This window comes from Trachurus japonicus, chromosome 8, assembly GCF_045865225.1.
Source record: "Trachurus japonicus isolate A0001 chromosome 8, Traja_1.0".
Taxonomy (NCBI): Eukaryota; Metazoa; Chordata; class Actinopteri; order Carangiformes; family Carangidae; genus Trachurus; species Trachurus japonicus.
This window is the reverse complement of record NC_140914.1, coordinates 705544-777632: the sequence shown is the minus strand read 5'-3', so window position 1 is coordinate 777632 and position 72089 is coordinate 705544. Positions and strand designations below refer to the sequence as shown.

The window sequence follows — 72089 nt, the reverse complement described above, 5'->3', positions numbered from 1 at the left end:
CAGCAGCGGGGCGGCCGGTCGGTGCGTGCCCGCTGAGTCCGCTCAGACACCGGACAGGTCGGCGTCCGTCCCTCGGGTACGCGGAGCAGCTGATTACCGAGCTGCAGCAGCGGTTCCAGGGTGCCATTCCGAAGGGCCGCCACTCCGAACGTTTACTTTAATTTGTCGGAATGCCGACCCTTAATTATTTATGGGAAAAGGGTGCCATTACGAACCTGAAAGAAAGGGTGCCATTCCGAACCTGAAAAAATATTGAATGGTTTAAGGCACGGAGTAAAGAAATGTTGTTACGGTGGTAGCGTAGTGGTCAGAGCATCTGATTTTGACGCGGTGGATCAGGGTTCGACTCCCGGGGGAGATACATATTAACTGAGATTTTATTGGCCCCTACCTAACCTTTTTACTAAACTTAACCAACTCCTTTCTACATTGCCTAAACCTAACCAAAGCACAGAGCAAGGACATTTATTTTCAGCAGGAGTGCCGCGGCTGCATCAGACCATGGATGTAATGCATCAGACTCGCACCTGGGTGAAACTTTGGAGGGGGAGGGGCCGGTCGGGCGCTGTCCCCGCGGCGCGTCGTGTCAAGCCGGGCAGGAAGTCAAACCACGAGAGAATCCAGTCAATTTTCAAAATAAAACACATTCGGAACGGCGGCCCCTCGGGAAGTTCGAAATGACGGACCTTCGGGAATTTTCGGACTGGCAGACCGTCGGAATGGCGGTCCTTCGGAATGGCGGTCGCCCCCCGCAGCAGCAGAGGTCCGCCCGTGTTTAACGTTTAACCGGGAACTAACGGGACCGAGCTGGGTGAACGCAACCGGAAACCAGCCGGAAGTACCAAACAGAGTTATACATGCAAACAATATAGAAATAAATGACCAGAGCTACTAACAACCGGCCCTACTGGAGTCTCCATCATAAAAGTTTTATCAATCAGCGCTTCCAGATTCCAGCCGGTAGTCATGGAGACGTGACGTTCTCCAAGTTTGGTCCCGAGTGACAAAAAGCAGGTGTGAACGCAACCGCACTAACTGAAAAATGAAACATTGTATCATTTTAACATTTGGTGCGCACCAGGGTGCGCACTAAAGAGGTAACTGATTCTTGGAAAATTGGATAAAACAGGTTTTAATTTTGAAAATAAAAAGTTACTTAAATGACAAAATCTAAAGGTATATCATTATAGACCTTGGTCTTGGCAGTACAGCAATGTATCGGTGCAACCTCCTGATTTTGTTATTTTTTCATAAAATAGGCGTTTTTACAGCTATAACTTTGTTTTTGTTAACACCGTCAGACACAATAAAAGGCACATTATTTTGAATTTATTTGGTCTAATTGGTATTTACAATTTATAAATCATTACCTGGCATCCTTAGTATGCATATATGCTCTTAGATTTTAAATATTTACTTTTGTTCATTTTTTATACTGTTGTATGTGTACTCGTTTAAAAAATATAACATAATACAATGTTTACTTTAAGCCTAAATAGAAGAGGTAATGCTTTTTTTATGTAACAAACACATTTTTGAATTAAAAGAGACTAGTACTTTAATAACTCAACAGCACTGAGGGAATGTTGTGAGTATGTTCATTTAAAACAAATAAAAGTCCCTCTGACGGTGGTGACACTAATCTGACGGTGGTGACACTAATCTGACGGTGGTGACAATGGCTTAATTTACAACATACAATTCAAAAATTAATACTACCAAAGTCAATCACTTCTTGCTTAACAAATTTATTTAAGTATTTGGTCGAAAACATAACAATCCTGAGCAGTATGAACACATTTTCTAAGGGGAAATAGCCCTATGGTACAATTAAGCAATATCATTTTTAAAAGTACCCCATCCCCATATCGTCATATCAAATCATCAAAGTAAAAAAAGTCATTACTAGTAGGAATAATGCACAATACATCACATGCATCACCTTAAACTGTTACCTAGTGCCCTCTACTCATAAAAAGATTCATTATATTCCTTTAAACTGGAATGTAAACTGTATTAGACGTGAACAGATAACAAATAACAATTCTGAGCACTTGGTAAACATTCAATTAGAAACATATAAGCCAAACTAGTTACGGGCCATCATTAACAAAAGCCTCTTAATGATCATCATAAGTAAAACAGTTCTATCACTAAGACTCCTATTCATAAAATAATGCAGATCACATTCTTCTGTAAATCAGACTATAAACTGTATATTGGAAGTGAAGAACAGATTAATAACTGTCTCAGTCTCTTTTCCATAAACTGAAATTGTTAAAAAATCATTCTGCATGAATACCACAAATTACATCTGGCACAAAAATAATAATTTATATATGTGAACTTCTGTGAGTATCCTCTGACTGTTGTGCATCACTCCACCAATCATTTAACTTTATCATGTAGTATATGGCGTATATGTTTCTCCTCTATGAAGTCCATGACTTCAGCCGACAGGTTGTATATCTCCCTCGTCCTGCTTGCACAACCTGGTGATGACGGTTCCACAAGTTTGACCAGAATATGGTCGAATGGTATGAAGCACATATCCTTTCCACCTCCTTTTGGACAGAATCTTGTGTTGGGGCCATGAGGGTGGAAAAATTCCACTTTCACATCTTGATGATGAGCGTCAACAGTGACAACCTTTGCTAACCACCAGTTCTTGTCATAAATGACCGCAAGCCAATCTCCGCATTGAACATCATCAGCAGACAGATCTGTCAGAACCCCATCAGGACCACTTTTGTTCAGTGGTTCTTCCTCCACTGGCTCATCACCTCTTTCCTCCCAATCCGATTCCTCTTGCTCACCTTCCTCTTGTTCCATTTCCTCCATTAACATTGCCAAAGGTCTTTTCCTCTTTCGCACTGGTGTAGGACCATCATCCTCAGCCTGTGCCCTGGGTGTACTGGAGGTCAACTGGAATATTGTTGGGCTGAAACACTCACACATCTGTGGCTCACTGCAGAAACAGGACAGTGACCTGATATGGATCTCAGAGTCATTACGGTGTGTCGGTGTGACCTGATGGAGTTTCCTTGTTGCAGGCACAGGTTTTAGTGGTTGGCTAAGGAGTGCATCATAAGGCTGTATGTCAGCTTCAGTGATAATATAGAGCTTAGTGCTGCAGAGACTTCTGCTAACCATCTCATGGAAAATATTCCCATTCACAATGTCATTCCCTCAGGGCTGTAAACTAACTTTTTGGCTCACCTGCCAAGGGGACCGGTAGATGAAAAAATCTACCGGCCAAGGACATTTTTTACCGGCCAAATAATAAGTTGCCTCTTTTCGTTACATATACATCAGTTTCAGCACTTTTCATTGAGATAACAGTATTTTATAGCAATACATGCTTAGAAAAGAAGCCAAAGCCAAATAAATTGTAATCTTATTGAATAATCAAAACATTCCAAATTGGGAAACCTTAACATTAAACTAACAAACGAAACACTCCTTTTATTCTATTCTATTCTATTATTCTGTTACTCAGAGATGTTCACAAGTCTTTTTTTTTGCAAGTCAAGTCTCAAGTCTTTGTGGGGTGGGGTGAGACTTCATCAAGTCTCAAGTTTTTCGTCAGGAGTTCAAGTCAAGTCTCCAAAAAATAAAAGTCTCCTGTCTTTTCTGGTTGTAATGACCCTTCTATCAACTGCTGCTATCCGGTCTACTAAGAATACTGCACAGCTAAATCTAAGAAATTCAAAGCATTTACTGTATTATTATCACTCCTTTATTAGCATACAGTAGCCTACCTATTGATTAGTTGTTTATGATCACTTTAAATAGGCTATTGCAATGCAATATGAAGAAAACACACAATGGAAGCTTTCCTTTAAAGAAAAACTGTATTCTGAGTCAAGAAAGAATCAAGGCTGCTCTGTCCCTCTGCATGTTTCTGAGAGAAGAACTGCTGTTATTATTATTTTTTAAATACCTCAGTCAACTCACGGGGGCGTGTCGACCCGTGCAGACTTCCATACGGGCCTTCAGTCATATTTCGCAGCAAAAAAACAACAACTTATCCTACAGTAGCCTGATATGTGCCAGACCAGTTATGCAGCAGTCCCCGTGAAGGAGGGCCAGACAACAAACGTTGTGCCTCACCTGTACGGACGGTGCGGCTATAGGCTATTAAAAAAAAAAAAAAAAAAAAGCCGGTTCACAGTCACCTGTCATTCACTCGCAGCTGACTGAGCTGTCAGAGGAGCTCTGCCTCTGTCCCTCTCTCTTGTAAAAATAATAATGATTGTTCACAAGTCCCAAAACACGAGTCCAAGTCTGAAGCATAGACTGTGGTCTGAAGTCTCTGTGTGTGCAACTCGAGTTCGAGTCGCAAACGGAGTCCCCATCTCTGGTCTATAGCTCCGTGAGCGCGACAGAGATAGGCAGGCAGGCACGCACGCACGCACACACACACACACACACACACACACAGCTACGGGGCAAAAACAACCGGCGCGGAGAAATGCAAGTCTGGTGTGAAAGGGAGGGCTACGGCGATTTTCGGTGCGCGGCGCTTTGCAGCGGTGTCCGCGTGTGTCGCTGGCGTGAGGCTACGTTGCTTCTGAGGGGAACTGTTTTCTACAGCGGGGTCAAGCGGGACAAACATCTACCCGCCCCCGTGGCGTGTAGCCCTCCAAATTTAAGTCACCAGGGGAATATTTTAGTCGCATTTGGCGAGTGGCGACCGTTAGTTTACAGCCCTGCATTCCCTCGCAGTATAAGGCTGTCTGCAGTCCTTTTTACAGTTCCTCCAATGCCATCTGGCGCTCCCTTACCATGTGAGGTGGGGAAGAAGTTCCAGGTTGTTCTCTTGAAACCCATTGTTAGAGGGACACTGCAGAGGAGAGAAAAGTTCTTTTTGTTCTTGTATTGCTTGCTGGGGCCATCTGACCAAAAGTGAATAGTGTCAATTTTTGGAAACTTTAAACGAATATCTGTCAGGACTGGTTCCATATGAGTCCAAATGGCAGATGCATCCTGTCGCTTGGATTCTGATACTGTGCAAAAACCTGTCTTCTGTTCTTTTGTATAGTACATGCCAGTGTGCAGGTTGAGCTGTGGAAGGTTCTGACCAAAATGGCATGACTGCACTTCAGAACTATACTTGCATTTCCACGCCTCAGAAAAGTCCACATACACAATTACTGTGCTATCATTGCACTTCTCAATAATGTTCCTGTACTCTCTGCTTTGGTTCTGAACTGAGCACACATGTGTTGTTGTTTCTGTCTTCAGTTTATCTTCATATTCTTGGAGAAGCTCTCCCAATGTGCCACTGTGCCTCACAAGTCTTGTGTTGAAGTGGAGCCCATCTGCAGTATGATCCTGAACTCGTTCCCATTGCTGCCATTCAACATGGGTCTGGTCTTGCTGGGGTGTGGGAAGTGTATGTTTGTGGAGACACCGGGTGCAGGAGCGCAGAAGAAATGCCTCGCTTATCTGTGAACAGCAGACAAGTTCAAAACTATCCTCCAGTTTGCTAGATGTGACGACACCATTTTCTCTTAGCACTTTAAGCATCAGCTTAGCATTTTCATGGTACTGGCATTGGCATGTCTTGCGATCCGACGGTTTTGGCGCTGTGACGTAGAATGGATGTAAGGCACAGAAGGATGAATAACTGATCTTCACTCCTGGTTCCATCTTGGTGAACTCCTTGTGGAGGTTCAATGCTGTATCATTCAGAATCATTCTCTGATGCTTTATTTTCTTGCGTGTGATTGTGTCCTGCTTATCAGTTGTAATTCGTGCTGCATTAAGGTAGAAATTCTGAACCTTCTGAGTAATGGTTTCAATGTATGCAGGTTTTTTGTCCTTAGCCCTCCTCTTCCGCAGTGTGTTGTATGTTATGCCAAACTGCCTCATCTGGTGAATTAGCCGATATTTCCTCAGAACCTTGCCTGAGAGAGTCAAGTTCTTATTCTTGTGGACAGACTTGTTTTGTTTCAATTCATGAGTGAGTACATTGTGGAACAGCAGAGTTTTCTTGATGGAGGGGTTTTTAAGTTGGCTTCCCCGCAGCAGCTGCTCTGTTTTTTTTCCAGGTGATTCTTGTGTTTTTTTATTCCTAGCTTTTTCTCGTAACCAACGCTTTTTCATTTTGTTCATATCTTTTTTTACCTCTTGAAGTTTATTTCTCATAGCTTTCATCTCTCTGTAGTATCTTTTTCTTGTTTTCTTTCTTTCCCTTTCTCCTGCTATAGCCTGCCTACTTCGAGCTGGCTCGTGTATGGCCTGATCCACTGGACTGTCTGGGGGAGTTTCTGGGACTTCTGAGACCTTTCTCTTATGTTCTCTTGAAACTTTTTGTCTACGTTTCCAAGCTTTTCTCTGACTTCTCCTTTCCCTTTCATTCAAGTCACTGACATTTTTTATCTTCCCTTCCTCAACTCTCTTCTTCCATCTTTGCCTTTCCATTCTGAGGTATTCCTCCTTCAACACTGGCTCACTGTGTATTTTTTCTCTCCGCTTCCTTTGATATTCCCTGTTTCTGCTCCTTCTCTCCTCCACTGATAGCTTCTGTCTAGCCATAACTTACTGAAATACATAAAGTCAAAGTTGAGTGTAATGACTATGAAACTGAGTGGAATATTCTGAATGTAAGATTTGGTAAAATGCCGTCATGCCATTTTAATTTGGCTTTAGTCATTGGAGATACAATAGGCTACATGCCATATTGGGGATATTGCTATGTAAGTAGGTACAGTAGTAGGGGCACTATGTGCATCCCTAATGACATAATCCAAATGAACATGACATAATAGTGAATTCAGAGAGAGAGAGGGGGCAACTCATCACCTCGGATTGGACAATATGGAAGAAATATAGGAGGAATTACCTAAGTAAAAATACACAAGAGGCTACTGAAACATCACATGTCATATTGGTATTTTATTGTGATCAATAATTATATTCAAGGCTCTGTTGAGGGCCATTTGTAGGCTTTTGTCACCACCGTCAGACTGCATGTCACCACCGTCAGACACAAAACCTGACGGTGGTGACGTCTGACGGTGGTGACAAAAATCTACTCTTTCACATGATATGCATGAGTTGTTCACATTAGCCATTTTGTTTTCCTCCTGTTGCTAGCTAGTTCAAACCTCTTTTTAAAAAGTATACATTAATGTCATAATCTAATCTAATATTTTTTTTACAAAAGAGACGGTGTTGACATGTTATGGTTGCGACAGTATCAGTGTCAACAAATATGAACCATTTTAAGAGAAAATAGCAAACTTACAGGAGCTTGAGTGATCTTAAAGCATGCTGTAGAGCTGAAGGTTTGAAAAGGGGGTCCTCAGAAATATTGCTGACCTTGTATTTGCCTGATTTTATTGTTTTTTATAAATATCTGACGGTGGTGACGAATATATGGGACACATTTTCAGCAGCCACAAAGTAATAGTAAATATTGTTCAAAACTCACTTTTTGTAGTTTTTAATAAACATTACAATGTAATCTTTCATTTAGTAAAGATATTATTCAATTAAATTATTACTTTTTGTTTTTTTAATCAAGTTGAAATTATTAACCCCTATCCGAGGACAACTGATTTTGTAGGCCATGGGCCAGCATATAATCATGAAATTAATACAAATTAAAAATAAAACCATAAAATAACCTTACATGTGTGCAAAGGACCCCCTGAGTATAATCTTTCTTCTTTTTATTCATGACAATGTTATTCATTTCCAACAGAATGAGCACTTTTCTTAGTGGGACATGTTTTTGCCAAAGTTTCAAGAATCAGTGAGGTGTGAATACACCCTTAGAGATGACCAAGTGCAAGGGTTAGCCTTAGATTGTCCTCATCATTCCTGCTGGCAGTGACCATGACTAACCAAGCAGCAAACTATGTCCAAAACAAAACACAAAAATAAAGTGGCGGTGTGCTCAGTACTGTTCTTAAAGAATGAAAACAAGAGCCTGTAGCTTAAGCATCAAAATATAAAAAAATAATTACGGACCAAAATGATTATAAATTAACTGCTGATGCAAGGCAGGCTAGAGATGTCACATCTCGCTGATAATAAAAAGAAAGGAAAAAGGAAAACCTGTCGCACACTCTGATTAACAAACCATACTGTGGTAGAAACTCTGAGTGATGATCAGCGCTTGAATCCAGGCACCGTGTAGAATGATTCAGTTCCGACATGGTTAGCCCACAGCTTCGTCTGGTTGTCCAGGTACCGAGTCGTCATTCCCAGCCGCAGGTGGGACTCGCGGCGCCGGGAGGGAGCTGATGAAATCCTCGGCCTGCTCCGCGGACTCAAAAGGCTCCGTTTTGCCGGCCGCTTTGACTTTCAGTATGGCGGGGTAGAGCAGGAAGAACTCCACTCCTTTGGCTCGGGCCATGTTCATGGCTTGAGTGAAAGTTTGTCGCCGTTTGACAGTGTAGCCGCTGTAGTCGGGTGACAAGCGAACCGGCCGTCCATTCATTGTGAGCGGGGATTTCTTTGCTGCACGAAGGATAAGTTGGCGTGTTGTGTACCGGAGCGTATTAAAGATTAGAGTGCGGGGCCCGGATCTCTTTCTGTTGTCACTGTACACACGGTGAGCACGCATGATTTCGCCGTCTAGATTGCCCAGGGTGGGGAACCACTTCGGCAGCGATTTTGTGAGGTACTGGACCGCGTTGGACCCTTCGATCCCTTCTGGTAGCCCGATGGCGCGGACATTGCAGCGCCTGCTCCGATCCTCCATGTCCGCTAGCTTAAGTTGCATGGTCTCCAACGTGGCCTCGTAGCTGGTTAGCTTCCCACGTTTACTTTCAACATCTGACCGTATTTTGTCCAGTTCCACATTGACGGAGCCGATACTCTCGTTAAGAGAAAATAAATCAGCTTGAATGGCTCCCAATTTTTCCTCTGTGTTTTCTCCCATCTGCTGAAGTTTGTCGAAGCGTGTCTCCAGGTAGCCACGTTGTTTTTCAAGTACCGCTTCCGCAATGGCCTCCATGTCGGACATCCCTCTCGTCTTTACAGCAAGCCCTGGCTCAAATTTCTTGCTCGAATCCGTCATGGCGTATTTATAGTCAGTGGTGCACTCAAAAGAGAAAAGTAATAGTTGTCACAACGGTGGAAATCAATAAAAATAGCAATGCTGGGTTGAGCGAATTCGACCTAAGCCGCCATCTTGTCCAGCTGATCACGTGACTCCACCAAAACCATTCTTATATCATCTTTTTCAGCGTTTTCTTAGTTTAAAAAAATGGTACCATGCTAAGGCTTGTAGCTAGCTCGTAGCCAGTGCTAGCTATGCAAGAGTAAGGAGACTACTTGTCTGTAACAACATCTATTGCACGTCTGTCCGTCCTGGGTGAGGGAGTTTTCACTTCCACTCTGGTCAACGCCCTTGTCACAGCCCGTCTCGATTATTATTGTAACGCTCTTCTACATGGTCTGCCACAGTGTAAGGGATAATGTGTAACGCAGGTCATTATTGGGAAAATAAGTCCCGGCAGGGCGAACTGCTTGGTCTTGCTTTGTCTTGAAGGGACAATAAAAAAATACATTCCGAACATATTTGATGATCGCGAAGGTTACTGTTTAATTATTACACCATATAGTGTGAAAATTGGCGTCAAATTCACTAATGCTGAGCTTTAAAATAGGAATCAGCGACAATTTACCTTGCATTTACATTTACATTCACATTGAATTCAGCTGCATCCTCGCTGTCTGCATTCCATTTTTCCCAGATTCATATGGCAGTGTAATCGGGAACTGCCCATTGGGTCCGACCTCCCATTGGTCCGACCTCCCATTGGTTCGACCTCCCGTTACTCCGACAAAATACCCACTGGTCCGACCTCCCATTGGTTCGACCTCCCGTTACTCCGACAAAATCAACCACAAGTCGGACCAATAGGAGGTCGAACCAATGGGTGGTCCGGTTAGTTCGAACTGTCATCGCTATTTTCTGACAAGCTCTTCCATTGATAGGAGCATGCAGCTTTCTCTCTCTCTCTCTCTCTCTCTCTCTCTCCAGGAGCCAGATCATGTCAGATCGCGCACAACCATCATAAATGCTGATCAAGATGTGTAAACTGATAATCAAAGCCCCCCCTCCCAGAGTACAGAGTAAAAGAAATACTCTTTTTTTTTCTCTCTCCCCTCCGCTCTAGCGTGGCTGAACCTGGCGGCTTGAGCTCACTTCACAGGCGTGAGGCTGCTGCAGCCGCCGCTCCTGCTGACAGCAGACTGAGAGGAAAAAAAAAGAAGTAAATTTGGCTTTGGTTAGGTTCAGGCAATGAAGGAAGGAGTTGGTTAAGTTTAGTAAAAACAGCAGGTAGAGGCTAGACAGGCTGGAAGCATAATGAGCATTATATGTTATTAATGTGAAGTGCTTGTTTTGCACATGATCCGTTTGATCCCAGAAAGGAAAAAAGGATCAATGCGCAGCCTCCGTTTCCTTTCTGATTGCGTCCGTCTGTCTGTTCGGAGTGGGAGAGAGAGAGAGAGAGAGAGAGAGAGAGAGAGAACCCAATCCACCTGTCTGTATACCTGTCTGTAATGTAAGTTTGATTTGATATGAGTGTCAAGGTTTAATTATGGACACTAATGAGCGCGCAGCAGTGCGTAAAAGTCGTGCGTAATGACAGCTCCTCCTTGGTGAAACACAATAAACTGCACCTCTTCTTCCACGTGTATCTTATTAACAGGTGGAGACTATATGAATAATTATATAAATGCATAGTGAACGGTAAGAATGGAGAGTTGGACTAATGCTAATAACTAGTCCAGTTCCAACTAATGAGGACCTCCCATTAGTTCCAACTCTCATTACTCCGATTGTCGGACCAATGGGAGTTCGAACTAATGGGAGGTCGGATTAATGGGAGGTCGGACCAGTGCCATGGACCCGTGTAATCATGTTAAACGACCTCATTAACAGTTTTCAATCATACACTCCAACCCCGCTTGTTGCAACTTTAGAAAATATAATCAAGGGGAAAAAAGGCTTACAAACATGGACCACAATGGCTCCAAAATACGCACAAAAATCCAAAAGAAACGAAAATGAACAAAAAATTAACTAAACAGCAATGAAGTGGTCAAAAATCTGTGTTTTACGCATGCCTCTGTGTGTCTGGCACACGCGTCTAGGAGCTCTCCCACGTTGGTTTGTGAATGAAAGCTGTATGAGAGAGAGAGAGAGAGAGAGAGAGAGAGAGAGAGAGAGAGAGAGATGGTCAGGTTACTGTATGTCAGATGAATTAGTCCTCTAACACAAACTACAGTTTGACTTGTCAGTTTTTCCAGTAGGATGTATAAGATGAAAGAGCAGGTTCTTAGGTAAAATGTTAGTCATTTCATCAATGTTTATTTCAAACCACCATGCTGTTACAGCTAGTCAAACAATGGCTGACAGGGGTGTGGATGGTTGTAGAACACCTTTTATCTTTGTCGTTTTACTAAGTGTCAACCATCTTTCCTTTTTACATGGACTATGAGCTGCTTCCAACCTCCTGCTGAGGGTTTCCATTCTTACATGTTCACCATTCACTGGTATTATCAGAATATGCTCTTTAAGTCAGCTTTAATGTTAGGATCTACAGCAGTTTGTAAACAAAACATTGAAACTGGGCCCCTCCTCTTGGGCTAAGCTGTGGAGCTTTTGTTTCGTTAGGTACCCATAGAACCTATCTATCATCTCTTCTCTGAATTAGCCTTCTCAGGAAAGAGTCCATGGTGGGATAGAGGTCAACAGAAGTGGTTACATTCTTCTCCGACTTTTTCACCACCTCTTCAAACAGGGACATGACATTATTACAGAAGAGGAGATACACTTCCACAATGTCTGCCTCTTCCTCAACACCAGCAGCATCTTCTGTCAACCGCAGCAATTCTTTCAGGCGCCTTGGACATTCCTCACCAATGCTGATGTGTGATTGCAGGGTTGAGTGACAGCCATCTCGCCACCACATGGTGCAGGATTTCATGGAATTCAACATCACAGAATTCACAGAACTCCTTCAGGGACTCTCCTTTTGGCAGAGGTTGAAAGGAAACCGAATATCTTGAGGACAATATTTTCCACATCCACTGAGATGTCACACTATGAGATAATAACGAGAGAGAGAGAGAGAGAGGAGGACAGAGAGAGAGAGAGAGAGAGAGAGAGCGTCCTTTACGCTGATTTCCTTTACGCTGATTTCATTCCGCATGGTGTTTATGTTGTGATTAGTGTACACCTCTCATCTTGCTTACACAGGGTTTGAATAAATGTGAGTTTCTTTATTAGTTTATTAGTTGTTGTTTCTTACATTGGGCAGGGGTTCTCAGTGTATCAGATCAAACCTGATTAAGTATATTAGTAAACTCATTATTGGTCACTCTGAGCTCGGACCTCCGGACCAAAACAGCTGTTTCCTCCTGGGAGAGGTTCGGCCTCTGGCATCGCTGTCTCCTCCGTCCATGTCAAAGTATAAAATGACAAACTTGCAGCGCGCATCGCCTGCCGCGCAGTTAAAGGTGAGGAGAGGAGCTCCTTTGATTGGTGAAGATCCGAATCGGCTGTGTTAATCCCACTTCTCCTCCTGTCTCCCTCCCGCCCTCTCTCCTCCCTCTTTGCCGTTTGCGCCGGTGGGAGGGACGAGGGGAGGGATTGCGCTGGTCTAAGTCTGACTGCGTGGCCCACCAATCTTGCGAAATGGACCTGGGCCACACCCCGTTGGCGTGGCGAAGCTGCGCTGATGTTAGACTTCACCTGGTCTAAGAAACTAGGGCCCCTTGAGTCACTGTCTTTAGAAACTAAAGACCAAGTCTGAAACCTTGGCGTGCTGATAGACTCAGATCTACGAAGGAGTATTAGGGCCAGCCAAAAAAAAAAAAATCAGCCCCCCAAAAAAAAAAAATCCGACGCAAGGGAAAAAAACAAGCAAAAAAAAAATCCGGCACAAGAAAAAAAAAAAAAATTAGGTGGAAAAAAAAAAAATCCAGCACAAGAAAGAAAAAAAAAGTCAGGCAAAAAAAAAAAAATCCGGCACAAGAAAAAAAAAAAGGCAGGCAAAAAAAAACAAAAAACTGCAGGCTTGACCACGTAGAAGCAACAAGCGACTGACTGCTCCATGACAGCAGCAGAGTGACAGACAGGCTCTTGTAGTAGTATTTGTAAATATTACAAATACTACAGGAGAGGAGATAGGCCTATCCTGTATAGTATTTGTAAATACTACAGGAGGAGGCAGAGACCTGGATCGCGGTGGTCTAGTCACGGAGGTGTCTCCAGTCACGTTTAGTCACGCTAAACGTTAGCTCATATAATGTCTCTATGTAACTTAAAAATGATTGTGTGTTTGTGTTTGTTTTCCAGGTTAAAATCATTTCTCTTTTCACGTGCTTATAGCTGAGCTCTTTTAAGAACTTAAAACTTTATCTATTTTACTTTTATTTGCTCTTGCTTTTGTCAGGATAAAAAACAGGAAAACTGACATTCATGTTCGTTTATTCCAAGAGAGGACAAACAACGACGTTCCGGTCAACTATTTATTAAATTGGATCATCAAAGGAATCAGATACAAGAAACTCTCCTGTTCAGGAAATCGCAGTCTGCAAGCAGTTAGCTGCAACCACCATCCCAAGAGAGCGAGAATTCTCTGTCCTCTGCACAAGACAAAAACGTTACATTAATTTTAATAAATTCGCACTATGTGTGTGTAATTAACTCTTATTGGTCAAAAACAGGTGGGGAGTGGCTGTGGTTTAAACTTAGCCCTCCCTTCGTTGGTGCCCTCTGGCTGGCACATGTTGGTCCCATCTTCCCAGCACACGAACCTCTGGGCCTGAAAAAAACAAAGCCCTCCCTACACTGACATAACTCTCCATCCCAGGTGTCTGAGGGGTCAGGGCAGATAATACAGACTCTTCCTCACAATGCTTCATTCAGCGGGCCACAGGCCTCTCATCCTCTCCTCCCTTCGGCCTTGGAGATGTTTTGCTTTCACTGTGGCTCTGTGTGCCCTCAGTTTACCTCTGAATGATCAAACAGGTTACTGGTATTCATTGCATTATGAATCAGGCTCAACATAAGTCTATATGGTTTGCTTACAAGTTTCAGTTATCTTTAAACTCAATGGGTTAGTCAAAAACATAAGGCACAACAGGTTAGTTAAAACACAAGGCTAAACTCTACTACTACTTAAAGTGAATGCATAAACAGGTACATAAAGGCAAATGTTTCACACCACACACAGGATTAACTTGTTTAATTGGGTAAAATGTGTAAGTGCCCAATCTAATAAAACAATCATCAGTGAGATATATTCAGTGTTGATCAGTACTGTCAAAGTGGAGAATATATGTTCAGTGTTAGTTCTGATGAGATATGGTTCAGCCTTATCTCATCAGTCAGTGAGACAATGGTGCTCTGTTTTGTTTGTTAGTCAGTAAGGCACAATATCAAACTCAGTATAAGGCAAACATTCAGTGTTAAGACAGTTTTCACCCTAACACTTTTAACTCTGTTTTTAGTGTTTTGTTTGTTTTTATTCTGTTTTATGCTTCTTTTTTAATGTTTTGTCTTTATGTAAAGCACATTGAGTTGCCTTGGTATGAAATGCGCTATATAAATAAAGATGCCTTGCCTTGCCTTGCCTTGCCTTGCTCACACATGCAGGCCTCTGTTGCCCGCATGTCTGCTTACTTGCATGTCCTCTCCACGGAGATGAGTGTGTACAACAAGATATCACACTGTGATTACATTAATCACACCATGTCTGTCATGGGAAGCCTACTAGCTGACAAGGAACTTGTATGATGTATGATGAAGATAATGTATTCTGTGGGTAACGGGGGCGGGACTAGATAAGCTTTTGCTTCTCCCACTTTCCCTCTCGGCCATGTGTATTGCATTATTTATACTAAGATGATGTGTGATGATGATTGATCTAACAGACATGCCCAAAATAAACAAATAAATAAACAATGATGTGTGTCTCGAATGACTTTACTGATTAAAGTTTGATTTCCTGGTATGAATGTTTACCTGCTGAGACAGCAGGGGGGCCTCCCCAGAGGAAAAGAAAATTCAAAAAGAGATCTCAAAAATGTTTCATTTACTTCTCCTAGACAACTATGAGATCTGTGTGACAGAAAACTGAGACTAACAGCTTGGACGCACTAGACGCGGAACCGAAGCGCAGCGCCCTGGAGCGGAGGGAGTTTCAGTTCGGCGCACATGTTAACCGGTCTGCCTGGCCGCACATCTCGCGCTGTGGAGCGCAGTGCGCGCGCCTGGAGCGCTTCAGTTTCGCGCCGAGAGCACCGTCTGTCAAGCTGGACAGACGTGGTCGTACCAGACAGGAAGTCGGGCACAGAAAAGGCGAGAGAATCCGGTCAATTTTCAAAATAAAATAATTAAATGATGATTAATTAAGTTGTTGCTTGTCCATCTATACATATTTGACCGTTGCGTCTGCACATGGGGCACACAGACACATGTTTAAAATGACGTGTGTGTGAAAAACCGAGTGAATACGAGTATGAACGACTGCAGTCGATGTCTGACCGGCGCGGAGAGAGGAGGAGAAGTATGCTCCCAGTGCGACCACCCAAGCGCCCGAGAAGCCACGCGCAGTGCGCGCGCCCAGCTTCCGCGTGCAGTGCATCCAAAGCCTAAGGGTTATTTCTCCTGTGTCTCATCTTTTTCTCCAGAGCAATACGATGCAGTAAATCTCAATTTAGTCCCCTTTTAAGTTTCAGAAGAGATCTCAACAAGCTCTAATATAATTCTCAGAGTTTCTCAAATTTGATGTCTCTTTGTGATATCATACAGAGAAATCAGAGAGCTCTCTCTATAAACTCAATCTATTCTCATTCTAGCTTCAGTTTATCCATCTCATACTAAGCTCAGACAGAACAAATGCAGAGCTCTCCAAAAGCACTCATTGATTTCTCAGACTTAGATCAATGTTTTGGTTGTTTTCAATCATGTTGACTTTATTGTAATCCACATGATTTTTTTTTTTTTAATTATGTATAACTGTACTCAGAATGAATTGATTGAAAATGTATGATTGTAGGTTGCAAAGACCTTCTGCTTTTATATTAATTACATTTTCTATGAATAACTAAGTATTCCAATACACATAATTCAGGTTTTTTTCATGAACCACATAAAACGTAAAATAAAAACAACAGTCATTTATTGGTAATTTGAGAGCAATAAAGTTACTATTTCAACAAAGTCCAATATCAGAATATAGCACTTTTTATCACTTAAACATACTACTACCACTACCATTGCCTCCAATAGTGAACACATTTGTGAAAATAGTTAGGAAAATAACTATCAAAACAGTAAACAGAAAGTCACTTTTGACAATTGCATTGCAGAAATGTATTTTACAAAATGCCAACAAAAATTTCAAAAACTCAGACCATTAGTGGTGTCAATCTAGTATATTCAGATGTCTGTATCTTCTCATGTTAAAGCAGATATCAGTGGAATGTTTTTGTTAATATAAGTCCTAAATAGTCCTATTTTCCGTCAGCAATCACTTACATGAAGTATTTCAGCCTAAACACGAGTCTCTCCGTCACTCTGCTCTGCTGTAACCCGAGGAGAAAATTTTCCTTGTGGGATACAAGTGTTATCCAATGAGGAGAGAGAACGGCATGAAGGGCTGTGTGTGCAGCCAAGGGATGCGCGTGAATGTGGTGACGTAGCACGAGGACCAATTGATGCCTGACAAGGGCGGGGGCTGCTAACTCATGGTGCGTTCAAGGAAACTCGTACTTTGTGTTTTTCCTTCCTGTGAAGTCATACCAGTTCGATCTGGTACGAGTTCACGGGTCGGAAGTTACGAGTGGCCGTTATAGGGAACTTTCACAGACAACAGGACGGTAAAAACACGAGCTACGGGTTACCTGGAACGCTACCAAGTCGTAGTTGTGACTTGAAGCTGTAACTTACGGTTTCAAAAGCCTGCCTTGAACACAGCATTAGCCGAAACGGCCGTGCCACTGATATCTGCTTTAAGCCCCAAAGTGACCTATTTGTGTGGTAATAGATTAATAAAACTGTTGAGATCACTGACCAAGATCATTTGTCTTGGTATGGCATTACAACACTATCTGCCCATCAACTTGAGACTTTACATTTTCAGTAAAGGCGGGCTTACACTGTACGATTTTGCCACGATTTTCTCGTCCCAGACGAGTCGCAGCCTAATTTGCATAATCTTAGAGGGATCGCGGGGTCGTGAGCATAATCGGGACGTATGGTTAGTGAGGCTCTGCGTCACGTCCCGACGCCCTAAAGACGAGTCGCCGACCTCCCGATTATTTTCTGACATGCCAGAAAATTTCTCGTCGTGACGGACAATGTATGGGGTCCTACGTCACGATTCTGCACATACGACAAGTTTTTGCCATGACAGATTGTTTTAGCACAGAGCACAGAGCCTTTATGAACCTGAATGTGATGCTGAACCTCGTCAGATGGAGTTAGAACGGGCAGACAGAGAGAGGAGGGACAGGGGAGTGACCAGCTGAAGTTAGACCACAGCTGTGACAGACAGGGTGACCGGCTGATGATCAGTAATGCAGCGCAGTCCGTGATGGAAGATCAGCCCGACAAATACACACACTATCAATCAGCAATTGAGGACGATTATTTTTTCTTGCCGTTACAGTATAAAATAGCGAGCCTACACACCAGCCACTTCCACTGTGCTCTGGCTCCTGATCAGCTGAATTTTTAAACAAAGTGCAGGCGAGAGAGAGAACTAGTGAGGCTCCTCTGACAGCTGCAGGTGAACTGCACGTCAGCTGGCTGGAGAGCGTCTCTCTCTCTCTCTCTCTCTCTCTCTCTCTCTCTCTCTCTCTCTCTCTCTCTCTCTCTCTCTCTCTCTCTCTGCAGCACCGGCCTTGGAGGTGATGCGCGCTTTCTGTGTGTGTGTTTGTCGGTCTGATCTTCCACATGGACTCTGCTATATAGGAACCAACATCAGGAACCAATGTCAATTTGAGGTTTACAATCGAGCAATTATAGAGCAGCACAAATCTCAGCGGCATCGCAGGGTGATCGTGGTGGGGAGCAATCGTAGAACGACGTGCAATTAGTGGGGGTCTGAGACTGATCTGAGACGTAGGACTGAAGAGGGAAGCTCGTGCAGTTTGAGATGTGAACAGACGAATAGTCGTGCAGTGTAAACCCGCCTTACGGAATTTCTACTAGTTGGAGAAATCATGGGCTCTTCTGTTCACAATAATATCATGTCTTTGAGTTCATAATATGTTTAGTCCCTTTCAAGTTTGTTAGGGAAATGTGCAGCAAACACAATACCAGGCATTGAGGACAGATCAATGAACATCAACTTTCCCAAAATACTTTCAAGTCCAACTACTGTCCTTTTTACAGGAACTTCCAAGAGGCTCACAATATGGAAACATGTCCCACCTGTTAAAGTGTCCCTTAGAAGATTTATGCCTGCAACTGCAAATTCATTCACAAATACAAGATTCATCTCATTTTGACCTTCACTGGTTTCTTTGTAGGAACACAATAATTCAATCTGGCCGTATTTGATCGGCATACCATCACAAAATAACACTGTGGAATTGTTCCGTCTTTTGGCTTTGACATACTGCTTGGAAGTGTAAACCGTTTTCCCTATTTGAGCTCTGTTATATGCCTTGACAACATTAGTATATAAACCCTGACCAAGAAACTGTTCCAGAAGAGACATATCATCAGGTTCAAGACATCTGTTGACAATCTATTGACAACATTACTAGCTTGATAACTAATGCCATTTGTCATTCTGGCCAAAAACTCAGTAGCTACTGTGTTCAGCTTTATGTTTTGTGTGATGCTAGGGAGAGACTGTATAGTCTTTACAGCATTAACCATTAGGTATATTCTGGGTCCCATGTATAAGACGAAGTAAGTACCCATTTTTGTCTTCAAAGTGAAAGAAAGAGTGTGTCCACAGAGGTCCAAGAGCTCTTACACTATCTGCTAAATGGACAAGTAAGTGGATATTGGCTGTCATGTATCGTTCACCATAAAGTCCACTCATTTGAGAACAGAAATTCCAAAGTAGTTTTTCAGCATGATCTATTTGCGCAGGGGTTATTGACTCCATCATAAGAATGAAGATCGCTTCACTAAGGAGCAGGAAATGGCTGTAGTACAGGCCTGCAAGAATGCCCCGGAATACAACTGGCCCAAAAAACAGCAAAATGGACCGATACTCACACTGCATGAAAAGTGGGATTTTTGACAGTTAGCGGCACTGTAGATTGTCGTGGAAGTTCAGGTTTGTGACTGCATACGACAATTTGCAGGAAACACCCACAACTGTCGGGAATTGTCGGGAATTGTCAGAAATTGCCCTGGGCTTTACTGGGCAGTCCCCCCCCATCACCACCCTCTCCCTAATTCAAGGGGAGGCTTTAACATGTAAATGATCATGCTGTGAGCTATACAAATGCAAATCAGTGTAGCATGGTAGCAGGGGGAGTCTTATTCCAGGTAACATTTTTCTAAAAGGTATTAAAGAGGAACTAAACCCCAAAACCACTTTTTTCTGCTGAAAACAAATGTATTTGGGTATAAGGTAGTGTTGTCAGTTGATTCTGGTCCAACTTTTGACATTTTAGACAAAATATTTCAATTTGGTGTATTTTGTAGTAAAAATGTAGAGTGACTGCCCTCTATGGGTTGAAACACGGCTATTACAATCGAATTTTTCTATTGGCTGAGATGGAGGCAGATGACGTTTTGGAGGCAGCTTTCGTCACCGGCCACTAGCTCCCCGGCCAATCAGCACCGGCTGCTGCCTGCCGCTAACGGTTGCTAGGCACTCTAGCTGCTCTGCTGCGGCTAACTGCTGCTAACAGCTGCTAACAGCTGCCTGGATGGGAACAATACATCCATGGATGGGAACCGTTAGTGCGGCCGGCGCTAACGAGCCGTTAACGAGCTAACGAGCCGGCGGATCAGCTGTAGATGCTGTGTCACGGCTCTGGCGTCCTCTCCTAGTAGTGTCTGCGCTACTAGTGCTGAGAGTCGCTCGTTAGCAGCTCGTTAGAGCTAGCAGAAGTGTCGATGTGTGTTTATTACTTTTTTTTTCTCTTTTGTGTGATTTCGCGGGTGTGAATGGGGCGCAGGGGGGGGGGGGGAGGGGGGATCGGAGAGTGCTCAGGAGTCCCGCCCATAATCAAGGCATTTTTTGAATTTCAAGCTTAGAGCACGTCATCCAAAACTGAGGGGTTTAGTTCCCCTTTAACTTAATTTTAATCCTTATAAAACCCACTGTTGATTTAAAACATCAAATAAGTTTTTATGCTGAGAAGTACAATGGTGTATTAGGGCCATGTGTAACAGGGTTAATATTAAATATAATTATATAAAATTGTAGTTGATTTTTTTAAAATATATTTTTATCTGTTTTTTTATTATTTTGTTTTATTTATTACCTGACGTTTTATTTTATTTATTTGTATTTTGTATTATTTTCTTTTGTGGCCCCCTGCCCCTGCATTCCTCCCTGGGCGGCCCCACCCCCATATATAAATGTAACCGTTGGTTTTGTTTTGGTCACTTCTCGTCTGGTCAGTTTGTTGAGAGGTGAGTTTTCTTTCTTTTCTGTGTCTGTTGGTGTTTTTATTTTGTCTCTTTTTTAATGTTTTTCCAATTTATATATACATTTGTCATGTTTCCTTTATAGGGGTTGGGGAGACGGAGCTGATTGTGTTTTGTTTTTATTTCTTTCAACTGGTCAGGTATGTTTACTTTTTTAACTGGTCACTTCTCGTCTGGTCAGTTTGTTGAGAGGGGTTGGGGAGACGGAGCTGATTGTGTTTTGTTTTTATTTCTTTCAACTGGTCAGGAATAAAAGAAATAACCTCTAGGAGGACTGTGATTCTTTACACAACAACGCAGAGTACTCCACGAACCGGTTACACATGTGTAAAAAAAACAACAAAAAAGCACCTATTTTAAAAGAAACTTATTCAGAGAAAAAAAAAAATTGACTTTAATCATCACCTAAATAGGTTTTTACAAATTATGTAAAATTTGTTATGTACTACAATGTTATGTAGAAAAGACAGACAAAATCGTTTATTTCAACCATTTATTTCAACCATTTGTTTGTCAAAAAAAAGTTAGAATGTGAATTCCATGTAAACATCTCAGTTTGCACACAACATCTCAGTTTCCTAGAGTTCAATCACAGTGCATAGTGGCATGACTACAGTGACATGACTACAGTGACTGTCTTCAGTATTAATGTCTCGATCGTTGGTAGGAGTGTACCACAGTTGTAAACAGTTGTCTTCTCCCTGGAGTATATCCAAGGCAACTGTAAGGGGCTTCATCGCAGTACAGTACTCCTTTAAAAACTGGTGTTCCCTGTGTGTTATCGCTGGCAGTCCTAATTTGGAGGAGATGGTGTTGAGGTCTACCATGGATATTTCAGAGATTCGAGCCAGGGCATCATAGAAGGAATTCCATCGTGTTGTACAAGGTACAAGCAGCTTTTTTGACACCAACTCATCAACTGTTTCAGTAGCCAAAGTTGATCGACTAGTCTTGCTCCAGAGGGCTGTGCATTTGGCAGTAGCACTTCTGTAAATAGCCTTTGTTGCAGGCTTTGACAGCAGCCACTTGTCAATATCTGTGCACGAAATCAGGTTTAGCGTGTGTGATGCACATCTCTTGTGGGGGGGCAAAGTGATCACAACATCACCATCATCATCAGTTGCATGTAGAGCATCATTAATCTTAGTCTGTAAATGCCACCTCATCTTCATCGTCTTCAGAATCACTCTCCTGTGGCTGGTACCTCTTAAATGCTTTAACAAAATTAGAGCCATTATCAGTCACTGTTGCTGCGAATTTGTGTGTTATCCCATATGTTGAGTGTATATTGTCAAGTTCAACTGCAATGGCGTCATGAGTATGATGCCCTTTAAACCGTCTGCAGGCAAGAGCTGCTTTCTCTCTTTCCATGTTATTTGGATTGATCCAATGTGCTGTCACACCCATGAAACTTCTGTTGTGGGCCGTCCAGATGTCTGCTGTGGTTGAAATGTACTCCAGTTCCTCAAATGACTTTTTAAGCTCAATATTCATTTTTTCATATTCACTGTCAATGAATTTAGCAAAAGTGTGTCGGCATGGGGCAACCCCCCTCCCTCCTCCTCATATTGGTATTTTAGCAATGATAGCTCTGAATGCCTCAGAGTCCACAGTGGACAGGGGTAACATGTTTTCAACAGCGTACCTGGCAATCAATGTGTTCAGCTCGGCCTTGGTCACCTGTTGCTGACCCGAAAAATCGAGCGTTGCTTGTTTTAACACAGTGGCTCCATCTCCCTCGCCGGCATTTGGACTTGGGGTTGGGTTAGCAGCAACAGCAGCAGCAGCAGCAACAAGTGTCGTGTTAGCATGTGTTGATGTGAGGTGCTTCATAAGATTCGAGTTGCTTGAGGCAGACGTGGATAAAGTCTTTTTTCCTGGACACAGCATGCATGTTACATAAACATTCTCTCTCCAGGCAGCTGATGTGTGGCCAAAACCTGACACCTTGCGCTTCATTCAACCAGATTGTAGTAACGCACCACTTCACATTCTCAGTAACGGTAACGGCGTTGCAACGATGGGAAAAGTAATTAATTAGATTACTCGTTACTGAAAAAAATAACGCCGTTAGTAACGCCGTTATACTCTAACGCCGTTTTTACCAACACTGTTCAGCACCATATTCACATGTCCATGGCATATGAAGCTGTTGGCTCTGCTGAAATTGCCTCATAATCTGGACCTCAATTGCCCTATTGTTGTTATTAAACTTTCCCAGTATTCCATTAAAACGCTCAAATGAAAAACACCAAAAAGAATATACTGGTCCGTAATCCAACATGCACTCTTTCAAATGAAGATGTAGATGCATGTTGGGGGTGCAGTGCAATGGGCATATACAGTTTGACAAATTTTGAGAGAAATGTCTGCAGGTATCCATCTGCTTCTTCCAGTCTATTGATGGATATGACTCTGGAGCAGAGTATGATACAAGCCTGCACAAAGTCAAACCACATGTCATAATGCCTGTTGTTGATAAGCCCCTTAAGACAAAACAGTGAGTAAATAGTTGTCCAGTTTTTCCACTGATCAGCTGTGAATCCTGCAAAACCAGATGAAATCCGTAAGGTAATTCTTCCAACCTCACAAGGTACTTTGATGTTTTCTACTCTAGCTTGAAGTTCATCAAGGCTTTTTGTTGTTAAAATTCCTAGTTCTGTCCACAGTCTGAATACATGTCTTGCCGTACCAAGGAGAAGGTTGTGCATTGGATCTATGACGGCAAATCTGATGGCATCATAGTAACTCAAGCGGAAAAGTTCTGACCATCTAGCTCCATACTTGTGTTCAATTCTCTTCTGTTCTGCCTTTGTCTTTGCCCATTTGGATAATCCAGCGTAGTGTGTGTGATCCTTTGACGTGCGTGGCTCCCATGAAGACTGGTCAAAACCTGAGTAGTCCATTTTTTCACCAAAACCTTTCTTGCTGAACGTCTTCAAACACTTGTGGCATCCTGCAAATGTAAATTAAATGCAATATGTTACACACACATTTTTTATTTGAGCATTCAATGAAACAGACCAACAGCTATAAATTAAAAAAATAATGCCAATATTAACATATTTATTTTACTGATTCAATGATCAATATCAATGGTTATTAATTTCTGCGTGTTTGATTATTTCAATTACCTCTATAAGCTCCATGTCCAACAAAGCCTCCACATTTCCGAGTTGCAGGGATGTCTGATGAAAGACAAAGCAGGGCTGCTCTATAAACCTGATGTCCTAAAAATGAGCTGTCTTCCAGAATCTTGCCATGCCAAAGTTCTTGAAGCTCATCAACTAAGGGGTCTAAGAAAGAATTTATGTTAAGTGATGGCTCTTTTGGTCCAGGTATGAGTCCAACAAGAATCATATTTTCTTCCTTAAAGCGGTCTTCACGAGGCAGGTTCAAAATGACCAAGTTGATGGCTCCAACTGAATATGGTGCATCTTTGAATGGTTGGAACCAGTCCACATTCAGCATCAAGGCCAAATTATTTGGCTCTGCTAAAAAAGGCTCTCCATTCACATACTGATAATCCTGCCATACTTGTCCATCATATATGTCGCCTAATACACCCTCAGGTATTTTCCTCTTCCGCCATTCTTCAAATTTCTCTGCAAATCCAGGTCTTTTAACAAGTCCTTCCAGAGACTGCACCACACTCTTGTAACAATAAGAACGTATCGGATTGACATATTCTTTACCAGTAGAAGATTTTGCCATTCTAAGCAAGGCAGAGCCACATTTCTTCCTCAATGCAGACCTCTGCTGTGGGTGATTGCAGAATGGGATGCGACTACAAGTCTTACAAACCTTTGTACCATCCCGTTTGAGCTCATAGGCTTCAGTAAGCATATATATACTGCCATGCATTTTGGACAGACCACATACTGCAAGAAATTGTCACGGATGATACCAGTCCATTTCCTCAAGGAGTATAAAGTCTTTGGAATATTGCTTGCAAAGGCAGTGAGGGAATTGACACAGAGAACATTTCCAATTATCCACATTAAGTGTTTGATGCACAGAAGAAGCAATGTGATGGCATTGTCAGATATCTTGAAAGTTGACTGCCATGACAAAAGCATCATGGCCAGTAGTTTCATCAACAAATCTTCTGGTCTTTTGGACTGATCACTTCCATGCCCTTCCCCATCTTGTATGTGAGGATGGGCTTCACTTTCCCCTTCTTCATCCTCCTCAGTCACATACTCATCCTATGCAAATGTAAAGTACACGTTTAAAATGCATGAAATGACTGTACTGAGAACATGTTCATCATTATAGCCAGTATGAAAATATTTTAAAACTGTACTTTGAAAAGATCATGTGCATCTCAAACAGCTAGTAATAACCTCTTAAAATTGCTCTCTAGAAACTTCATGCAAGAAAATTTAAATTGTACACTCAGCGTAACAGTAGTAGTACTGAGAGTGAAAAACAATCATGCAAGTGAAACATGTTGGGTTTATGTAACTTAATATTATGCTTACCACATAGCAAGAGATGTCGTCATCATCTTCCATTGCCTCTGAATCGCTGGAGTCGTCCAGGAAAAGATGAATGCTTTGGTCATCTGCTGTTTCATCTGGAAAACAACCCATGCATTTAATTATTAACCACAACAGTGAAAAGCAACCACATTTTACTAGACAATTTAAATGGGACTTTTCCCAGGTTTGTCTAAATCAATACAACTTGAACATATTGAGTTTGGAAGGTTTTTCATGGGACAACCAGGCTTCATGAACCCACACCACAGACCCCGGTGCACATGACCTGGGAGTTATTGAGCTATAATGCTCATATTTACAGTATAAAATATATACAAAATTCATATAAAATACTACATGTGTTTAAAGGCAATATATAAAAAATTCATGTGTCAAAATCAACACAGGATGGCAGGGCTAAGCCTCCTCTATGACACACACCTGTTTTTATTGCATTTAAACACATGTAATATTTTATATGAATTTTTAATGTATTGAGGAGTGAATGTCTGTCATATCCAACTTAAAACTAACTTCACTGTGGTCAAAAGTTAATGTAGTGTGTTTTTTTGATGTTACAATATCTGTTGCCTATAACTATACAGGTGTATTACTTAAATTATGGTGCTCACCGTTGTCTGAACTTTCAGTCGCTGGGTGAATTTCTTCATATTCTTCTATCACTTCCTTTTCTGGATTCTCGGAGTGCTTATCATTTACATCGATCTCTTCAACTCCAGCCGAGCTATCTTCTGTTAGCTCCTCAGGATAGCTGGATAGCAGCAGGCTCGATACTTTTTCTGTCCTAGCCCATTTGTCTTCTTTCACCCACACTCTGTGTGTTCTGTGTCGCAATGTTCACAAAAGCGCCAAGGTCTTTTCTTGCATCTTGGGACGTCCATCTTGCTTTGCTTCATGGGCAAACAGTTTTTTTTAATATGTGACACGTGAGCACATCTCGCGAGTTCTTCCATATAACAGTAAACTCCCCTGTGATTGGAGGACCCGACGAGACTTCTGGTCTCATCCAATCACGTGAGGTCATGGAGGACTAACACGGAAGTACTTGCAAGGCGTGACTATAAAAACACATCTTTCTTCCCACAACTTTTTCGCCAAATCCTGTGTTTTTTTGGAACTTTGCTGTTGACTGTAATGGCCGGGCGACGTCTTAACTTCGCCTCCCCCTCAACTCCTCTGCACGGACGCGAGCAACAACAACTTTCCACACCAAGTCCGCCGAATGACGACAGAAGAGCGCTTTTAAACGCTATGAGTGGGCTGTCTCGTCAGCTTGCTACGTTTGCTGCCGGAGTAGACTCCAGGTTGCTGTCTATAGAGACAAGATTGACTGCCTTGGAGAACAGTCCAGAGGAGCCCTGTAAGAAGAGCAGACGGGTGCACAATCCCAAAATTGCGGTAAGAATATGTTCGGTGCCTGCTTGCTAAGCTAAAAGTAGCCTAAAAGTAAAGCTTTCTTTAAGTAGCCCAAGCTAAAAGTAGCCTGAACCAGTCAAAGTTGCTTTATTAAAGTGTGTTTCTGTGTATTTACAGGACGCGGTACGCCGTCTTCACAACTCTGAGACAAATTGTAGGCGCTATAAACCAGAGCAAGGGTAAGATTAAAAGAATATGTATTCATTTTGCTGTATAAGGAAATACGTAAAACAGATACTCATTTTAACCGTACATTTTGTTTTCACAGACTGACCTCGCCACATAACGAGGCCGTGACCTCATTTTTGCTTGACGCTCTCTCTGCAAGTCTGCCTGATGCAGATAAAGACATTATTGTGTGTAAGTAACGTTTGCTCTTTTCTGCTTACTGTTAACTGTAAGGAGGTGCATGTTAATGACTTGTGCCTAAGTGTTACTGTCATATGCTTTTTTATTTATTTTTATTTATACCACTCATTTGTTTTCCAGCTGCCTGTAAGACGTACTATGAAACGGTGCGCAGAACATTCAGGTACAGGCAGCCAGATTTTGCAGCTCGGGCGGAGGCTGTGAAAAGTTCAGCTCGGAGTCGTTCAAGGAAAAAGAGGGTAAGACTTATTATATTAGGGCCGTTCTTGGTCAATGTCACTATCAAATTCAGTGATTAATAGATTTGTTGTACCCATATGCAATGCATTGTGCAATACTGATTGAGTTATATTGAATGTTATTACAGCTGCTGGCTGCCAGATAGAGTGTGTTGAGAGAGGATTAGGTGGCCCTGTGGCAGAGCGCCACCATAGACCTGATGTCGGATGAGGAAGACGGCATAGTTGACGGACTGTCTGGTTGGATTGTGAGGCCACCATCTTTTCGCAGCCAAGAACTCACCAATCTCTGTACCGTTCTTCAATCAAGATTAGAGGCAAATGCTCATTACAGGGCAACACACCATAGGCGTCTACGACTCTAGGATCATGGAGGAGACTGCTGTTGTGTTTGGTGCTTGTACATAGTTGTGTTTGGTGCCATTTGTAAATAGTTGTGTGTTTTGGGCTATTGTACATAGTTGTGTGTTTTGTGCTATATTATTATTTATGCTAGTAAAGCTCTTTTTGTGAATACAAATGTTGCTGGCAAATTTTCATTTTCCTTTCCTCAATAAATTCATGTCCATAGGAGGGAGTATGTATGTATGTGTATATGTATATATATGTATATATATATATATATATATATATATATATATATTAGGGCTGTCAGAGTTAACGCGTTAATCGCGATTAGATTAATTAAAAAAATTAACGAGATTAAATTTTTTAATCGCGGTTAATCGCGGCCCATTTTGTCCTCTGTGGAGGACTGGAGTGTGGGACCTCCAGTCCAGTAGGTGGCGGTAAGGCACCTTCAAGTTGGTTGCTACACAAATATACACAGTCTAACATATATCCACAGCTCTATCCATTGATTTTTTGAGGCTTTGTTGTCAACAAATGCACATGGCCATGTATTGATTTTTTTGACAGCTCGGTTGTCAACAAATGCACGTGGCGATGTATTGATTTTTTGACGGCTTCTGTTGTCAACAAATGCACATGGCCAGGCAGAGGTGTAGCAAAGTAAAGGGCAATTTCCACTGGATGCAATTCGTTTCAATTCTGTGTGAGTTTCATGCATCATGTGTTATGATTAGGTACTAGGCCTGCTAGGTCTGGTCTAAAAGTTGTTTGTCTAGAGATTATAACACTTTGGAGGGTTGAAAGTCCAAAGCGCCATATATAATATTTTTAATAGAGATTAATCGCGAGTTAACTATGGAAAAAATGCGATTAATCGCGATTAAAAAAATTAATCGTTTGACAGCCCTAATATATATATATATATATATATATATATATAGGGTTATAAGATGAGTGATTTCAACCAATCACGAGTGATCTTTCTAGTTTAAGAGGAGTGGTTTCAACCAATCACGAGTGATCTTTCTAGTTTAAGAGGAGTGGTTTCAACCAATCACGAGTGATCTTTCTGGTTTAAGAGGAGTGGTTTCAACCAATCACGAGTGATTTTCCTAGTTTAAGAGTGGTAGTTTCAACCAATACTGAGTGAGGACATTGAAGCCAGGCCAGGCCACTGCTGTTCATATGCTGATTAGAGCCATTAACGCCTTCTGACCAGGCGCCGTTTCGCCGCTATTCATATGCTCATTAGACCCTCCGACCATGGTTCGTTTCCGTCAGTATGTGGCACGGACGAACTTTGCAGTCCATAAATTGTCGTTAATTGCCGGTAATTAGGGAAATCTGCAGGCGTTTAAGGGGACGAAAATCCCACCTTTCATGCTGTGTCAGATGCTTTAAAGAACATTCCGTGAGAGGACACAGAACGAGGGAATCTAATCAAAAATGGTGGTCTTATTTCTTTCATGCGTTTGTCAACTTCTCTGACTGACCTAACCATACTGAATGCACATCGGGAAAACTCTGTGGAAAACCACAAAAACATCAATAGACGCATTGCTCCCAGTAGTACAGAGTGCATATAGTCTATACCTGTACCCAAGACCAAATCATAGCTTTTTAGTCTACTGAGAAAGGTAGGTCCCTTCACCCCACGTACAATGCTGTTGGAATCATAGGCCATCTTAGCATTATCTACAAACCCCTTGTGGGTACGAGGCGGGCCTTTTGGATCTGTCTTCTGGAAAGGAAAGGCATGGACATGACCTCTTTCTCCTGTCTTTACTGTTTGACCTGGCTGTTCACACTTTTGACACCCAAACTGTCCATTGAATTGAACAGTATTAAGTACCAATGCTTTTGCAGGCAGATCGCAGGTCCCTGCAATGGTAAAGGCTTTGCATATGAAAGGCTCTTGAGCTCCTGCAAACTGAACAGAAATTCCATCTCTTTCGATTTTGTTCAGAGTGTCACATAGTGGTTCAAGGAATGTCAACATTGACGGCTTTGAGTCCCCAAACCAAAGACCTGCAAATATCATGTTTTCTCGTTTAGTGCGTTCAACAACGTTTAACTCGTTTATGACACAATAAAAAGGCCACACAGAAAACTTTGAAGACTTAAAAATGGGAATGCCATCAGTGTTCCACATTAAAGAAATGTTTCTGGGATCACTGAGAGGGCCATTACAAGTAGTCAATTTCCAGCAGTTTATCGTAAAACGGCAACAGAAGAATGTATTTTGTGTGACGACGCTCTACGGACTACAGATCTGTGTCCCACAAAAAATACGTCACCAACTGACACGGGAAAGGGCGGCATTTGGTGTGTGACGTCACATGCGATTTGTAGTCTTTCTGGTTACGGATTCTTCGGAATTTTATTTTACAATAGGTTTACAACAAACTGCTGATTTCTCGGCATGAAACGTGATGTTTTAAACAGGTAGAGGACATATTTTTTTGTCATGGCACAATTCAAACGGATCACGAAATAAATCTTGGAGTCTCGTTCATTTCTATGGAGCCTTTTTTCGAATTGAGGTCCCATGGGGCCGTTACTTCCTGCTTCCGCTTCGGCACTCTATTGGGAGAGAGCGCCATCAGTCACAATTGCTGCATCATGATTGGTCATTGATTGGCACTCTAGGTCTGACTGACGTAAAGTCTTACGTTAACGGTTGGAGTGCGCCAGTGCGGGAGGCAGAAGGAAAAAAAAAGAGATGGAGGCAGAAGGAACCGTTACGGGACGTAAAAGAAGGTAAGCGATATCTTTGTAAAGCGTAATTTGGGTAAAACTTTGCAAACATTTAGGTGGCAAGTGTTTATGATGGTTGAGATACTTTTTTCGAAGAAACTGGTCGGCACATGCGGCTAATAGTGAAGCTAACTTAGCTAGTGAGGCCCGGACCACACGTGGCCATGAACTTATTATGATTAACTGTTAGCTAACGTTAACTGGTTAATTTATTGTGGTAATATCTTTATGTAAAGAATATGCTCTTTGGGATTTTTTTTTCACAAACAATGAAGTGAGTAAAATAATACTGAACTCCATTGAAAAAATCTTCAAATTAACACAACGATGATTGTGATGGATTGCCTGCTAGCTGGTCATTTAGAAAGGAGTCCACATTTACCTACAAAATATGTGCCGAATTAGATTGAAGTGGCTAATGAATGTTATTTTTTCAGTATTATCCATGTTGTTTATCAAGACTGCTCTAAACAAGGCTTGTTGTAATGGTGTATGTTTAAAAGGGAGTTCTGCAGGCAGCTGGACAGAGTTCAGCATCTTCAGCACACACCTCCAGCATCTCAGAGCAGATCATACTGCTTATTGTTTCATGACTTAAACATAATTTTATATACGTATTCATGTGTTCATAATTAATTCTTCAGATTTCTGTGGGTGGTTAATCATATTTTATTATATAATTAGCAAACAAGACAGCAAGTTTGATTTGGTGATCAAATCTTACATGATGTATGGCATTTTTGGCAATTAAGATATTTGCATTGGAGCCTCATGCATATTTAAAGTGCTTGCTGTGGACAAAATTGTTATGTGTTGAAATTTAAGAGGATATATCCTCTCAAAGACCATGTTTTTCAGTTCCTGAGTTGTCTGATATGGTTACAGTAACACATCTCTGTATCCAAATGTTTCAACAAGTTGCTGTACCAAATTATGAGATATAATGACATGATAAAACTAGTAACTAAAATAAGACATTGAACCACCTTTTTAAATAATTAAAATATTGTACTTTTATGTATTTAACAGAATGGATGGCCCAGCAGGAAATACCAAGAAAGAGATGCCCAAAAGAGCGTGAAACCCACCGAAGAAGATGTGTTTTTATGAACCAGACCCCGGCTCACCCAAAGATGACTCAGATGGTAATTGAGGTATCATTTCACTACATGGCTTAGCTAATTTTTGGCATGATTGTCATTTCTAACTTACTTTGGACACTATAAAAACCAAAATCTTTGACAGTCTCTGGTCTCTTATCACTTGGATTATTATTATCAATATATGAGCAAACTTCAGCTGCAAACATTGATTTACAGGATTTTTTAAAAAGAAATGTCAAGAAAGGTGAGAGTAACCCCCACTTGAAACTGTATGCATTTTAGTGACAGAATTTTACAACTCTATTGGTCAAATTATCACTACATTTGGGGCTGGGAAATTGATTTAAACATTATTTATTTAAATAAAATAAAATTCTCTCATCAGAAAAAGTAGCAACTTTTTTCCAGGATAGGCATGAAATTGCAAATAGGTCTGTAATTGTTGATACCTACAGAAACTCTGTTGCCGCTTTATTGTAGATTTTAGAATTTAATTCTTTAAAATGTATTGACAATGTAGGGTATATGGAGGATAATGATTCATGACCAGTTATGGTCACTATTCATAAATTATCGTATTATCAAGTTATTGATTAATCATATAGGGTTAAACAAAACCTCGGGGCATCACCTTCCTGAAGCTATGTCCTTGGGAGGCGAAAGGAATCTACTAGGAAGCTTAACAATAATTGTATAATTAAGCAATATCACACGAGGGAGTGCGATATTGCTTGTATACAACAGTGCTACGAGCGCATTTTAGAACAGTAATAAACTACAAGAGATTATGATTTGTTTGTTTATTTAATCATTTATTTGGCTCCGCCAACAGAAATAGTTCCGCAACTGGAAGGGAGACAAGGCTGTTGCCAGGCAACACATAAACATTAAACTAGCTTACTAGCTACAAGCTTTTCCACCGAGCTGCTTCCAGTGCTGGTTCTGGTTCTGAGCCCCTGTCTGATTAGCAGCGGAGCAACAGGACCAGCGTGAAGACATACAGAGACGTTATCGATACCGTATTACATTTGTTTATCTGCTATGTAATCAATATAAACATAGTTGAAGCTAAGTAGCTGAGCTACGTGGCTAACAACAGCTAAAGCTAATATCAAAACACATCGCCGTCAAAACGTAGTTGCCCCCGCTGCGATTTTTTTCCAGCCGGGTTTAGTAGAGATTTATCACCAATTAGACGGACCAGGTCAGGTCCGGGTTTTAATGTTCAGGTCCGTTTCTAACTGCAGTAGCAGCAGAGAGATGGGGCAGCTCCTGTGGCTCTGACTTAGCTCCTGTCCAGCTGAACAGCGGAGTGATAATGTCTGTAAAAAGTCGCAGTGCTGTTATACTGTAGCCTATCCACCTTATTCCTAGCCCCCATGATGCTTTGCGGGAATTATGGGCGCAGCTTCCAGTGCGAACCGGAAGTAGCGTTTGTTTACATGCTAACAGTACGCGCTAATCCACTTTCTGCGAGCGTTAGAGACATAAAACACCACCTTTTACAACTCAAACGAGACAATATCATAATACCGCTGCCTACTAATATTGTGAGGTGTGAGGACGACTTAAAAAAGTGGCCAAAGATACAAAGATAACGTACAGTAGCATATTTAGCTACTTGTTAACTTGGTTGCTTCAGTTGTTGAGGCAACGAGCTCAGCTATCTGCTAGCTCTGGAAAGTTGCCTCATATAAGTTGGAATAATTTTATTTTAAAACACATTCCTCTTTTATAAAGAAATGCATATGTGTGTGTGTGGGGGGGTCTCTCTCTCACTCACCTCTTTACTGTCTGCTCTCAGGGATTGTGTATGTGTGGTGGTGGTGGTGGGGCGGAGTATTTTACTGTAGGTTCTCACCATGGATCTATTATAAGACCACACACAGACACATCCGAGTGTCCAACCAACAAAGTTGTAGTAAAAAAAAAATCCATTTAGTTTATTTTAATCATAAAGACCTATACTTTTGATACAGAGGGGTGTGTCAGTGTACACAACGTTTACACGGAATGAAACAGTAAACATAAAATTGCGTGTATCATTTAGGGATATAAAAACCCCTAAATGATACACGCAATTTTTTATACACATAGTCTTATAGATTTGGGGTCTAGATATTTATGTACCTATACAAATCAGCGGGTGACACCAAACAACGTCTGCCCAAGCAAGTCACAGCTTTTATTTCTCTCACACTCACACACACCAGTGTCCTGGAGAGATGCAGCCGCATCTGAGGGGACGATGGCGCGTGTGTGTGTGTGCGCATAGCGTGTGTTGTTGCCCCTTCTCCACTACACAGTTACAGCTCAGCTCTACTCCACTTGGTTTAGGTTCTTTAATCACAGTCATAGTTTGTCATATTAAAGCAGGTTCGTCAGCACCGCGGAGCAGCACCGGATAATCAATGAGCATTTTCCACCGACTCTCTTTTTTCTCTCCTTTCGTCAGCTCCAAACTCACTCTTCTGCACCGCGATTACGAACCGCAGCGTGGTTTCAAACACAGCTGTTATTTAACTCATGTGTCAGAATAACAATAATCTCGAGGGGGGGCTGTTACATTCATTACAATGCATTTCTCCTCTGTGACGGGCGGCGCGCCCCCTCACTCCTGTCACAACACACACACGTGCCCAGTGGCTGCCTCTCTCCCGGTTCAGCTCCGGCCACTTCTCGGTCTCCTGCCCAGATTACATTGTACAAGCGGACCTGTTGGTCCGAGTGGCCGCGGTCCAAGCGGACCTGTTGGTCTGACTCGTCCAACACAGTCCAGTCCTCCACCCGCAGCCCCCAGAAGCTGCAGACGGGTCAACCAAACAGCGCTACTCCCTCTCTTCACTCGAGCTGATTTTTTAATTACGAGGCTCACCACCATGGATCAATAACCGATCTATTATCACCACATGAATTGCCTCATCTACCGAATTAACTAAGAAAACAGAAAACAATGTGAAAACTTTCAAATAACCCGCTAACAGTAATGAAGACCGCTAGCAACCACTGCTGTTAGCCAATGGCTCACTGCTACTTCCGGTGCTGACCGGAAGTTCCACCCATAACCGTTTCTACAGTAACGACCCCAGGAATAAGGTGGATAGGCTATCAGCACTCATGGAACGTCTCTTGTCCAATCAAATTGCTCGGTTGGGACCGGTCGGAACTCACTGTTGTATAACCCAAATTAATCAATATCATAAGATAATTAAGTCTCATTATTAACTCTTTGACTGCCAGCCATTCTCACAGCAGCTTCCTCCAGCTTGCCAGGCATTTTCTTTTCTACAGACATCTCTTTACGCTCACAACAGACACTCCCACCATCTTTAGCTCTCATCGCGTTCGCCGGCACCGTCCGTTCCTCATCCACACTAGATTGTGGGATTTTCAAGCTGCTATCTGAGTGATTTCTCGCAAAATCTGGCGACTTTCCAAACGCTCTTGACGACTAACGACGAGCGATCAACGGGGTTGTTGTTACTAACGTGTGTGCTTTGTATCACGGAGCTACACGGCCCTTCGACGAGCTGCCGAGCCGCCATGAGCCCCGCCGCCGCCCCCTCTCACCGGCGGCCAGAGTGTCACGGAGCGGCGCCGCTGCAGTCAGACACCTGCTCCGCTCCGTGAGGGGGGAAAAACACACTATATTTTTTTATATATGTCAATCCAAATGTGTTTTTCTTTACTTTATTTTGATGATACAAGTCTGATCTTCACAGAGGAGTAGGGCAAGACATTCAGCATGACGTTGCTATTAAAAAAACGCTAAGACGAGTTATCTCGTCTTTGGCAGACTACGCTTGGATTCGCTAAGACGAGATAACTCGTCTTTGGCAGTGAAAGAGTTAAAAGCAGTCTCATAAACTTTAGTAGTCTCAATTCTCAATGGTAGGATCTATAAGAGTCAGTCAAAGACATGTAAATTTAGATTTTGGTACAAAGAAAGCTAGGTTATTAAAATAACACACACACACAACACAATGTAAACAAATAGTACGATCTTAAGTTGTTACAGCCTAACCTGAGCAGCGGTGTCCTGACGTCGGTTCTTCGTCTAGCTTGATGGTAGTTACTACTTGCTGCACCGTGACTAAGGTTTTAGCAGCTGCTATCTGGCTTTTATCTACAATTTATGTTGGCGGACTTACAGGCGTGTCTGCCTGAGGAAAGCTATTTGCAACTCACACACCACCCTTTTTATTCCACAGACAACAGCAAATAGTTAAACAAACATGCAACCAGGTGTTTGTTTACCTGGAGGAGGCAGACATCTTGGAGAAATTAGTAATAATAAACGCATGCATAGACTCGCGAGAATCTTGTTGATCTCGTTGATAATAAAATGCATACAGTAATCATTAAATAATGAAATAGAATAAAAACAAAGTGAAAAGATAGAATACAGAGTGCATGATTCAAATCAAATACATTGTTATTGTAAAGTGTCGCATGAGTGAAGAAGTGTGAAGCAAATGCAAAAAGAATAAAGTTAATGCTAGTTGAAGGCTAATGTGAAGAGATTAATTTTTATCACTGGTAAGTCTAAGAGGATTAGAATTGAGACCAATAAGATATAGTAGCATGTTTAAGTAAGATTGATTTTTAGCCTGTACTGGTTTACTCAAAATTTCCTTTATTTACTCTCTGTTCATTTTCAGGACTTTTTGTATTTTTGACCTTTGAAGACGGATACACGGCAGAGATTTTTAATGCCTGTGATATACTAAGCAAAGATGATAAACCCACCACCTACCTTAGAGATCTGAAGCCAGGGGAAGAAGCACTTGCAAGATGGTCCGACAACAAGTTCTACACCACAGTGGACTTCGTTGGAACAGTTAAAAAGACAGTGGATGCCAAGAAGGCCACAAAGAAAGACATGAAAAAAAGAGATGCAGCTGCTCAACGATTTTACAACCTTCCATCACTACCTCAAGCAGGTCAGTCCACCTCAGTACAGGATCATCCAAATACCGTGGACCACAACGTCATCCAGCCTCCAACTACCTGGCCAGTGTACCAACCTCCACCTACCGAGTCATCTTTACCTATCCAGCCACAGCACCAGCCTGTAACTGCCTGGCCACAGTACCAGGTTCCAGAGCCAGCCTAGTACGTCTGAACATGAGACTTCTTCATGCTCGTCATCTGCAGATACTTTCATCATTGAGCGTGATCCACTTCTAGAATCTGGAGAGCCAATTTTCAGTTTCCCTGAATCAAGAGAAGACAGATCATGGAAGCCATGCAGGGCATGCGAGGCAGAGGTGGAAAAATTAGTGGAGGAGAAAGCCGAACTGCAGGATGTGCTGTGCAGTATGAGTAAGTACATTTTGTCTCTCTGTTGCAGTTAATTGTTCCTTTAACACTATTACTTTTTTCTCTCACAATTTTCCTAATGTACCAAATTAAACTAAAACTTAAAAGCTTTTAACAATTTGGTAAAAAATCTTAGCCCATCATGAAATCTCTTGATTTTTTAAAAACTAGTCTCTTCCTTTTCTTTAGTTTATTTTTGCTTCTGTGTCCCTGTAAGGTAATTCATATTTTATGTTACAGGTGGTGAGCACCTCGAGGCATTAAAAAGCTTTCTGGACAAAGTGGAACAGATCCAACCTCAGGCTGGTGTTGGGGCTCCAAAACACAGATCTGGGAAGCAAGAGCTGTATCCAGAAAGTGGCCTATTCGTGTCTTCCACCCACCTGGCTGCAATACATGCAGAAGCAAAGAAGGACTGCCTCAGATTGTTCCATCTTCTTTTTGATGAGTTTTTTACTGCAGAGGAGTGCCGAAATGCTGTGGCCTTTGGGAAGCACGGGAAGGTGCCAGATGGGAAGACAGTCCTGGATAAGTTCAAAGTCAATGGGATTCTAAGTAAGTACATTGCTCATTGTTAAAAATTTATGGAAATATGGAAAGGTTGTGGAAATCCATCAGTAAAAATACATAACATAAAGAAGCACAAATTATTTTCAAAAATGAATTTGTTGTAATTCTACTTTTTATTTCTAGTTTGGTTTCCCCTCTTTTTTCTGACCCTTCTCACATTCATCACAATATCTGGCCACATTTGGCATAGTTGCTGATGTGTTGGAACCCCATGTATCACATAGCTACATTTCGTCGCTGTCCAGTGAAAACCACGTATCTCCACTTTTGACGTTTTTGACATTTTACAGTGTACGGCACTTCCGCACTCCTCCCAACCCAACTAACGTGTCGGGCACCCAAATAGCCAATGGAAAGATGTTTTACTACGCCATCTATGTAAAACGTATCTCCATTGGATGCGTAATGTGTCAATCAAAAAAAGACGTATCTCTCGCCTCTGGTCCTTCCGTCCCGCCCACTGCTTCGGAATAACGTCTGAGGACTGAGGAGAAGTGAAATATCATCTGTATCGTTCATTGTAAAGGTAAAGTATGACCATAAGCTTAATGTTCGACAAATATATTCATGTTTGCACAAGTCGACAGTCATTCACGCTGTCATTTGGATGGTTTAGCTCAAGTAGGTTAACTTATATCGTTCTTTACTACTAGATCCTGATGGCTAACGTTAACCACTAGATAAAGTTTACTTAGCCGACTAGCGGCAGTTGACAAGACACACAGACACATTTCTTTCGGGCCAGCAACAAATTCTTGCTGCCGCCACCCCCCCCCCTAACATTGCTTGTATAATATCAGACGATTTGTCATGTTTGTAAACACAGACTTTATACTGTTAACACTAGAACCGCCAAGACGGTCTCACAGACCGTTTGTGTTTTTCTTATGTAAATTACTTTGTTTACATAAAACATACAGGTCTTCCAGTCCGTGACTTTTCCTAAATATATGTGTATGATGGTTTCTGAAGCTTACAACTGATTAAAATGAAACACACTTGATTTCTGAGCAATTATACCTCGGACCGCCAACAGCGGTCCCACAGACCGCTACATATAAACGGCAGTTATTTGACCGCTGTGTCCAGCTGTGATCACACAGCAATTATTACAATGTTTCTATTTTGCAGTTTTCGCGCTGAGAGAGAGGGGGAGAGAGAGAGAGAGAGAGAGAGAGAGACACCGGGTGTATACGGGCAGAAACTGAAACAGGCCGGTTAGAAAAGAAAAGAGGAAAATCAGAGAATACAGGATATGTCCAGGAGACTCATCGGGGCGTGAGGGAGGGGGGATCGGTTGGTGGCTCAGGTAGTGATGAGGAAATTGTAAGCTGCATCTGTCAGATAAACGCATCTGTCAGCTGTCAGCTGACGTGTGCTCCGTGCAGATGTAACGGAGGTGCGCGGAGCTCCGTTACACAGACACTTCACAAACTTTATTTTGTGGGCTCAGGACAGACTAGATCATGATTAGTCTGTGTTAGATATAAAGCGCCATATATAGAGCCTACTCACTCTCGTTTATAATGAATATTGAATTATAACGTAGGCTAGGTAATAATAATTCTCTTGGCTGCTGTCCAGTCCGGTAATAACAGGTTTCTGTGGGCGTGGAGCCTAAACTACGTAATATCCAGGTAGAACAACTGTAAAACACTGGAGTTGATAACAAACTGACCTAGAAAAAATAAAAATCCAGTGAACAGCGACATCGACTCTTGACATGAGAGCAGCACACGTGTCCAGATGCGTCACTTTCAGCTGTAGGCAGACGTGTGTGCTGTAGGTGCAACAAGCGGTGCTGTAACATCACTCAGTCTAACCCCCCAACCACATCCAATCAAGACCCCAACACAACGTAATATGAAGAAGGACTAACACTACTAAAAATTCAATCTTATTTTTTCTACTTACAGAACTGTTTGCGACTGGAAACAATGTAATTACACGTGACGGTCTGGGAGACCGCTGTGGCGTTTTAAGGGGGATTAGAATGTTGGCGGTTCTAGTGTTAATGTAACGCTATGCCATCGTTATCCTAGCATTGAGGGGGCCCGGTATGTTTTTATCACGACAGTGTTTATTTTTCGAGTAAAGCCGATTTCTGACTGAGATGTAACTTATGCATCGACGTCTGATGTGTATGATTTGACTGATGTATGCACTGTTTTCTCCTTTTTCAGGTTAAAGATGTCTCTCTCTTTTGAGGAGCTATGTAAACTTGCTAAAGTTAAATGTGATAGGGCTATTGAGGCAGAGGCAGAGGCAGAGACAGAGAGAAGGGACAGCACAAGTGATGATGAAGGTTTGTGGAGGAAAAAAATAGGGTTAAGTCAGCCATTACAAAGGATGCCAACTTTTTTTTTTGCAACATTGAGTTATGTCAATATTGCATTCAGTATAGTAATCTGTTTCTCTTTTTTTCCAGATTCACTTGAAAGTGACAAGGATGTCCCTTATGTCCCCAATGAAACTGAAAATGAAGGTATTATTATGTTTTAAATGTATGGAAACCCACCTACAGAAAACTGTACTTAAAATGATTTTATACATCTAGATTTAAAGCTATGGTGAGTTTTTGCTGCTGTATTGCAAAAGTATCATCCCATCAGTGGGTGTGTTAAAAAACTTTTAAGAGATTTTAGGGAACACTTGCACTTTTTACAACATGGTATTGTGCACATTTGTCATTCAATGTACTATTCCTCTTTGTCTTTTTAAGATTCACTTGAAAGTGAACTGGACGATAATCCCCTTGTTGGCACCAGTAGATCTGAAAATGAAGGTGAGTATTATTAATACTATAATAATTATTGTTGTTATTATTATTGCTTTTTTTGTCATACAAAAATGCAGATCATAGCCCTTCACAGATCATAGAATAAAACGTGAGAATGATGACAGTACTGAATAGCATAGAGACACGACACACATGAAAGTGTGTATAATATCTCACGTGTGCACAAGGACACTTTCACATTTCACACATTAATTTTATTTGTTTTTCTTTGAATCAGAGGGAGAAGCAGCTGAAGAGGACTCCTCAGGTGGTGAGGCCCGTGTGGGAAGGCAGAGGAAGAGGCTCAACCCTGACACCTGGAAGAGCAATATTCAAAAAAGAAGGCGAATGAGGGGCCAGTCCTATCTCGGCAGGAAAAAGAAAGAGAATGTTCTGAAGGAGGCGAGACAAATGGGCATACCATGTCATTCCACGGCCTGCCAAAAGTCTTCAAAACTGAACTGCAGACAATTGGATATATCAAAAAGAGAAGAAATATTTAGTTACTTCTGGGACAAATTAGATTGGAGAGAGAGGAAAATTTATGTCAAATCACTAGTGGAGTTGAGTGATGTGAAGCGGCGGCGGACAGGTGCAGAAGAGTCCAGGCGTTCAGTTTCAATTTTGTATCACCTTGTCGTCGATGGCAAGAGGCTTAGGGTGTGTCAGCGCATGTTTATGTCCACGTTAGGGATTAAGCAGTGGTTATGTTTGAGGTGGGTGGGGAGGAGAGGAAAAAGTCCTCAGACTGAGAGAGAGAGAAAGAGAGTGAGAGTGAGAGTGAGGGTGGCCACTGAAGAAAAGGAGTTCCTGAAAAAATTCCTTCTGGACTTACCAAAAGTGCCATCGCACTACTGCAGGTCATCTTCCTCCAAAATGTATCTGGAGCCAGTGTTTACATCAATGAGTCACCTCCACACACAGTATCAGCACTCTTGTGCAGAACACGGTGTTCAGGCTCTATCAAGGCAAGTTTTTTCCAACCTCTTCCAAGAGTTAAATCTTTCTCTTTTCCATCCAAAAAAAGGCCAGTGCGATACCTGTTGTGCATTTAAGGCCGGTAACGTTGATGCTACCACTTGGGAAGAGCACTGCCTAAGAAAAGACAGTGCACGAGCAATGAAACAGAAAGACAAGGAAGAGGCAGGTGAGAACATTTTAGTCGTGTGTATGGATCTGCAGGGACTCCTGCTCTGCCCTAAGCTGGAAGCCTCTGCCCTCTATTATAAAACCAAACTAGGGCCCTGTCCCAATTCTCCCCCTTAAATCTTCCACTTGGTTTTGAGTGCCCTCAACCGTAAATTCCCCTCGTTGAGGGAAAGCGGCAGAAAATCTTTCCCTATGGAAATGGGACACCACTAGTGTAGTGAACGTAGCGAACGTGATAACATACGTCACATGTTTACAATTATACTGGTGGAGCGTGCTACTATTTTCATTCATGAATAATGCCGGCGGTTCCGCTGTTGTGTTGCCTGTTGCGTTGGCTGTGTTTGTTTATCTCAGTCTAAACAATTTTTATAATTAGTCATTGTATGTCCATTTAAAATAATTTAAACACGGCACTAATGATTGTGTAAACAAGGTTTCATTTCGGGTCCTTAATATGTCTTATTTATACAGTTTTTGGTTTACTTTATAAGTTACCTCCTGACAAAAATTGTTTTTTCATGCTCCTGGAAAAAACGAATTTTGGAGATACGTTTTTTTCATCAGACAGCGACGATTTAATGTTTTGATTGTTTCAGTGACCTCACAGTTTTACTGAATTTCCTCGTGTGAACCATAGAGATATTTCAATGTGAATTATGTGACATCTGGATAAAAAAAACTCTCAATACTGTCATTGTAACTGCTGTTACATTATGACATTTGTAATTTGTGCTTTCTTTTCTCAGTTTTTTTCTTCTTGGAGCTTACATCATGCGCTGTAGTACCCTGGATGGATGGACACCGGTGGAGAAAAGTAAGGTCAAAAAAGCCTTCATAAACAAATGCCGCATCAGGGCCACAGCACTGTAAAGTATTGCAACCTTCGTTGAAATGTCCATGTTCAAAAAAAGGCCCTTTTAAATGTTGTTTTAAATGCTGTGCAATGTTGTGCAATGTGCACTGTAAAGTTATGTTATTATTACAGCTACTTGAAATACTGCATCAGGGCCACAACACTGTAAAGTATTGGATGTGGCATACTGATAGACATTTGTTGAAACGACCATTTTCAAAAAAAAGCCCCTGTATACAAATGCTGCATGAGGGCCTTAAAGTGAGAGTTCACCCAAGATTGAAATTTCACTCATTATCTCCTCCCCCTCATGTGGACTAAGGGCTGGGAGAAGTTTCAGAGTCCTCCGTGGCTTCGAGAAGCTTCCGCTACAAAACGAGCTTGAAATATAGACTTATTTAATTTTTTTCGGGACAATTTCGCATTTCGGGGCTTCAATACAAGACGGACATTACATACGAGCAGCATGGAGGTATTTGGATGTTTTTTGGTGTGTCTTTTTGTTACGAAGACAGTTGGTATCCATTTGCAACCGTTATATTGACATGCACTGCTACGTTGAGACCCCCTGTAACTCAGAGAAGCCACGGAGGACTCTGAAACTTCTCCCAGCCCTTAGTCCACATGAGGGTGGGTAGATAATGAGTGAAATTTCAATCTTGGGTAAACTATCACTTTAAGGCCCTCATGCAGCATTTGTATACAGGGGCTTTTTTTGAACATGGTTGTTTCAACAAATGTCTATCAGTATGCCACATCCAATACTTTACAGTGTTGTGGCCCTGATGCGGTATTTCAAGTAGCTGTAATAATAACATAACTTTACAGTGCACAATTTCAATTTGGGGTGAACTATCCCTTTAAAGTTGTTGTTGTGCAATGTGCACTGTAAAGTTATGTCATTATTACAGCTACTTGAAACACAGCATCAGGGCCACAACACTGTAAAGTATTGAATGTGGCATACTGATAGACATTTGTTGAAACGACCATGTTCAAAAAAAGCCTGTGTTTACAAATGCTGCCTGTATTGTTAATGTTATTACAGCTACTTGAAATACTCAAAATACTCTTACTACTTTGAATAAAGATTCAGATTACTCATTGCAAAAGGGAAATCAATTTGTCTGTCAGCTCATTTGCTATAGAATTATAAAGCCTGACGGCTGTTGGTGTGTGTATTTGTGTGTGTGTGTGTGTGTGTGTATGTATGTATGTATGTATGTATATATATATATGTATGTATGTATGTGCTTCAGAATGTTTAGTTGCTGCAGTATTTGTAAGGTGTGTGCATGTGTGTGCGTGCGTGCGCGCCATATTGCTCCATAGTAGCTCCAGTATTGCTCATTTTCTTCTCCAAGGAGAAATAAAGGAGCCATTAAAAACACTGAATTGAGATTAGCAAGGTATCTCCCTTAAGTCTCAAGTATGACTTCCTCTAATTACTCTGTCTCACCTATTGCTCCTAGTGAATTTTAGGAGAAACATATGAGAAACATTTGAGTCAAAATAGAAACTAAAATGAGGCTGAGATGAGAATCTCAAATTTGTCTCCGGAGCTACAGAAGAGCAAGCTTTGAGCAGTAAATTTTTCCTCTGGGTCAAAAAGAAATATGAATATTCTGCGGTCTAATCCACTGAGTTAAGGTTAATTCATTCAACCACCATCATGAAGTGCTTTACTCAAAGATGTCAAAACATTATGTGTTTTTATTTTATTTTATTATACATTATATTACCAAAAGTATTCGCTCACCTGCCTTTACTCATTCTAATAACTGAAGTGCCATCCCATTCCTAACTCATAGAATTCAATATGATGTCGGTCCACCTTTTGCAGCTATTACAGCTTCAACTCTTCTGGGAAGACTGTCCACAAGGTTGAGGAGAGTGTTTATAGGAATTTTTGACCATTCTTCCAAAAGCGCATTGGTGAGGTCACACACTGATGTTGGTCGAGAAGGCCTGGCTCTCAGTCTCCGCTCTAATTCATCCCAAAGGTGTTCTATCGGGTTCAGGTCAGGACTCTGTGCAGGCCAGTCAAGTTCATCCACACCAGACTCTGTCATCCACGTCTTTATGGACCTTGCTTTGTGCACTGGTGCACAGTCATGTTTGAAGAGGAAGGGGCCCGCTCCAAACTGTTCCCACAAGGTTGGGAGCATGGAATTGTCCAAAATGTTTTGGTATCCTGAAGCATTCAAAGTTCCTTTCACTGGAACTAAGGGGCCAAGCCCAGCTCCTGAAAAACAACCCCATACCATAATTCCTCCTCCACCAAAAGCCAAGTGATTAGGACACCTGATTCTGATCATTTGAATGGGTGAGCGAATACTTTTGGTAATATAGCGTATTTTTATTGAAAAATACAATTAGATACTTCCAATTACAGGGATACAATTATCATTTTCTTTTCTTTTTTATATGTATATGCAAACATACACATAAACAAACTATTTAAAAACAAATTACAGAGTGCAGAGTAAAAAACAAACAAACAAAAACAGTGAACACCCCCCCACCCACCCATACCCCAACTCGGCACATCACGAACAACATGCATACTACTGGTTGTTAATGCAATGTAAAATGTACAACGGTAATAGGCAGAAATTCAATCAGGTAGTACCTCTTTTTTTTTTTTTTTTTCTTTTTTATTGTGAAATAAAACAAAACAAGACAGGTGACACCATAAGTGGACTAAATTCCCAACAGACAACAACAACAAAGTAACACAGGAACCGGACAAAAAAAAAAAAGACAAACTCAACAAGCAAAAAGGAAAGGAGAGAGAAAAGAGAGAGAGAGGGGGAAAAAAATAAAATAAAATAAAATAAAATAAAAGTTTGAGTGTATCAGTGTGTGTGTGTGTGTGTATGTGTGCGTGTGTGTGTGGGCCTATAATCTGGTATTTGATATGGTACGAGTGACAATGATACGATAATGATGATGATAATAATAATAGTAATAAGTTATGGAGGTGACACCTATGATAATAGCCATGAGAACAAAAATAACAAAAATAATTCCACATATGCATCACACCAGTAACAAAAATAACAATAGCAAATTGTTGTGAGTAAGGAGTGTAAGGAGTGTGGAAGAGGGGAGGGCTATGGGGTGTTAGATAGGTGAGTTTACTAAGTCTGAGTTTGCGGGGTGTCGTCTGTCACAGGAACCCCGTGGGCAGGGGGCGGCCAGCGGCCACCCAAACCCCAGACCCTCATTATCCCACCGCCCCCAGCTGACCGGCGGCATCGCCAAACCGGCCGAGAGCTGAGGCGAGGGGAGGGTCCCGGGCCTAGGCGGACCCCAGACCCCACAGAGCAGCCGGGACCTGGGACACAGCCTGTATATGGCATTACTATAATATAGTTGATAATATTCAATTATTGAAAGATTGTAATCATTAATAAGGAAAACAATTACTCACCGTCACCCTCTTCCTGTAATTGACTATGGCAATAATATTAATAACAATGGGTATAGAAACAACAACAAAAAAAAGGATAGAGAACAATGTAAACATAATCTAATATAGTAGGTTATAACAGTATATATATCATGTGACAAAGTAGAGGACAGAAAGATTAAATAATTAAATGAATTGATAATAATAAATAAATAGAAATGATAATAATAGTTTATCAAAAACAGGGGAAAGAAGGCAAGAGGAGAGAGGAAGAGCAATAAAGAGGATTAAGTATACAGTATAACAGAGAAAAAAAAATAGATTGCCATAATGATAATCATATTGCCACAAAAGAAAAAGTCCTGAGTGTGTGTTTGTGCGTGAGTGTATGTGTATGTATGCAGGATGTTTGGAAATGAGTGATTAGCTACATGTAGTTTCAGCTGAGGGGGGTTGGAAGTGTGGAGAACATGTTGAGGTAAGGAAGTCAGCCAAATGCAGAGGTGAGTATGTGATATGATCGATTAACAGATTCTTCCATTGTGGAATATTTAATTGGTTTCTTGTTTTCCAGTGTAGGAGGATTGTCTTCTTGGCGATGGTAAGGGGCTGTGAACAATGTTGTTTTGTTGTGGTGGCTAAGTTGTATTGTAGATAGGTCTCCTAGGATGCATAACAGGGGTGATGTGGGGATGTGGCAGCCCAGTATGTGGGATAGATGAGTGGTGATTTGAATCCAGAATTGTTTAACAGGAGTGCAGTGCCAGAATGCATGCATGTAAGTGTCTGTAGTGTCCTGCGTGCAGTGAGTGCATTGATCTGATGTAGTGAAGCCCATTTTATGTAGTCTTTCTCCCGTGTAGTGGTATCTGTGCATGACCTTGAATTGGATGAGTTGTAGGTTTGGGGTGTTACAATGGATGAAGGTGCTCTTGCAGATCTGAGTCCAGAAGTCGGCATTGGAACGGATGTTGAGGTCTTGTTCCCACTTAGTGACTGGCAGGGAAGTTGATGTTTCTGTGCTATATAGGAATGTGTATATTCTAGAGAGTAATTTATGGGGTCCGGGGATATTTAGGAAGTCTTTTATAACAGTATCTTGTGTTTTGGGTGTAGGTGTATTAGTTTTGAGAGGATAGTGGATTTCAGGTAGTACCTCTAAATTAGTGAAATAGGAAATAAAGGGTTGCCATTTGTGAAAAAAATTGACTGTACATCCTCTTAATGTATATTTAATTTTCTCAAGCTTTAAAAAAAACATCATGTCTTTAAGCCACCGGGAGATAGAAGGATATTTAGCAGATTTCCAATGTAACAATAATAAACGTCTTGCAAGTAAGGATGTGAAAGCTATAATATCTCTCTGCACCAGCCACAGCCTGCATCGCCCCCCTTCCCACCCTTTCCCCTGCTGTTAGACCGGGCTCCCCTCCCTTCCCATGGACCAGTCTACCACCCAGTCCTCCCATCGAGCTTGAAATTGCTAAAATTGCCTTGCCTTGCCTTTTGTGTAGAGTTGAGTGCAAGTGAGGGGTTAGGAATCCCAAATATAGCAATCAGAGGGCAAGGTTGGAGATTTACACCAAGAACAGTTGACATAATAACAAAATAACCCGCCCAAAAATCTTTCAGACCAGGACAAAGAAAAAAACATATGGCTGAGGTGACAAGGAGAGCCATGGCATTTATCACATTTGTCTTCCAGTCCCGGATATAGTACAGACAGTCTAGACTTGGAGAAATGCACCCTGTGTAAAACCTTAAATTGAATAAGTCCAAGACGTGCACAAGGAATGGTAGATTTTACCCTCTATGGCTTGTTCCCAGGACTCCTCATGTATTTGTATTCCAAGTTCCCCTTCCCATATACACTTAAGTTTAACATTTGAATGGTCGCTAAAAGCCAAAATAATATTGTACAATTTTGAAGTGATTCCTCTGTGATGAGTAGTAAATAATAACATTGTTTCCCATTGCTGTTCCGGTGGTAAAGAGGGAAACAAGTTTGAAAATAGCGAAATAGATGACTAACAGGGAGGCCGTAGCAAGATGACATTCAAAAAGCTATCAAATACACCACCTACATATAAATATTTAAATTGCGTAATACCCTTGCCATGCCACATTGAAAATGTTGAGTCCGATGTGTGACGACCCCTGTCATGGCCGTCTGTGTGAGTGTGAAGTTTGGTGGGTGTGTCTAAGACCTGTGTTTCTCCGAGGTTGCCATGGAACCTGAGTGACTGATTGCTGCCTGATGTGGAGCACCTGGGCCCGGTGCTCTGCAACTACTTAAGCCCTGCCTCTGATGATCTCTTCCTCTTCCTTTGCTTCGATCAAGCAGCTCCACCAGCCAGCTCCTTCTTTTTGTTGTTTTATTTCACATTACAACATTCACACACATTACGTTTCCACACGCATCCATATTCACACTACTGATATGACTGACTTACACATCTCACCTGTTTGTATTGTTTACTTTGCACATTTTTGTTAAATAAATTATCATTTTTTGCTCCGCCGTTTGCGTCCCTCCCTATCCTTTGTTGCAATCTCTGAGCCGGGTTGTAACAGATGGTAACGGAGGAAATAAATGGTTGTTATTTAAAAACATTATGTGTTTGACAGCATGTGTAGTTAAAGCAGAAGTAAGCAGAATATTTGTGTTAATATAAGTCTCAAATAGTTGTATCTTCCGACAGCAATCACTTCTATAGAGTGTTTGGTCTGAAACACGGGTCTGTCAGTCACTCTGCTCTGCTGTAAGCCGAGGAGAAAACTTTCCTTGTATCCTACAACATTTATCCAATGAGGAGAGAGAACGGCATAAAGGGGCGGTCCTCTCTATGTGTGCAGCCAAGGGATGCGCGTGAATGTGGTGACGTGGGGACGAGGGCGGGGACTGCTAACTCCATCTGCTGATAAGAAGTTAGCCAAAACCACCGGATCGCTTACTTCTGCTTTAAGTGCTATCTAGATGTGGTTAAAAAAAACAAAACAGATTTTGCAGCCTCCACTTGTCTAAACCTTAAAGCAGAAGTAAGCGAGCCGGTTGAGGACATCTGACATATCGATCTGTCATCATCATCATCATCACCCTTGCTGGGTCTCGAACTCACAGCCTCTGACACCAAGAACCAGCTCCTAACTCGCTGAGCTAATTAGCTGGTAGTGCGACCTGCTGTGTAGCTTCATTTATCCACACAGGTGAGTCAGTGCCCGGGCAGCTGTTGTGAACGCAGATTTCAAAAATGGTCAAAAAGTCAGAAATTCTGTTATCTAAACAAAAATCTGTTAATACATAAATTGCATCTAGACAGCAAAACAGCTTGAGGACATGCGACATTTTGATCTGTCATCGTTATCATCACCCTTACTGGGTCTCGAACACACAACCTCTGACACCAAGAACCAGCTCTTAACTCGCTGAGCTAATTAGCTGGTAGTGAGACCTGCTGTGTAGCTTCATTTATCCACTCAGGTGAGCCAGTGCCCGGGCAGCTGTTGTGATGAAATGGTCAAAATTTCTGAAATTCAGTCATCTAAACAAAAATCTGATAATACATAAATTGCATCTTGACAGCATGGAAATGTTGGTGATTTGTTTTTAATGATAAGTGTTTTGCTTCATAAGAGAAAATCTGATGTTTAAAAATTCCACACTCACATTGATTGCAGTTGTTCCCATGAGAGCAGAATTCAAAATGTTCTAGAAAATTAAAATTCTGATATTTGCCAAACTTCATCAACCATGACTCCTTTTTCAGGAAGTTTGAAAATGTATTTAGCAAGAATTTAATGGTATATGTTTACAGTAGTGTTTACAGTCAAACGTTTTCATGCACTGTCGGCTCAATTTTTGCTTAATCAAAAATCCGAGAAACAAGTTTTGTGGAGGACGGTCTGGAGATGCTCTGTAGCAAGTTTGGTGACAATTGAGCAAAAATTGTGGGAGGAGATACATTTTAAAAGTTTTACAGTTATTGAAAAAAACAGAGTGATGGACTTCATAATTTGTAATAAGTTTAAGTGGGCAAAAGTTTCAGCAGTATTGAGGCTACATTGTGGTGAAGTTTCAAAACTTTAGCATCTACCGTTGGTTTGGTAGGAATTTTTAAAGTTTTTAAATTTAAACGCTTATTGTGCCCCCCCTAGGAGGGGGGGGGCACATGTCCTTGGAGTTGAGTGAATCTGGCATGGGACTAAACCTTTGTGCAAAGTTTGGTGAGTTTTCGCCCATGGGAAGTATGACTTCCTTGGAAGAAGAAAGAAAGAAAGAAAGAAAGAAAGAAAGAAAGAAGAATTCCTAGTAATACAATAGTGTCCCGGCAGCTTAGCTGCCCGGACCCTAATAAGTTCGTCTGACAAGGAACCATCCAGATCTGTTGGATAGGTGGAGCTCATCTTAGCAGCTCTTTCATGCACATCACAATCACTGCAGTCCCTCTCAAATAAAACTCCAAAGAGGTCACACAGTGTGTAGGCTTCAATGCGCTTGGATAGGCACGAACAAAGTCTGTCAATGATGACATAGTATGTTTCAACCTTAAATCTCTGACTACTATCAGTAAAAGCTACTTCGCTGTCATCACCAGACTCGTCTGCAAATTTCTTTCTTTTTCTCACACGTCACGTGTCAAACTGGTAGTGTTGTGTGGCACTAACAGCACGTGCGGATTCTTCAAGCTCTGCAAACTGCTCTCGTAGAGTGCCAACAAATGAATGCAGTGACTGCAAAAGACCAAGAGCAGTAGCTAAATCCATATCGCTTTTTTGGAGTTGATCACTTGTTGCCTTAAATTTACGCAGTACACGGTCCCACAACATAGTCATTATTACTGTCTCAAGTTTATCAAGTTTTGCGACCAATGCAGCAGCTTCGAGTTTGGTTTGTGTTTTCTCATTACAGTCTGAAGCAATTTTGGCTAATGTATCTCTAATTGCCCCATAATTCTCATTGAGAACTTTTGTGGAGTCTGCTCTGCAACTCCATCGAGTGGTGCTGAGGGATTTTAGAGTGTATTTAATGTAATGTTCGCTATTATGGAAAATTGTATTCCAGCGATGTGTTGATGCGCTGCAAAATGTATACATAGACTGCAACAGGTCAAAAAATGAGTTCAACTCACAGGAATTCTCAATGCAGTTAACACCTACGAGGTTCAGTGAATGGTCAGCACACGGTGTATAATGAATTAATGGGTTTTGTTTTTACAAGTGCGCCTGTAGCCCGTTGTATTTGCCAGACATGTTGCTAGCGTTGTCGTAACTTTGGCCACGGCAGTTTGACAAGTCTAACCCCAAGCCTCACACCATTTCAATCACAGATTCAGCTAGGCTCACACCTGTGTGGCTGTGGATGGGTTCAAACCCAATGAATCTTTCCACTACTCTGCCATCTGCACTGACAAAACGAAAAACAAATGTGAGCTGATCTACGTGTGCTAAATCTGGTGTTGAATCAACGATTACAGAGAAATATTTAGCCTGTTTGATTTCCTCTGCTATCACTTGCTTAATTTTGTCACCCATTAATGAAAAGAATTCTTCGCACACAGTTGAGGACAGGTACGATGGCTTACCTCTACCCTTATTGCCATGCTTCTCAATGTGCTCCTTTAAAAGAGCTGAAGAGGCTCACCCGGGCGCTATCTTTATAGTTCCCAAAACACATTGAACAGCAGACAAAATATATGGCACTGGTAGCTGTGCCTGGCTTCACCGCCAGGACACAACTCCCCTTGTAAATTAACACAGAGCACCGGTCTGACCTTTAACCTGCTCTGTGTGGATTCAGTGAATCGTCTCATACAGGTATCAGAAAAGGATCAGCTGAGTACCACTTTCCACAAGGTGAAAGGAAGTTCACTTAGTTAACATGGTTATACAACCCTTGTACAGCATACAATGGGTTACACCAACATTTCCCATTACAGGACTTTTTTAAAAGTTAATTTAAAAGCTTCTCCATCTTTGCATTTTTTTAGTCGAGTAGAGGCGCTTGACGTCACACGCCACGCTCAGTGCACGTTGATTTGCGTCACCTTTGACCAGCCTTTTACGGCTGACCAATGAAGAGAGTTTCTCAGCTCATGTCACACACACACACACACACACACACACAGTCACAGGCAGGTGCAGAAAAAAAAGAAAAAAAGAAAGAGGTGTCTGTGCGGTGCATAGAAGGTGCAGCGCAGCGGCTCCGGCGGACAGTTTAATTTATAAGCGACAGATAACCAGATATTTTGCTTATGCCCTCACTGCCCTGGGCCCTTTGAGGTCGCGGGCCCCTGGGCAATTGCCCAATTGCCCATATGGTTAATCCGGCCTTGACCGCGAGCTACAGAAGCATCCCCCCCGTGCATCAGCATATAGTCATCTATAGGCTCTATATATAGGCTCTATCTATAGGCCGTCTTAACCTTGCACTCACTTATGTAAGTCGCAATGCGCTCCGACACCGAGCCCTTAAACTGCTCCAAAATAGCCAGCTCTCACAGATCATCAAATGACTCAACTTCCGCAGCCACACACCAGCGATCAAAATGAGTGGACAAGTCACGTTAAAACTCCATGTGCGACTTCTCACCTACTCCTTTCCGACGTCACTCAAAAACAATTAACCGTATTGAACACGCGCCACACGCCGCCACCACCAATCCAAACTGTGATGCCCAACTACCGCGCTCACAAGAAACAGAGACGAACTTACACACGCCCCCAAAGGACGAGCCCCCAACTTTGTTACGCCTGGCTCTGAGGCTGCAACAAAAACATGGCGGAGGCAGCGCAATGTGGAAAAATACAGGCTTCTTTATTGTCGAGAGGCAGCCCCGCAGCAGGGTTTAAATCAGCAGGCCAAGCAAACCGGACACAGGTGCTCCCAGTCAGCCATCAGCATTCACCATCCAGCAGCCTGCAACACACACCCACACAGCAGACACACCCACACAGACAGGACACAGCCAAGGGCTGGGGCCGTAACATAAGTCAGAGATATGAATGCATTACGTAATTTGAAATAACTACAAGTTTAGGTAAGCCCATACCCTTATCCCATGGCCATAGAGGGCACTCCACAGCCAGGATTTTGTCAATGGAAGGAACAGCCTCTTCAGATGTGACGAGCTGGTTGTAAAAGCCAATGACCTCCGCAAGTTTGCTCCTCTCCTGCTGTATTTTTGCAGTGATCCTCCGTCTGGCTTTGCTGCTGTCTGAAATATAAATGCACATACATACATCTCATTGAATAATGACAACTATTATAATTGTAACACGAGACCAAAATACAAAAACGTTAACTTGTACACACCATGCTGACGATATTTGGCTTGCTTTTTTTGCTGGATGCTTAACACCAGGCTTTCCATAACACGCTGCAGCCCAGGAGCATCCTCTGGACTGATGTTTGCTGGGGCTGTTCAATAATCATGTGTACATCAGAGGTTAGAAAACTTACATTTAAATAAGTCAAGAATTGTCACTTAAATTTTAGCTAGAGCCATACATACTTGCTTCAGCCCATGCCCGAACATCTTCAACCCACTGCAGAAGATCTTCATCAGTGATGCAGAGGTCACTCTTTAAGGTGTTCAGCTCCTTCTCCTCTTCAACTGTCCTCTGCAATATCTGTTATAGATATTAGTGTTAGAATTGGAATTTCCTTATTTCAACTGACTCCATTTCACAGGAATACATTTAATACAATGGGCCTCATTCACCAATATCTTCTTAAGAATTTTCTTTCTTAAGAAGAATCTGTTAAGAAAATTCTTAATAAGAATCTTAAGAAAACTCTACGTCAGATTCATCACAATTGTTCACACTGAGCAGAGAAGGTGAGGTAAGAAAGAAAGTTAAAAGGCTCAAACTAAAATCTGCTGAGGGAGCACTAGACTGCAAACATTAAAAACAACTTTAGTAGTGACATAGAGGTACTGCTGCTGGAAGTGAAAGAAGAAGAGTGCCAACTGATGAAGTAAAGAAGAAATGGTTTTCTAAGGGTTAAAGATAGTATTGCCAAATACATCCGTACTTTACGCTTCTCCCCTCTGGTCGAAGGTTCAGACAACATGGGTTTTTGTCTATTTGTTTTTTTTTTTTTTTCTGGTGGTGTTTGTGTGTTAGTGTCTTTAGCCCTATTCGCACGGGATTAGTATTACCTGGGGACCTCTGGTAATTTGTAATAATTGCGGAGGACGTCTGTGATCTTAATCCATTGCGAATGCGTCAGGTGCGTGACGTCAGTCCGACTTACTATTTCTCCGACTACCCATTTCTCTGACCATACATTTCTATATCTTTGCTCCCATTAGTCCGTCTTCCCATTTCTCAGACAACCCCAAAGTCCGACTTCCCATTTCTCTGACCACACATTTCTATATTTTTGCGTCCATTAATCCGACCTCCCATTTCCTCGATTTAAGTATGCCCGGTGCTCCGACTCCCAGTAATTATGACAGTGTATTATCCCGACTAATCTGGCCCAGAAGCACCCCTGAACCAGGCTCTACAAACACTGCTGCGCATCATGCCACGTAGCAATGGCACTTATCTGCACAACTGAAAATATTGTAGCGACCCATGTTCTTGTTATGATGTTTAAGTTATGTGATTTCATCGCTGTAGCCTACTGTATGTCCTCTGTGTGTGTGTGTGAGTGAGGGAGGGAGGAGGAGCAGAGGAAGAAGTGTCTTTTTTTCTTTCCGCCTATCACCGGTTTGATGAGGGAGTGATGTTCTTAATCTCAACAACTATCAAGTCACACACAAAACTGACACATGATAAACAAACAGAACAATGTTGCAGTTTGTCAAGTTAACCTGTCACCTTCAGCACCACGGACAGCGCCGCGGAGAAGCTGCAGCTGTGAGCGTCTGGGCTCTGGGCTTAGGGCCTGGGGCCTCAATGGGCTCTATGCACAGCTCCAGCACTTCCTGGATTTAAGGCAGGTCCTTCATTTCCTGTCTTACATTATTGGACACACTGATTAATCCAGGTGTGTCTGAGTAGTCACAATGGTCAGACACACCTGGATTAATCAGTTTGTCCAATAATGTAAGACAGGAAATGAAGGAGCTGCCTTAAATCCAGGAAGTGCTGGAGCTGTGCATAGAGCCCATTATCAAAACTGTAAGTAAGCAGTGTAAAACTGCTGCTACTAAATGTTTTGCTTAGGCCTATGGCGAAAAGACGAAAATGGCGTACACTCAAAATATTAAAGGTCCCATATTATACTCTTTTTAATCAATTTCACTCAGCTGTCAGACGTCCAACTAGACTGTATTCGAAATGTATTGCCCCAAACTGATCCGTGGTCCTGAATGTCAGCTGTCTAAAAGTCACTCAAATGAGCTCTGCTGAGAACAAGCTGTTTCTGTGCCTGCACCTTTAAATGTTATTGAGCTCCGTCTGTCACAGCCTTGCCTGCCCCTCTCAGCCTAGTAAGGCGGGTCTTGGCATGGCCATAGTAGGAAAGATTCTGCCTCAGGGACAGGATGTGGCTAACGGTAGCATGGGCTAATGTTTATGGGTGGATGTATCACTATGGCCAGAGCGATTGATATAACAGAGTGGCGACAGCTCTTGACGTCGCCGACAGTGCGGTCTCGTGGGTCATGTAGCTCCCAATAGTCCCAAATTAGGCTTGAAACAACGTTCAAAACACACACAGCCAGTATCACAACTAAGCATAAAGTCCGCTTAGCTTAATGCTAATGTATAATGTGAAACCTCATAGACGGGCTAACAGAAATTAGCATCGGCTGTCACCGTTTCGCGGCAAACGAACAGCCATAGAAGCCGCTAAAACCTGTTTTAATTCTGGCTTTAGCACTGTTAACACGTCACAGTTTTAATATTTTTTCATGCGAGAAAGTTTAATCCAGAGTCTGTGGTCAGTTTGCTCCGATGTCTGTCCTGGGAGAAGTGCAGAGTCTGTGTGAGCCCCGACCGGGGACCGTGGCAGCGGCTGTCACAGCAGCAGCCGCTCTACTGAGCTGATCTGCCTGCACGGACATGTGTCCTCCTCCCGGAGGAGAAAACGAGCCAAGTAACGTATCCGCATGCTTTTAGAGGTTTACCGCTGGCTGGTTCAATTCTTTTTAGGAGATTAATGCTGGTCTCATTGATGACTGTGGCAGTGGCATTAGTTTGTTTGAATGAAAAGTGAGCAGGAGCTGGGCTATGTACTGAAATCACCACATTTACGTAAATAAAGGGCAGGGGGGCGACAGCGGAAAAGCGGCCAGACTTGCATAGTTTGTTCATTTTAAAACATTTATTGATTGAAATGTGGTGATATCTGATGACTTTGGCGCTCGTGTGTGCAGCCAACAACAGAGCAACTGCTTCTTCCAGGTCGTACATTTGCCATTGTTTAACCAGAGCTATGTTAACAAGCGGGGAAAAAAATGGCACGGTTTAGAAAATTTCTTCAGGTGTGGCAAACCTTCACCTGGGGCGGTGCCACCAACCTAGGGGGTGGCGTCGAGTCTGTCGGTGACGTCACCGACCAAACTGTGCGTGCACACTCTTTGCCGGTGGCAAAAGAAAAAGAAGAAAGGAGGCAAACACATAAGCCGTGAGTCTCCTTCGTCTTGAGCCTCTCCAAACTAACCCAGAGCCGGTCCCGTCCAAAATCGGAATTCTGGATGGTTGGATTTAGCCCTGGTCGGAATATAGGGATTATTTTAGTCAGAGCAGTGGGCAGTCAGCCCAATGGGTCTAGAAAAGTCGGATTAATGGGTAGTCGGAGAGATGGGCCGTCGGACTAACGTATGCTCCCCGCATGTCATTCCCCCTCTCTGCCTCCCTATTTCCTGTCTCTCTCTCGACTTCACTATCAATTAAAGGCATTAAAAAAGCCCCAAAAATATACTATAAAAAAAAAGTCCTCTCGTGGACTCCTAACTCAGTAAGACCTATTCACAATGAATTGCTGAGAAGATATTGGCTGAATCGTGAGGGTATAGGTATTGTGGTTGAATTAGTGTGGGATGCAATAACGTCCCCAACTAATAGAAATAACCCGATCAGTGCAGAAATTAAATGTTTGGCAACTCTAAGATATTTAGCAACAGGGAAAATGCAACTTTGCAACGCGGACAATTTAGGAATATCACAACCTTCAGTCAGCTGTGCCATAAATCAAACCATCAATGCGCTCTGTAGACCACATATCATCCGACAGTTTATCCGGTTTCCTTTGGACAATCAGCAACTTTACAGGATCAAAGCCTACTTCATGGCAATCGCAGGTATGCCCGGTGTGGTCGGTGCTGTTGACGGGATGCACATCAAAATCATTGCACCATCAATAGATGAGGACATTTTCGTCAATCGAAAGAAAGCCCACTCCATCAACACACAGATTGTTTTTGATTCAAATTTCATAATACTGGACATTGTTGCGAAGTGGCCTGGATCTATTCATGATTTGCGCATATTAATGGAGAGCGGTCTGAGGCAGCTTTTTGAGAGACACCATGTACCAGCTGGATGTCACTTGCTGGGTGACAGTGGCTATCCCTGCAAGACGTGGCTCTTGACACCCTATCTCAATCCACGACAGGGAGCAGAGTTAAATTATAACATTTAAGTGATTACGCATATGAGTAAAAAATTGTATTGGCTCTTGTTGCTTTTTATTGTGGAATCCATATTTATTATTAGGGCCACGGGCCATCGCACCGGGCACTGGTCTCAACAGCTATGAAATAGCTGCAGGGACCAGTGCCCGGGCGAAATTTTGCATTGAAGTCAATGGGACGGGCGAAAAAAAAAGAGCGAAAAAGATCATTGGAGTTTAACAAACATCTACTGCTCAGGCATTCTTTAACCTAGAGACTTCATTTAAACTTTAAACAGTAGACACAAGTCTTGTGTATTGTCGTATTACTCCACGTTTTGATAGGTCATATAGTTTTTGATCAATCCCTGTTCAATGACCATGATCATTTTTGGAGAAATTATGAGATTATGGGAATGGCTAAGGTTGTAGATATATGTTGGTATGTGTTGATGCATATACAGGTTGGCCAGAGGTTCTTCCCACAAGGAGGGAAGACAGTAAGACGGTGATAAAGTTCCTCATTAATCAGTACATTCCAAGACATGGTTTTCCAGAACGAATTAGGTCTGACAATGGCACACACTTTAAAAACCATGATCTACAGAAGGTGGAGGAGGTACTGGGACTCAAACACAAATTTGGGTCTGTATATCATCCCCAGTCTCAGGGAAAGGTTGAAAGGATGAATCAGACCCTTAAAAGTAAAATAGCTAAAATCTGTGCCCAGACCAAGATGAACTGGCTGGATGCACTCCCACTGGCACTTATGTCGGTACGTAGCTCAGTGAATCAGAGTACAAGGTTCACCCCATTCGAGTTATCTACTGGAAGAATGTTTCCAGGGCCACAAACAAAGCTCGTGGGGTTAACTTTGAATGATCAGTCTCTAACCCCAAAACAGTACTTTCATGCTCTGCAGACTCTTGTTTCAGAATACGCAAAGCAGGTTGGTGAAAACACTGGAGGAGAAACAACAACAACTCCCGACTCCGAGTGGGTACTGCTGAAAGTGACCAAGAGAAAGTGGACAGAGCCACGCTGGACAGGTCCGTTCCAGGTAAAGGAGCGCACCTCACACGCCGTTCGGCTGAACGGCAAAGGAGACACGTGGTTCCACTGGAGCCAATGTGCAACAGCTGAAGCCCCCGCCAGAACCCTGGGGGAAATCCAAGAAACGCTGCGCGAGCAGAACAAAGGAGCAAAGTCCACCGATCAACAAGGGGCAGAATAATCCCCTGGTGGCAAAAGGGTGAGGTAGTCTAACCAATACCCCTAGGGAGGAAGTGAAATAGCGTTCCTCTCCAACAAGTGGTGTGCCAAACCACCAACCAGGATCGTCGAGGCGCCCAGGAGAACATGCCGCTCACCTTCTTCATCATCTGTTGGTTTGTGGTAATGTTGGTTTTTGCTTGGGGTCTCCACCACCTGTACACCACAGGAACAACTACATTATAATACCTATAGCATTACATCTTGATGGGTACATTTTATCTTCTTGTCATATTTTACCTTACTATGTTTTAAAAGTTCTAGGCATATTGCTAAAGAGTTGTGTGATACACTTTATTGTGTTGAACAGCAGGTTTGAAGCTGTCTCTGGGGTAAACCCACCAGAGATCTTGTAGAGATTCTCAGATCACAGAAAGTATTAAAAGCTTGCCACAATGTTACTGTATGGGAAATATAAACCTCTGTTGGGACTCAGTATTTTCTCATTAGCCACAGTTACGCTGATATTTGCCTTATGCGAATGGTCTACATCACTGCACTCCACTCAAAAAGGGGGACACAATGTTTCCTTTCCCCACAAACGCAGCATCTCCAATGATAACTCGTGTGAACGCACCCATCAAACTGCATATACTGACCTTTCCATGTTTCACGTTTGAGAAGGACGTGTGACTCCTCACTCAAGTCTTCCACACTGTTTTTTGCTATTGTGCCAAAGTAATTAGACGTACATGTAGCCGCACTGCCTTATTTCGTTCATGATAATTATGTTGGTGCTAGCCACCCTCACAGATAGCATGTGCAGCTCTACCAAGGGGTCTGTGATATATCTGAATGGAATAATAAAGTGAATGAGTGTTGATTTTTTGCTTGCAGCTCAGTTTCACAGAGTGCCTTATATGTGGTGTTGGTTTTGAGGTTGTTTGAGATGTTTTTCTATTCGTTTGTGTGATCTCTGTTCAGAGATCAAAAGGGGGATTGTGAATAATAATAGCTATGTTACAAAATGACATGTGCATAACAGAATGTACCAGAAAGAGCAGAACTGAGAGTCACCATGACCTTAAGATAGCTACACACAGAATTTCACTACACATAGATCATGTGACCATAGGCCTGCACATCAGCACACGTCAGAGCTCACATAGACCAATCACAGTAGTACAGGCCTTGCACGCTGGGAGGGACCAAACCCACAGTGTGTAAGACTGAACAGAAACATACACAGATCAGATCATGCTCAGCTCTTCCTGGTAACACTGTCTTTGTTACTGTATGATCTCCGCTCTCTGCAGACTGCGATTAAATACTTCTTTGATTCAACCTTCGCCTCCTCCACTTTGTGTCTTGCCTCCCGACCCGGGGGAGATCCACACGAGTGGATCTCAACAATGATGTACATGCTGACAAAGTTAGACATATGTGCTTGGAGAAAATCGCTTTGTTACTTTAGTCCCACGTTACGTTCATCTTTTCTCTCTCTCTCGCTCTCTCTTTTTTACGGCAAAAAAAAAAAATATATATATTCTATATTGTGCATTGAATTCATATACATGAATATATATGATTATTTATTCATAAATGAAAGCTCCCACGGTGTTTTTGACCCGGCTCTGCCTGTTGTTTCTATTCTGAATATCCTGCGATTGGACACGGAAGTGATGTTTTAGAATGTGATGACGTAGCCACTAGCCATTCCCATAATGGGTGTGTATTGCACGGAATGTTCGTGTCAGACCGCGTGACCTCATCGGTTAGAGTGGGAGAGAGTGAAAAAACATTCTGTATTTTTTCTGGATAAACTGTCAGCACGGCCACAATTTACACTCTACACATATGATTTTTTCAGAATTTGTAAGACAAACTTGTTATCTCTCATATCATGTGCTCAAAATTTCAGAGAGACTTACAGAATTTACAGAATAAGCCTCTGAGTGCGGCCACGTCTGTCTCTGCTCCTCATTGACTCCAATACAAATATTTTCTGAGAGAAGCAGAACGGGCCGATGTTTTAAAACTGCCAGCTTCTCCAAAAATATTTACTGTAGAAACACCAAATCGTACCACAATTTTCAGGAAGTCCTTAGTGCAACGTTGATCTGTGTTTTGTTCTGATAGGAGCTACCGTTTTGTCACAGTAAGCCTAAATGTGAGACTGGTGCAGAGGCAGAAAATCGCTCTTTTTCTCCACGTTTCTGTCTGCCTCAGCCTGGGGGGCCCCTATCACCGTGGTAACCACCTCGAGTTGCCGTGGTAATGTCTGATTCTCAGGCCAGAGCTCGTTAACTTCATAAACAATCCACCTGGCGCTCGTTTAAATGTTTATAAACACAGACACAGCTAAATCAGACTGACACAGGATGCAGCACGGAAGCGCACACTCCTCTCCCACACTCTAACACACACAAGTAACTTCATGTGATTATACACACACACACACACACACACACACACACACACACACACACACACACACACACACACACACACACACACAGCTAACCTAATGTGGTTACAGCTCCTCCATATCAGTGCTTATAGAAAGATGATCATGTGTCTGTCTGATCAGTTCTGTCTTGACCTTAAGATCGTGGGTTTGATTCCCATGTTGACAGAGATGGCAAAACCGGCAGTAGCCCCGTGGGCCTTTCAAAAATTCCCCAGAGGAAATTTTCTAGTTCTACTTCATCTTCCGGACGCTTTTTCGATTTGCTACTAGTAGACATAGTAGTAGTAGACATATTATATATCAAAACGTGCGTCCTGATCGGGATCGGTGGGCTATTACTTTTCTCAACAGTGTACGAATTAAAAAAAACTGTGCAAAATTTTGCATTGAAGTCAATGGGACAGGCGGAAAAAAAAGAGCAAAAAAGACCAATCATTGGAGTTTAACAAACGTCTACTGCTCAGGCATACTTTCACCTAGAGACTCCATTTAAACTTTAAACAGTAGACACAAGTCTTGTGTATTGTCATATTACTCCACGTTTTGATAGGTCATATAGTTTTTGATCAATCCCTGATCAATGACCATGATCATTTTTGGAGAAATTATTAGATTTTAGAACACGGCTCTCTTGAATACTCGATTCTGATTGGTCAATCACCAATATTCTGCGGTGTTTATTTCTCGATAGACCACCGCTGAGCGGACCGTTGCTAGGGACTCCATAGCAACGGCCGACTCAGCATGTCCGGTCACGGCCGCTGTTTCACTGAGACTCCTCCCGTTCGTGCATTTGAAGCCTTTGATAATCAATCAGTGGATCGATGGATTACCATACACGTTACGATGTATTTTGTGTAGTCGTACCTGTCATAAACAAGAGATTATGGGGTGCGTTTGTGTCGCGGAGCTACAGAGAGGAGAGGAGCTGTGACACGGTCAGAAGTTCTGATGCAAGTTTACTTTTCAGTAACGATGTGGAAATAAGGAGCCTCCACTCTCTCTGTAACAGGTTACAAGTCGTTTATCTAACATCACAATTAGTCCGAAGCTGTTTAATGACGGTAAAAATGAAACATAAAGTAAATATCCTGCATACTTTCTCTTTTCTGTGCTGCGCTGGTCAGAGCGGCGTCCCGAGCAACGGTCTAATTTTACATGAATAAAATCTCTTTTTATTATTATTTTGTGTTACATTATTGAATGATTTAGTTGTAGGCCATGTTCTAAGCGGGATAATGTATAGTTGGTCGGTTGTTATGGAGAAATAAACCCCTTCATGTTGTATGAAACCATACAACCTGTCGGGGTTTATTTCTCCTTATACCATGGTCTGGGTGAATCCTCGATTCTGATTGGCTGCGGGGTGTCCATTAAAAAGTGATAATGGACACCTATAAAGATGTTCCGGTAAAATAGCCTGATTACGTTCTAAATATTACTGCGCTGGCTCAAACGCTTGTTGGTAACCACGGCAACGGACACTCGGACCATAACAACTTTTTTTCAGCGCATCACGGCACTGGAGTCTGTAAACACACAAGCGGTAAGAAGTGCACTGGCCGTCTGAAATAATACTTTGTGTCACGTAACATTTGAGCCGTCACATCACCTCCCTTCACTGATCAACTACCAGGCTGTGGCAGAGTCACTGGCTGTAACGTTATGCTGCGGTCACAGCGGGTCCCTCTTTTTTTTTTTTTTTTTAATCGCCGACGAGTGTTATTAAATAGTCCGCTCGGCTCAGCTGCTTAAAGACGTGTGATTTTAACGGTAAAAACTAGTGATGTTCGATTCCACAAATTTCCTTTCCGATCTGATACTGAGTAAAATTCAGGCTGGTATCGGCAATACCGATCCGATACCGATACTTTGTGCAAATGCACCTAATGTGCCTGGTAAATGTAATAAAATAAAATAAAAAGTACTGTATTTCAAGTCATAGCTTCCTATCCTAAGGATGCAAGACTTCAGAGTAATATATTTACTTTAAACTCTGAACTATATTGAGGTAGTGGCCTCGTTTAGAATAGCCTATAGCCGAAAATAGTGTTTCAAACACTAAAAAAAGAACATAAGAAAAATAATAAAACCATAAATTAAATTTAAAAAATGATGAACAAACATAATATTTATATATATTTTTTTGTATTTATTTATAATATTGTTTATTAGTTTCCCACAGATATTACAGACTTCGTCTTCACTGTTTGTGGCGCTGAAATAGCTCCACACCTGACTCCTCTCCGCTCCACCATTGACTCTAGTCTACACAGACTGACTTTTTGAGCAGCATGCTGCTGCGCCTACACGTTACGCACTTACCCAGGCGGAAGAAAAAGTAGTTCCTACCAACCGCGTGTCATTTAGACAAAATCTCAATAGTTTAGTCACTTTCCACTGTGTTCCTGTTAATGATATGCATAACCACAAATGACTTAAGTATCAAAAGTATCGATATTTTCATTTGAGTATCGATTCTAAAGCATACAGACCTGGTATCGGAAGTATCGATATTTCAGTATCGATCTGCACATCACTAGTGAGCGTGCGGTACGCACAAATCTCACGCCAGCTCTGACCAGGTGTACGCACATTTGGAACCAGCGTAGAACATACAGGAAGGAGTGCTGCTGTGTCAGAATGATTATTAAACCATAGTCTAATAATGCAGCTATGTGGACCACATGTTGTTGTTGTTTATATTGATAAAAAGATAAAAAGTAGCCAAAAAAAAAAAAAAGAAACGATAAAACCAAGTCTGTGTTGAAAATATAACTCGACTTTTATTTTGGGCATTTGAGATGAATTAAAAACCACGATGTGACAGATGCTCGTTAATCAGCTGTGTAAACAGAAACAGTCAACGACAGACAGACCTGTTATTGTAGATCACACACACAAACTTCCAACATCTGCAGCACCAGAGCATGACCGGACGGCTCCTCAGTCTCTCTCTCTGCCGGACACCAGGGTGGGGGGGGGGGGGGGGGGGCTCCGCTGCCTGTCCAGGTGCAGCTGATCTCGGCGGAGTGTTTTTCTTTTCTTTTTTCTTCCCCGCCACCGGGACCTGTCAGTGGGAGATCGGGCCGGTGTTTCACATCACACACACATGCTGATGGTCATAAAGTCGCGTTCGCAGCAGTAATATGATATGATTTCTCCTCAGTCACTTGTGTTTAGTAAACTGCAGGAGCATTTCATGAGATCGCTGGGTTTCCTGACGTGGTCGGTGACACGTGCGTCTGCAGCCTCCATCCACCGGGATGACGCTTATCAATCACAAAATCTATCAATCTATCAATGTCCAGATATTTAATGTTGCCGCCCTCTCCCTGTTCAACGCGGTAATGCCAGTAAAGTCCCTCTTCTTGGCCGTCTTCCGTGTCTCCATGTCGTAAAAGGGGCAGGGCGACGCCTCTAAAGCAGGAATATATCGGGGCGTGACATTTAAATGACGCTCGTTTTCAGCCGCCGGATTTATCACCACCACGCCGGTTCTACGCCGAAATCAGCAGCGTACACACTTTTAGTAAATCACACGTGACACTTGCCGTACACTGATATTTACACCAGAATCTACACCAGATCCTGCGCAAGTTTGATAAATGAGGGCCAATATGATTCAACTTTTGCTAGTATTCTGTTTAAAGCTATGGTCTACAATCTGAAAAACGAGAAAGATTTGAAAAAAGCATTCCCCCGCCCCACACACACAACCTCATATGGCCCTCCCCTCGGAGCTTCCTAACGACACACCCCCTTGAGCAGCAAAGCAGCAGAGCAACAAGCCTGCCAGCAGCTTTGAATGCAGAGTGACATGTTGGATTTACAAGTCACAACTTCAACAATAAAAACCAAAGATTACCTGGCTGTTCAACAAACTCCACTGTATCAGCAGTATCGTTTCCCAAGGTCATATCCTGGTGAAGCTTTCTCTCTAGTCAAACAATGATCCATGTTTACTTTTGTTTTGTTGCATCGCCTCTTCCTCTCTGTCTTTTTAAGCCCCACTATTTAGTTTTTAGCGTTAAATAATGCTACTAAACTCATTGAAGTAGTAGAAAAATGTCTAATAGGTTGAATGGTGCCGCCGCTGCAGCCTGAGTGAGGTCGCTCTGCACACTGCGGCTCCTCAGAGGGGAATAGCACTAGCGTATCATATTGGTGAAATGAACCAGTTTTGTGGCAGATAATGTGTTATTTAGAGGCTGCATCCCGCTGCCCTGTGTTCTCGCATTATATGGATATACACGGCTCTCAGCTGGATCTAATTTCGTCGGAACAACTTGTAATGACACCAAAGTTATCTGGGTGAGGAAATGATCGTATGTTATGCTAGAAATAAGGTCCAGGTTGTAAAAAACGGTAATTATCCTTTAACCTCTTCATGCAGAGGCCACAATTAAAGCTTTATAACCACAGAAGTACTAATCCCACAACTATGGTTTATGGCTTAAATGAAAGACAACCTTTGTCCCTTTACATCTATATGTATAAAATATTGAATTGAGTCATTCCATAAAAAAATGGGCTTCTGAAATAACTTTTTTTTTTTGAAAAAAAAAAAAACGAGTTTGAAATTTTTGGTGAAAAGGTGATATATCAAAATCGTAATTATAAAACAGGTTGAATTTTACATATATGGTTCACACACTCCCTGTCCACAGGTTGTCCACAACCACAAATTTTAGGTTGATAGGTAAAACTACTGAGGCACTATAGAGTTTTTCCAAACAGTGTCCCTTGGCGATGTACAGTGTGCAAAACCTGTCCAAAATTGTCCAATTTGGCTAAAATGCACACTGCAAGATTTTAGTGAGATTTTTTTTTTCCAACAGATAACCTATTGGGGCCAATCAAATACTTGATGGCTTTTAGGAACACCAGTTACATAAGTAAAATGCCATTTGAAAATTTAATTTATGGGGATGAATATTTAGTGTCCAAAACCCATCCAAACATGAATTTACCTATTTTCGCCTGTATTATATTGTTATTTTCCTTTATAACGCCAGAAGTAAACATCCCACAACCATCAGTGATGGCTTAAATTAACAAGGACATTTGAAATAGTTCATTTGTCTTTTATTATTATTTTAATTAAACTTGGGGCAGTAAAAGCACACTTTTTGTGGAGACTTGTATTGCTTACTTGTTGACACTAGGGGGAGAGGGAACCACAGGAACCAGCTGGGTGCAGGCTTAAGCTTTGCCCAATCAGGGATCATTATATATCAGGTCACACCTTACAGTCTCTGCTATTGGACCAAAAAGTTTTCACCCCCGTGACTTTGATTGACAGGCGACGAGAGATGCGCAAAAGCGGGTGCGCAGTCTGACGGAGAATGCGAGTAGTAATAGAACTGCGGAGTTACGTAACACGCTGTGGATTATCTGGTCACGATGGATAAAATCGATCAATGGATTATTTTCGAGCACATGTTCAGCTTTTAAAAAAGGGTAAGCTTGTAATTTTATTCAGTGTTTTAGTGGGTCTATGATTGGCAAATGTCCGTCTTTTTCTGCACTCGAAAATGACTTCCGGGTTTGTTTGTGTTGAGTGAGCAGGCTTGTTTAAAACTTTGATGGGGTAAAAACTGCATTTTTGTTCTTTGCTTTTGTTTATATGACAGTATACGATGCCGTAGTCTGATATTGTTTGAGACATTTTCAGTGACTGTGAAAAAACCGTAGCACCTAGAAACTTAATTTTTTTCCTACATGTTGCCGAAAGTGTCCTTAAAAGGTCTGTGGTGGAGTTTTCATTACAGCATGCCTACTTTTCGTTATATTAAGGACGCCGTTCATGTGTTATTGATTTGGGACGCCGGCGTCCCAACCACTAGGGGGCCTGCGTGAACAGGTTAATGACAAAGATCCATCCTACCTGAAAGACCTCATCATTCCTTACTGTCCTAGCCTTCTCTTCTCTTCCCCTCTGCTCCTCTCCTCTCCTTGAACTGCCATTATCACTATCTGTTGCACTTTGTAGTTTGGCCTTGGTGTCTCGCACTCTCTCTGTGTTTCCACAGATCCACCGGAGCTCCATCTCTCTGCACCAGCCGCCGCCTGCATCGGCCCCCCAACCCCCCCCACCGCCCCCCCTTTGCTGCTGTTAAACCGGCCTGCCCTCCCTTCCCATGAACCAGTCTGCCATCCAGTCCTCTGGCATTAAGCTGCCCTGCTCTCCCTGCCTCGCTTGCCTACCAGAAGCTTCCTTCTTCAGCTGTTGTTAAGATTTCCATGCTAACCGCATTCTCTGTTGTAAACTGTTTTCTTGTCTACAACATCTACCGTATGTCACGTCTGTCCGTCCTGGGTGAGGGATCCCTCCTCTGTTGCTCACCCTGAGGTTTCTCCTGGTTTTCCCTGTTAAAAGGGTTTTCCATGGAGTTTTTCCTCAGTGGATGTGAGGGTCTAAGGACAGAGGATGTTGTTATGATGGGATGTAAAGCCCTTTGAGACAAACTGTTTGTAAAAACAGGCTATACAAATAAACTTGCCTTGCCTTGCCTATATAGGGAATTTCATACAGAGGACTATATAGTGAGTAGTGCTGGGTTGAAAAGATCGATCCGCCGATTTTAAATCGATTCTCATCTTAATTCCTACAGATCGATTCGTACGTCCAAAGATCGATTTTTTTTATTTTTATATATATATATATAGTATTGTAACGTCCGACCGGACATGATAAAAGGATGAGTTTTAAGTTGGTCAATAAACCTTCATTTATTTATTTCAGGAACGGTACAGTTACTGTCGGCCATGACCCAAAAGAAAGAAAAACAATAAAGACAAACGTCTCTGCTAACGAGCCTCTGCTCCTCTCGCACACGCACACATGCACGCAGACTCGTTCCCTACAGTCTATGCTCGTTCCTCCTCACACCCACCCCCCCACTCTCTCATCCTACCAACTTGGCGACTTTCTCTTTTTTCTCAAAAGCGACTAGCGACAAATCTAGCAACTTTTTCCGGTGTTGTTAACTCTTTCGCAGCCACACTAATTCCTCAGCACATCCGCTCCTGACCACATGTTTTTGGCTATTTGTTTACCTTTTTCGAACCGAACTCTGTCGAAAAAACGGCGGAAAAAACGCGTTTCGTTCGTGAGTACGAAGTAGAAGAAGAGAGCTGGGTTTCTCCAAAAACGGAGCTCCCGCTCTAGTTTAAGAGAAAAACGCACTTTTGTGTCAAGTGGCAATCGGCTCATTTTACCGGTACTCTGCAGTGTGGCGTCTCCCAAATCATTTCTACGGCTAAATAAATTTATTTGTAGGCAAATCTGGGGGGTGTGGCAGCGTGGAGTGCAGCGGTGCAGGTCTCTGGCTGCAGCGGAGCAGCTCCGTGACACTCATGTGTGACTGGCCGGCGATGAGTGCTCTGGGGCGGGGGCGGCCGGTCACAGCACCCGCTGCTCAGCGCCCGCTCTGCTGCACGGTGAGAACAGCAGTGATAACGTGCTTTCAGGTCCGAATCTCCAAACCAGAAATGTTTGTAACAGCACCGGAAAAAGTCGCCAGATTTGTCGCCAGTCGCTTTTGTCAAAAAAAAGTCGCCAAGACGGTTTGGAAAGTCGCCAGATTCAGCGAAAAAGTTGCAACACTGTAGCCGACAGCCGCACAGCGCTGCACGCCGTCCCCAGAGCAGCATTCAAGATCACACAGTTTATAAAAAAACATTATGTTTTGATTGTAGTTTTTTAACAGTTTTACATATCAGAGGACTACCATATTCACACACAGGGTACCTGAGAGTGTCTATTATCGTAATCTGTAAAAAAACGATTTTGACGAGTTAACTCGTCAATGGTCGTGCACGTTCGGCAGGCTGTGACGAGTTTACTGGTCGCGAAAGAGTTGAAGACGTCTCTCGTTTGTAGACTGAAAGCACGTCTCAAGCACCGTCTTCAACGAGCCACAGGTTCCGCCGTGAGCCCCGTCCCCATCTCAAAGCACTCACAGGCGGTCAGTCTCAGTGTCACGGTCCCTGCTGCAGTCAGAGACCCGCTCCGCACCGCATGACGGGGCCGCTCGTCAGTCATGCTGCTTTTCACACTGATGCTGCTATTCCGACTGAAGCGTGCACAACATGCAGTAGTTTACTGTGTGTGACCCTACACTTCACTATCTTTAGTTGTTCAAGCTGAAGGAAATGGAGGAGAAAAGTGAAAGAGGGGCAGCTGCGGTGGAGTCTATGTACTGAAAATGGAGGCTAAAAGTGACAGAGGGAGAGAGCTGGTGGAGGATATGTGCTGGACCTGGGGGAATCAAGTGGTCAGTGTGGTCACTGCCTGTCGGCCTCAGACATGTGTTGTCAGTGCCTGGACTCTGTGCTGGACACGGAAAGTTGCTGCATAGCGTATAACTGGAGGAGAGTGGGTGAATTGTTTTCGTCTTGTTTCAATAGAAACCAGGCTAAGCTAACAGATGTTTGATGCCTCGTATCAATGGCACCAATGGGGGGGGCCGCTGATCACCATAGGCCACTGTCCCGGTTTCAATAATTCCCACGGCCCCACCCACATCAAATGAAATAAACCAATAAAACATAGGCTAGAAGAATCTTTCATTTTAAATCAAATCTAATACTCTGTCTGTAGTGCAGCCAGTAAATAGTCTTTCAAGTTTCTCCGGCTATGGTGCCCACTGCACAGCTGAGCGGAGCATCTCCAGCTTCCGTCGGCTGAAAATCTCCCTCCGCTTAATGTCCGAGCAGTGTCACCTTCACCTTCGTCACCTTCTCATCCTGTAGGCTTCATCCACAAACACTGCCTAGTGCACCATCTCAGAAAGTGCAACTTCTGCTTTGCCGGTGAGCGAACAGTTTACTTTGAAAAAATGCGAGGAAAAGATTAATTAACCTGATGACGTGTTATAGTTCAGCTTCGGTGACATATGGCTTTAGTTATTATCAATTCCAGGTGTTTTACAGTTGTTTCACCTGGAGATGACGTATCCTACACACCCACAAAGACAGGTGATGAACCGGACTACAGCGGCGAGAGATTTATGACGTTACGTAATTCAATAATCAATATTAACGAGGGCGAGTAGACTATGGTGTCATTGGTGTTATTTCCAACATGTCACTGTCTGTTCAACATCTAGATTATTCCTGAAGTTTGTGAAGTGTGTGTGGAGCGGTCGAGTCCTACCTGCTGACAGATGTGCAGCTGACAGTAACGAGATTTCTCGTTTTTTGCTTTTTTTTTAAATGATGAAACTAGACACTTTAACACACCTTATGTGTAAATTTGGGGACTCTACGACGAGCAGAACTGAAATAGATGACGATCAAAAACTCATGACAGCTCATGATCTGGAAGTTTTTATCATAACTCAGCTTTTCCAAACGGAGTTCTGCATGTGGATGCAGCAGCTGCTCTGCTCTCAACCGCGAGGCTGCAGCAGCTCGGAGCAGAAACAGGAAGCTCTCAGCCGACAGTCCCGCCCGGTCTTCATCTGGAGCAACACCGTGTCCTCCCCAAAGTCCTCCCGCGGTAAAATGTGATGGTCTCTGGGCCAAAGCAGACCGGCATCACCGACCCGTACCACAGAAGGACTGCGACCACCAGTGGGGCCGGTGTTCCCGAGCCGCTGTGGCCGACAGACCCTCACGTTCCGCGGCGAGAGGCTGTGACACGGCACGGTGCGTCTGTGTTATTGTTGTTTAGTGGCGCCCCCCGCCCCCGATGGTGGATTTGTGAATAGAACAACAATTGTCGTATATATTTATCTTACACGAGCCCTTTGATCCAGAAATGCGAGTGTCAGAAGAGCGACAGACACAAACAGAGCACCTTTCATAAGAGACGCTCTATCTCCTTTTCTAGAAAAAAAGGAGGGATTTTGGTGAAACCCAGCCATGTTTAGCTTGACTTTTCTCAGGAACAGAGGCACGTAGAAACAAACGGTTTGTGGCCATTTGAAGCATACAGTTTCACCTTTCAAATGAGCCACAGTATGTGTTGGTGGCAATAATATAGAATACACTGTGGCTCTACAAAAATCGTCAAAAATGGTCTAAATTGCCGGTACACAAAACTTTGGAGAGGAGCGCGGCACTCAATGAGTTAATGGCAGGGTAGTCCACCCCACGCCATTCAGGTTGAAAAAAATGCATCTATAGTAAGAACTCTGAGCTAAAGATTACTGCTTTGTTACATTTTGTGTAAAGGGAAGAAGTTTAAGTTTCCAAAATTGAAGATTTCTTGATATATTTGATAGCTATATTTTGAGTAAACTGAAGAAGGTTTTGTGAAATTGAAATTGAGAACTCTATAAGTTTGAATACATCCCTAGCCTTAACAAAACTATTTTGGTTATAGTATAACGAAGTGGAATTTATGTTTTCTATGCAAGAGTATTGAGCATGAAGACGTGTCACAGTCATGTTATAATTGAGTCTGTTATAAGTGTAACATGTTGAGAAAACCAGTCCCTCCAGGATTTCGCGGGCTTTTTTTGTGATTGTTGCGGCCTAAAATGCCTGATTTTGCGGCCACATTTTGAAAAAATGTGCATGTTGCGATGTTTTAAGCGCTTTTGTTGCGATTAAATTGCTTTTGTTGCGATTAAATTGCGGGAGACAGCTAAAGTTGCAAAAAAAAAGTTGCAGTTTTGTTCTGAATAATTAAAAATCAAAGGAAAATTGAAAATTTCGAAATGTCACAAAATAATGTGAGGTCCTGAAGAAAGGCACAGGAAAATTATATAGAGTTGAAAGTTGTTTTACTTTTAATTAAAATGTCTGTCGTGGTAAAATAACTGTTTTAAAATGCCATTAACTCTTTCCCTGCCAGCATTCTCTTTACAAGTGGCCAGCCAGTGCCAGCGTTTTTGGGCATTTTCAACAATCTTTGAGGACCCACAGAATATGTTGTGCTATGATTTAGTAAAAGGTTAAAATACCAAAGGAAAGGACAGAGTCTCTACTGTCATTTAAAAAAAAAACAATTTATTCTTTGTTCATTCATTCTTTTTTTATCAACAGTTGAATGATGACAGTTTTCAACAAAAAACGGAATGTTCAGACACAAAGCTGTTAAAAATAGATTTTTGTAAAAACAAACAGATTTTTAAATATAACATTGATTCTCTATACATATTATTAATAATTACAGATTTATATTTGCAATCACATAAATGCACTTGGAATATATTTCATTTTCAACAAAATCAATAATATTTAGAATAATAAAACACCACATTTTGTAACTTATTCACAGGGGCACAGCTTATTTACGTTTTTCTCCCTTTTTGTTTTCCATTTTAACTGATTTCTGGCTGCCTAAAACAGCAGAACAATTAGGCATAGTGTGCCTTTGAGTGGTACTCAGTGTAACAAACCCCCTTATGTAAGGGGACACCACATCCTTTACAGTAGTA

At 42.2% G+C, this 72089-nt stretch overlaps 1 long non-coding RNA gene and 2 pseudogenes across 2 annotated transcripts; all 3 read left to right on the top strand.

The window, feature by feature from the left end:
* The first annotated feature begins 26250 nt into the window (after positions 1-26250).
* On the top strand, positions 26251-27505 carry LOC146982244 (uncharacterized protein C14orf93-like; annotated as a pseudogene).
* Positions 27506-30213: 2708 nt separating this feature from the next.
* LOC146982242 (uncharacterized) lies at positions 30214-42044 on the top strand (annotated as a pseudogene). The gene is made up of 6 exons (XR_015036369.1): positions 30214-30251; positions 31278-31393; positions 36013-36449; positions 36484-36676; positions 36914-37228; positions 41938-42044. The product of XR_015036369.1 is annotated as an uncharacterized LOC146982242 (transcript).
* On the top strand, positions 37723-40445 carry LOC146982243 (uncharacterized). Its single transcript, XR_015036338.1, has 4 exons — positions 37723-37769; positions 39672-39728; positions 39966-40028; positions 40261-40445. It is a non-coding gene; the product is annotated as an uncharacterized LOC146982243 (long non-coding RNA).
* Positions 42045-72089: the final 30045 nt, after the last annotated feature.